Source organism: Sceloporus occidentalis, unplaced genomic scaffold, assembly GCF_023333645.1.
Source record: "Sceloporus occidentalis isolate IW3139 unplaced genomic scaffold, rSceOcc1.0.p SCAF_24, whole genome shotgun sequence".
Lineage (NCBI taxonomy): Eukaryota > Metazoa > Chordata > Lepidosauria > Squamata > Phrynosomatidae > Sceloporus > Sceloporus occidentalis.
Genome location: NW_028317004.1, coordinates 7,026,664 through 7,098,752, shown reverse-complemented (window position 1 = coordinate 7,098,752; position 72,089 = coordinate 7,026,664). Strand labels below are relative to the sequence as shown.

The window sequence follows — 72,089 nt, the reverse complement described above, 5'->3', positions numbered from 1 at the left end:
TTTTGTCTATTTTCACTGCTCAGTGGAATAAACCATTGCATATATACCCTATACTGACTTTGCATGCTGCTGTGCTCCAACACTACACACCTGACAACGGGATACGATATGCGGAAGATTTGTAAGACCATCAGAGGGCAAGGTGGAGTGGGCCTTGGGTGGTTTGTATAGCAGAAGGGAGGAGAAAGGGCGCCATATCCGAAAGCCCAAATTAAAAAAACAGAGTGACTTCACTCCATTCACATCTCTCTGTTCGCATTTCTCCGTTCATGTCTCTCTGTGGTGGCCATCTTGCGTGTGGTGCGGCTGCATGCCAGTTACAGTAGTCGGAGGAGGAATCACTGGACACGGTGGGGCAGAGCCAGGAGGTCTCCCTCATCAGCGCTGCAGAGGAGCTGGCCATATGGAGCCGACCAAAGATCTCTTCTGGCAGAGCAGCAGACAGACAGAGTGTGGCGCCGGCAGGTGGTCTTCCTCAGCAGGTAACAAATATGAAGATTTCCATAATAATCAAAACCCTTTGTGGATTACAGTACAAAATAGCATCAAGATACATTTTCTTTATTATACAATGTTATTTATTATCACGTGGTCTTGTTGATTATGCTGCTCACGCTGCGGAATCTTTTATTTCTCCCCTCCATGCACAGGCTTTATCAACTAAACTACAAGCCCCATATGCTACACAATTCAATGTCTCTTTTTTCTTAGTCACAGGCTATCTGCTAGCTATATGCTGAAAAAACTGTTGTCTACACAGATTCTATTTTATTTAACTCTGTCAGAATCCAAAATTCCAGAGATCAAAATCTTGGATAAGACAGATTTCTAGATTTAAATCAACTCATTAGCACTTCACTGAGGTTTCAGACAGGAACACTAGAAAAACAGCATTTCCTTCCACAATACTGGGAATGAAATAATCTCCTTATCTCTCTCCATAATAACTTGCTCAGTGATACATTTGTTGCCGCTGGCATTCCATGTTTATTTGTTGTTTTGTTTAACACTTCCAACCAGGCAACAGTACATTGAGTTTGCAATTGTTATTTTATTTGTGTTTGTTTGTTTTGTTACTTTTGAGATTTGTTTGTGCTTGTCACAGGTATGCGCTATAAATCCAAATGAGACATTCTAATGATGACTATATTTCTTATCGCTGAGGGTGTAAATTTTTTCTTTATAAAAATATTTTTGTATTATTACTACCGATGTCTGTGCAAAACCTTTTGTCAGTGATTGTTATCTCTACAGACAAAAAGTAGATTTCAGCGCATTAAAAATCTAAAAACGCCTTCACCCATAAATTCTTTCTATTCTTCTGTATAAATGATGATACTTTCCATATGCTGTATGCTTTACCCTCCTGTTGTTTATATAGTATATTTAAAGTAATGCAAAAATCTAATTAAGAGTCCTAGATGCTTCACTTTTAGAATATCTCTGAGGCAATGTAAGTTTTGTGTATAAAATCTTTTAGAACCAAATACATATGAACAAGCTTTCTTCTTCAAAGGATCCAACACCCAAGAATAACCAATTGTCACGTCCTACCCAGGCTGCGGAGCTGCATATCTCGCTCTTGCTTCAGTTTCCTGTTTTGCTTCGATCCATTCCTGGATTTCCTTTTGCTCTGTTCTGATCTTCCATTCCATGCTTCTGCTTCAGCTTTGTATCCTTTATAAGGTGTGCCCCACCTGTGTGTTCTGTTTGTCTCAGTCTGCAGTCTAAGGTATGTCTCAGTGCTATGTGTTTGGTTTACATGTTGGGTTTGTTTCGTACCACTGTCAGCAGGGATTAGCGTTAGGACCCACCGTCATTGGAGTACTTTGGCGTAGTGGTGGGCTAAGCATACTATGGCCATATGATGTGACGGAATCTCCAATTGTTAGTTTCTGTATTCATGTTTGTTTGTCTCTTATGTACCTTTGCCCTTCTTCCTTGTATCATTTGAGGATTCTGGTTCCTCTATCCCCACACAATATATATTCCTGTGCTTCTCCACAGAGATGTTGGAAAGTTGGACAATGTTATTAAAGTCCACAAGGAGACAGTGAGATCAACAACTGTTTTATTTTCATGTCCATTTTTACTTCCATTTACTCTTTATATGTTTATTACCGTTAATCAACCTACGGGAACATCTCTTAGGCTACTATCCATGTATATGTATTTGTAAAGGTTTTGTTATCACAAATATGAGGCATTTCCCTTGAATTAAGTTAGTGGTAATTTTGCCATAGATTTACATACTGTATTTAAATTACACTTTTGGCTAGGAGCATTAGGGTCTATGAGGTGTCTGAGAGCTCAGACCGCCTGCTCTGATCCAGGATATGCAGAGAATAGATTAGATATTTTACTCTCCCAGAACTCCTATGACCAACATACTGCTGTCATGGCTACAAAATCTACTCACAATAGAAGGTCCAGGGTGGGATTGTTCTTTTTTAACTTGACACTCTATCCAGATCAAATGCAGATACTCATTTTGGAAAATTGCTGATACGCTGTGACAGGAGTTCTAATAGTAGCATTTGGATAAAAAGTGTGATTGCTTAACATAGTGATTTTCTTGGATATTGATGATATTGACTGGGAATATGACATTGGACATTAATCAATTAATTTATTTGTAAATGTTTTACTTAGAACACATAAATGGCAACACTCCAAATCTAGGTGGCATACTGAGACTCTACCCAATCCGAATACAAACCAGAATAACAAAGATGTCACTCAGCATTCTTCATCTTTTTCAAACCAGAAAGAAGTGCAAAAAAACAAGTGAAATTTTATGGATAAACATATTTGCACATGTGATGATAGGGGGCAAAATGTAAGATTATATTTAATATTACAAAACTTGAAGTCGTAACCTGATATTCACCAATATAAAAATCAATACATGAAAGATTCATGATTCATTCATAATCAATATATCAGTCTCCTAAATTAAACACATTTTCCCACGTGAATTATCTTTGTCATATAATTCCATGTAAAGCAATATTGTAAATCTCAAGGTGAAATCATGATACTCGCAAATACAATAAAAGATAAATAAAAAAACATAATTAAATACAGAATTTTGTAACAATTAAGTTTCATAAATATCAATGATTAATAAGTAACAACACAGCTACCAAGATAGCAACAGTTCATCATTATATATTAATTTTGATAAGTGTGCATTTACTTCGGTATGATGGGACCTGCATGCAGAAAGCATGAAGGCTATAGTCACTGATTGTAGATGTTCTGTAAGAGAGGAGAGCAGATGGAAAGATATTATCAAAAAATATCCAACCAAATTACATATCAAGACATGGTATACAGATTATATCCCTATTTGTCCTTTCTATTATAGCTACAGATAGGGGATCAAACTAAACTCCCAATTCATTCCTTTGGGTTCCAGACAATCTAGTTAATTGATCCACAAGAGTTCATGCGATTTAGCGATTTCTCCCTTTCTTCACCCCTTAACATCTGTATTGATGATACAGAAACGTAATTGGCTTAATGTATGACCATGTTGAGGAACAGGCACATCAACTTTATTAGTCATATTGTGGAGTCTGCCAGTTGTGTATTTTTATTTATTTTTTCTAATCTATTATGGTATTTGCGACTATCATGATATCACCATGAGATTTACAATTGTGCTTTAAATTGAATTATATTACGTAAAGTTAATTCACGTGGCAAAATGTTTTTACTTTAAGAGACTGATATCTGATCATAATACATATATATACAGGTTTTGTGCTTGATAATGAATGGATAGTGAGTGAACACTTTTAATATCGTGCAAAAGTGCCCAACAAATTGCACTGTTTTTGTACTTTTTTTATGGCTTAAAAAAGATCCCTGTGTAGGTTCGAAACATTGCTACTTAAAAACAACACAAATGCAAAGAGTCACATCTTTATTTTGTTATACAATTTAATATGTGTTTAAAGATTAATTATTATTCATTAATTTGCATCTTTACTTTTTCAAGAAGGGTTTAGGCGAGTGATCAATTGAAGAATCATGTACAGTATAAGACTATTAATGAAGTAATCATGTGTGGAGATAAAATATAATAGATATCTTTGAACATATTTGTTTAATCAGTTACTTACTGTTTTTTCTCCTATCCCAACTAGTTATTTCACACAGGTATATGACCCCTTCTTGAGGACCTGTGGACTAATGCTAACAAAAGAGCAATTGAGTGAGCAATTTATTTAGTGAAACACTGTGGGTATGTTACTGTATGTGTGGCTTTGTTAGTGTGTGTAGGGATATGTTACTGTATGTGTGTGTCTGTGTATCTTCTAGTGTGTGACTGTGTGTTTGGGTATGTGTGTGCTTTTTAGTCTACTGGCTGTGTGTATGTTAACCTGTGTGTGTTGTATGAGTATCTACCTTTTTTTATACCAACTAACACTAGAAGCAGATTTATGTCATATTATTTTTTTACCAATGCAAAACATTTACGTGGTGATGAAGTAATGCATGTCTAGGATGTTCAATAATTCTTAAAAAAAATAAATTATATAGATACCATGGTCAACCTTCCTACAGACTGGCCATCAAAGGGAAATCCTCATGGGATGTGTTTTCACGTATGCTTTTGATACATTGTGTTCTTGTGTAATCCAATTGTGTTTAGTAATTCCAAAAGCACATATTAATGTATTTTATTGATCTGGAATGCTTTCTCTAGAGAATATTGTTTTCAATACCCCCTCCCAAGGACACACTTAGGTGTTGCCTGGAGATATTCTCAGAAATCTGACATTCCCTGTTCCTCTGTTAATCTGTGTTTACTATGTCCTCCTGACTGCTTATGGACCTATATAAGCAGATGTCTTCTATTCCTGTTTAGGTCATTAAAGTAGTGGCACAAAAATGTACTATGTAAGCCCTGCTATCACATTACAACCTTGTTCTTCTACACTCAGTGGCGACTCTAGAAACAATATATAGGGGGGGCACACAAGATACCACAGTCAAACTGGGGGGGCATTAATAATTTCCACCATTAAATCATATCACTGAAAAAACACACATATATATATATATATATATATATATATATATTGCCAAAAGTAATGTGCTATGGAATGATACTTTTGTTATTGGCCAATACAATACTTGTACATTCAACATGGGAAGCCTGAAGCCACAATTTAGTAAGACTAATCCTTGAAATCCTTTAAACAACATAATACCTTAACTTTTGCACTAAATGATTTCAGGGCCTAATATTAGATCCTGCTGCTGATATATATAAATATTAGATCCTGCTGCTGATATATATAAATATTAGATCCTGCTGCTGATATATATATATATTAGCCCCTGCTGCCCATATATATTAATATTAGCCCCAGTTGCCAATATATATATTAATATTAATCCCTGCTGCCGATATATATATAAATATATATATAAATATTAGACCCTGCTGCCGATAGCAGGTATAGATCAACACATTAACACACAAACCCAGCTTTGCATGTATAGATCAATTGAAATTCACTTGTGATCTCAGCACTGAAGGTAAATATCAAATAAACTGAATCAGACATACAAATCCTGTATTTGCAGGTATACAATAATAATATATGAAATTTAGCATTGCAGGTATAGATCAAATAAATACATGGAAACAGCATTGCAGGTATTAATCAACTGAACAAGACATACAAACCCTGTATTTGCAGGTATACATAAATAATGGATGGAAACATAGCATAGCAGATATGGATCTACAGAAGAACACACAAACCCAGCTTTGCAGGTACAGATGAATTGGAATTCACATAAAAACACGGCATTAAAGGTATATTTAAAACCCCTAAATTACAGGGATAGATCACAGGTTGCACACCCCAACCACGCTGCCCACATAGAACCTGGTCAGCACCCAGATAACACACATAAGATTTGCCATCTTTGTCCTATATACACCCTGCCTGTGCCATCTTGGTCCCCAAGGCTCAAACATCCTGCTAGTGCCATCTTTGCCCTTACACAATTATACATCTATGATACACACAAACACATTAACTCATGCTCTCCCTCATTCAGACAACTCATCCACATATTAACTCATGCTCTCCCTCATTCAGACAATTCATCCACATATTAACTCATGTTCTCCCTCATTCAGGCAATTCATCCATTTTAAGAAACTACACCCCTTGGAGCTTCAAATGAGGGGCTACATGTATTTCTAGGACAAAAGTTGAGTGCACAAATAATGATGGAATATGTCGCTTTGGCTAGAAAATGTTTTTTCTAACCATAGCGACATGTTCATTTTTGTCTTGCGCACTCCAGGTTTGTACTAGAAACACATGCAGCCCCTCATTTCATGCGCCAAGGGATGTCGTTTTTGCAAATGTGTACTTTTTGTGCCATAATTTAACTTCCTACATGAGCAGTAATGCCACGTCAAGGCTTTAACCCCAATTTCTGACCATTCACACGCCTTTCATATCTCCATTCAGTCGCAGAAGCACACACCATTCTTTCCCGTTACAATCCCAAAGAAATGATGGTAAAGGGAGGAAAAAAAAATCACTTTTACAGCAAAAATAAGTTTTGCAGTAAAAATGCAAGGCGCTCCAGGGATGAGATGGTTACTCACGTACCGCACGGGCTAAATGGCTGATTTTAATAATATTTGCAGTTCATCAGGATTTCAAAAATTGCCTCCCTCTACCGTTGGCTAAATTTAACCCCATGATCAAAGGCATAATAGGATTTAAAATTAGTATCGGCCATTTTTAAAAAGGGAATGTAACTTTTTATAGCTATATGATCACTGTGGTAACATTGGCTACCACAGTGATCATTTAGCTAGAATACTTAAACTTTTTTTTTTTTTTAAAGTTAAACTACTTTATGTTTAAATAATTTAATTTGGGGGTCTCTAGGCAATTTTGATCTTTTTTTTATCTGCCTTTAGAGACCCCCAAATCCATTTTTTTTACATTTTTATTTTTTTTACTTAATATTTGTTATTCTTTTTTTACAATCTATATACCGTTGGAAAGGTGAGACGATTACCTTTCCAACGGTATATGTTGGGGGTATGTAGCTGCTTAGATGCCTGTATCTCAGGCGCCCATACCTCTTTAACTGACAATTGTCAGTTATTAATAAAGTTGCGCGGTGACGTCATCGCGTCATTGCGCGAGACGGCACTGGGCGGATTGGGTGGCCCCGGTGATGCCCTTCAGTTTGAGGGGCAGATCGCCGGGGTAGGTGGTGATGGAGGTCCACAGACCTCCATCAAGGTAAGGTGCCGTCGTTAGCACCTGACTGGGACTGTCCTGGGTGGTTACAAATTCGGCGGGGGGGCAACAGGGGGGGCAAGGAATAACCTAGGGGGGGCAATTGCCCCCCCTTGCCCCCCTGTAGCGACGCCACTGTCTACACTAGACTCTAAATGTGGACATATACCCCTCATTGGGTGAACACTTACCATTTCTGCATATATTGATTCTCTGCTTGATACCTTGATGGAAATTGTACAAGATATGTAGGTTCCACATTTCCCCTAAATTAATTCTCTCTGCTCTTAAACAGTAATTAATCTCTGGGTCTCGCATTAAATCCAACATATATTGCAAAATTGTCATTTTTTCATCCTATTCACTCCACTGATTGCCCTTATATTTCAGTACTTAATTGTCATGATAGATGGTTCTTATCCACCCCAAATATATCATGAGACTTTACCATTATATATTCTCTCAATTATTGCTCCTTGTCCTTGGATTGTAATTTTGGATAGTCAAAGAGTGCATGTCCTTACATCTTAAAGACCTATCAAAGAGGCCTTTAAGTGGCCCATTTAGACACCCTTATAACCCTTAAACCACTCAGACCATCTTCTGCCACAATTTTCTCCATTCAGTGTTCTTGCCTTTCGTCTCATCAATTTGTTTTCCATTTTCCTTTCATTAACTTATCTAATATGTTCCATCCTGTGCTACAATTGTCAACACAATTGAATGCGGGCATTAGGCTGGATTCAATGCAGGAGATAAATATGTTACAAGTAATTGGAACAAAATTAGGTTGAAAATTCATGAACTGTGATAAAAGGTATTATTATTTATTTTATTTTGTTCCCATTGCAACCTATGGGATGGTTGCTATTCACTGTGATGGATTTAGCTCCAGCAGTAAATCTAGCCCATTGTTTCTTCCAAGTAAGTAGCTGATCTGTATTGTGTATATATCTTCTGCGTTGCGCTAGGCCTAACCCAGTGCAGCGCCACAACTGCCCCCTGTGCTCTGCAGCCCCTAATACTGAGTGTCTTTGAAAGACGTGTGGGACCAGACAGAAGTAAGCTATGGAGGCTGTGCTGTGTTCCCCATAGTGTTAATGGGCTGGTTGGAGAGATCTGTGATATCTGTTTTATTGGATCCGTTGAGCAATGGCATTAGTTGGAGCCTGATTGTTCAGAAGGGTAATTGGCTCCCTGTTATGCAACCGAGAGTCTGCCGCCCTAGGCCTCTGACAGAATACCATATGTAAGCATAGAACCATAGAATCTGATGGCAGATAAGAACTACTTGGCCTATCTAGGCTGGTCCTTTTTTCTGATGTACAGACTCAGATTGCTTGTGGTCTTGTCTTAGACTCATGTCTATTGCATGAATGTTTAAGTTCCCTCACTGCATTAGCCTTATCTCCCACCTTCATTACATTACATCTAAGCTTCTAACCCTCTAGTATTAAAGTATGACCTCTTGAAATCTGTGTTATTTTTGTTATCAAAACACAATATAAAACGCTTCAAATTATAATAAACATCTGTCAGAGCAGCTATAATATAATTTTATTTTTTTTCAGTGTACGTGAGAGTTAAGCGGTTTGTTTTTCAGTAATGATAAAACACCAAAGTATTCTGAGAAGTTAAGTGTAATGAATATTGTACAGTGGTCAATAGGCTAGTGAAACCCCATTCTGGCATGATTACTACATGCTTGTCATATTATCTGTCAAGGAATTTAGTTAGATGTTGTCGGGCTAACAAGACACTGAGGACAATAAGCCACTGATCTGTACTTTTATATTGCTTAATGGTGGAACCTTCATCTAATATTTATGTAGTTCTCTGTACCATTATGCATTGTCAGTCTATTTTCTTTTACCCTGGACACACACTTTGATTGTATACCATGAAATAATAACCAGAAAAAATTTACTCACAGAATACATACCCCCTTTCCAATTTCATTATGTCCCACTCACTGTGGCAATGTTAAAAGGTGTCTTTTTCATTAAACATTGCTGCCCCCTAGTGGTCAAAGTGATGAAATGGAAAATTAAAATTGTCGAAATTGTGTCAAAAGGAGCATAAATTGGTTTTTAAAATGAAAGAAAAAGAAATGAAAAAAATCAGAGGTGACGGGGTCAAAGAGATTATTGAAACTCAATCCTGTTTCATGCAGCTAAAATTTATGTTTGAATCATTTCACTTTTGAAGTGGGGGTCAATATATTCCATTATGACATTAACTCTTATTAACACTAGTTTAAACAAACAAAAAAAAAATATAAAAAATGAACATAGTTAAACTAAAATACCCTGCTTTCTATTAAAAGATTTCCAAGTGCGGTATTTCATGCTCCATATGCAGTTTCTTTCATTAAGCCCTCAAGGTCAGATTTGATTTGCAGCTTGAATGACAATGGCAGGAAATCATTCGGAATTGATCTTGTGTGGCCAAAGGAACACTTGAGGGGTGGTGGGAAGGGAGAAATACTGTTGGGTATGAACAGTTCTCGATTATGCAATAAAAATAACCCTAAATCCAATTAAAACAAAGAGAAAAACTGATTTTAAAATAATGATATGGTGATGCAATTGAAAGGTTAATGTAAAAAAAAAATCTGCAGTAAATAGAGTTACCATTTAAAATGCATAACATTTACAGTTGAATGTCCTTAGCTGCCAGACTGTGTGTTTGATTATTTCAGGTTCTGTTGAGTTATTAATGGCCAAGAATATGCTCATAAATAACAATCGGAGGCCACCTGTGCTATACAGTTCTCATCAGCCACAGTAAATGTGCAAACACAACCTTGTTAAGCTCAGATGGGAAAGTGAGACACTGCACTGAAAGCAAATAGCCCTTAACCGACCATGATAAAGTGATGTTATCAGAGTAGGCAATTTGAAAAGTAACATGAAAAATGAGAGCCAATTCAAACGCGCTTGTTAAAGACTCTGTATTTTTTTTCAGGCAGCCCAAATAAAAACAAAATCATAGGTTAAGGTATTTGAGATGCAACTATACCTATTTGTATACTAACATGATGTAACCAGTTGTTTGAAATAAAATGTACACTAAAAGTGGTTATAAAAATATGTAGAGTAAAAACTGAAAAACAAAAAATGTTTTTTTGAGGGCAATTAAACACAAAAGGGTCAAAGCACATGTGGCACCTTTTAGCCTTGGAGCAAGTAAAGCCAAGTGACCCCTGTCCCCTCCCATGAACATTCACACTCATACTAACATGCACTCAAACATGCATTCACTTGAACACTAAGACACACTCACTATAGCACACACAGTTTCTTTGCCTGCAGCCTGCATTTCTATCCTTCATACTATCATTGTAGGGACATTCAACGCTCTTCCAAGTTGTATCGGCACTATTTAAAGAATTTGGAGCAATCAAGTTATATAAACTGGGTTTAACTGTGTAAGCCAATAGCCACGTGAGAAGCACTATAGAAATATAAGTTACAAGGAAATTATGAACCAGGAAAGACTAAGGGGATCTCAATGTTTATAGCTTGGAGGAGAGGAGAGAGAGATGATGTGATATAAACATTTAAACAACATAAAAAGGATTTAACAAAATACAGGAAGGAAGTTTACTTCAAATGAAGAGAAATGTTCGAACAAAAGGCCATAATCTAAGATTAGAGGACCAAAGGCTGAGAGAGTGGCAGATACGCAGAACTACAGCACAGGTATATGTTAATTCAGTAAGGAAGTTTAAATATGCATGAGATGGGTACACAGCTTCATCAATCTAAGGCGAGACCAAAGACTAATTAAGGTTGGAATCTTTCCAGCAGGAAAAATGGGGTAAAATGACTAGATGGGTAGAATGTGTTTCCATGTAACTATTTGTAGGTGAACATTCCAAATGAAACTTTGTTCCCCAAAATCAAAACGATGCATTTACATCTTACTATACTATGGACATTCAAAAACGGCATACACAAAAGACTTGTCTTGAAGATATGCTGGTACTATGTGATGCACATTTTGCTGCAGGAAGAAAACATTGTATTTCATTTCCTTCTTTTCTTGTCATGTTTTTTTTATCCTTTTTGTCTTTGATATTATATTTTTCTTTGCTGCCTCTATTCACAGTTGTCTCCCACTCTCTGATTTGCCACCAGAATGCCCCCTATTAGGTATCCTCTGGCGCTACAACTTGACAACACTGAGGCTTATCCATTATTTAACTTAAGATATCATACCAAAGCAATTTAAAAAGTAACATAAAAGGGTGTATTCCTTGTTCTATTTTATTTATACCCATGCATATGTTCCAAAAATACTTACATATTTATCACAAGAATATTTTGGAATTCATACAATACTAATTATTCAGTTAGCGTTCTCTTTTAAAGATGAAGTATGGCAAATCTATACTGTGTCATGGTACTTACTTAAATCGACTTCTCTCTACTAATGTTTTTTAAACACATTTAGACCAAAGATCAGTATCAGCTGTTCCTGGTGTTTAACTGTGCTAATGTGATGATTAACTTATAGACTTATAGATCAGCTCTCTAAAGAATACATGATGAGAGTTCTGTTCCTTTAGGACTCCAATATACTAAACAGCAAACATGCCGTTCTTTAAAGACAGAATAATTGACGTGAAAATAATGACACTATTTCTTGCCAATTTCACATTTAAATATATGTGATATCAAAATCCGTTTATTTTGTGGCATTCTTTTTAAAATGTATCTAAGGTGTTTGGAAAGCATCTGGTGTTCTGGCAGCACTGGACTGTTGGTCTTCTACAGCACTGCACTAGGGACATCACTGGATAGAGGTCTTCTAGACCTTCTAGACCGTAAGACTCAAAACAATAGCAAAACCACCTAGCCAGAATCATCAAGAACCACAGGAAAATACAATATGCCTAGAAGGTCAGTGTCTCAAATCCTAAATAAACCTATGTAATGGTGCTTACAGATTAAAATAAGAAATATATGTGTATTGCAAACTCACTGTGTATAGCAGTCATCTTAAAATAACCGCCATGTCAGTCCCTTCCTTCCAAATAAATATATATTTTAGTCCCACTAAAATGTTATCATTGGCGGACTACAACTTTCGAAATCTTGGCTTGCTTCACTGATCCCTGAAAATATACACAACTGCCTTTTTTACTTCCTATCACATGACTTATATGTTTATTCCTTCACTTAAGTTGCCCCTCCCATGGGGTGCACAAGCCACAAGCAGCGACAAAAATGTGAATTTAAGATGGCTGTTGCTGTATTGTATATGCATTTGTATTATAATATACCATTTTTAAGGACAGATTGTTGCTAGGATTAACTATCCCCGTTTTAGCCCCTCATCACTACCAATGCGCCCCAAACAAAGAGGCATATGTCAACTCTCCTATGTGATGAAGCTGACCCAACATTAGTTCAAGAGTGACTCTAAATATGCTAGAACATCAGTGATTAATTATTACTACATGCAGAAAATCAGTGCCTTCACAGATTATTGCTGGATGGGCTCTGAAAAGTGAATTGATCTTTTTGTCCAAAAGATGTACCCTTTGACTGATTTTCACTGTCCACTCTTCACTTACCCAAAGGTGCTTGGGTGGACCTGGTTAACTTAGAGAGAGGGGAAATAGATAGGTCTTTAAAACAAAATTCAAGATTTTTTTTTAAATCATTATACCTCATTATACACAAGAACGTCAAAGAAAATTACAATAGGCCACTTTTATTTTTCATCTTCAGGATGGCAATATACAAAGTAGGAAAATGAACAACACATCAAAGGAGAAGACTATGTATATTATTAATAAATTACATATAAGAGCTTTTGTTGGATTTTGGAAAAAACTATGAACATTCATTTAGTACTTCAGACGCTAAATGATGATATGCCCATTACAAACACGAAGTTAAAAAAACTGACATATATATATATATAAATAATTATTTTAAAAACTAACAAAGCATTGTTAGTTATATGTTCTAACCTTGTTACTTTGAAGTTTATACATTGAAACTGTACATGTTCTGACTCATAAATAACAATATTTGAGTGTCATACTGAATATAACACTCAAAGGAGGGGGCTGTCAGCCACGAAGCCTCAAAAATGGCACAGAATATTTTATATACTTCATCTAAAGTATAACAAATGTGAGTTATCTAAACATTTTAGCAGGAGAGAAAGATAATTTACTACAAGTCTTTAAACATTACAGCAGTTTTTCATTTGTGTTTTCTTGGCAGTTGCTCCTGAAAGATTGGTCACAGATCCCATGTCATCTTCATTGTCACCGCACTTTCTCACCTCACTTGAATAAGGTCAGAGGGAATAAGGAGTTGTTATATTGTGACACAAATTCAAATACCAACAAAAAAGACCATGCATAGATATAGTGCTATGTGCATTAATGTACAATGACATAATGAGCTATGTTTGGTGCGTGAATATTTTTTGTCTGTCTGCCGATTTTATGAAACAAACTGTACTTAGAACAGGACATTTAGTGTTCGAAAGTAGAAATAAGGGACTGTGAACAACACAGTTCACTCTAGTTACTAGAAGAGTAACATTTTTCCATATAAAGCACTAAAAGGTATGTATTGTATTATATGTAAAGAACTAAAAAAGTGTTAACAGATTAACTATGAACAATGAACAAAGCATAATCAAGCATCAAGCATAAATAATTGTTGTTAAATGTGCCCGGGGAGAATTCAATGATCTTTCGAATGTGTGATAAAGTAGATATATAGTAGATGTAATAAATGTTCATGCTTGCATATGGAAAAAGGTTACAAAAGGTTTCTACTCCAAACCCCCTCATTTATATCCTCTACCAAATCCACTAGATATTAACATCTGCATGCAGCTGTATACTCTAAATAAATTACATCTATAACAGTGTTTGTGTTTAGTAAACTATGGCTATAACGTGTAGGCTTTCCAAGATCTTGTAAACATACAGGAACCAATCTTCAACATCAAGGTTGTTGACATGTGAGTTTGACAGATTAAAAAGAAAGTAACAATTCCTTTGGAATTTTGATGTATGTTGATTGTTTCAGGTACAATGGCCTTATACAATATTAGCTGTTAGCAATGGATTGGGTGGGAGGAAGTGGGACAAGTTAGTGCCACCTGGTCTATACAACCCATGGCCTCACTGGATATGTGCAACGGAGCTGGGAACTATTAGGATCTCCCATAGTCCTCCATGGGGCAATTACAGCTGAGGTAATGACATTAACGTTTACCATTAAAAAAGTGATTCTGGTTTTATAATGTATTATCACTATGACAGCTAGTTGTGTTTGGTGATAAGATAACTTTACACTTTTTAAAAAACCCTTTCAAATAACCATTGTATCCTGATGTTCTGCCCACTTAGGACATGCAGGTGCACAAGGAAGCATTTTACGGGCATATGTACCTGCAATGAACTTCGCAGAAAACAAGCTGTGTAGGAATTATTTAATGAATAGTCTAAATTTGTGTATAATAGTAAAGCCAATCCCATGTTATGAATCACTATTGAATAAGGCACATTTGTGTTACGTGTTACAGATTACAGTAAACATGACCTTTGTCCAAGGTAGAGCCCTGCGCTGGACTGCTTTTTTAATCCCGCTCCTGCAATGTGGGTGTTCCGCTCCCGCCCGCCCCCACCACATTTGTGGCCAATCCCGCCTGCTCCCGCCACATTTGTGGCCAATCACGCCCGCCTCCTTACCTGATTTCCCGCGCAGTCCCGCAAGTTGTTCCCTCACAGCGTCTCTTCTCTTGCTCCGCCCAGGAACAAGGCGGAGTCTCAGGAAGTTACGTCACATCTCGTGACTCTGCCTTGTTCCTGGGCGGAGCAAGATAGGAGACACTGTTATGGAGCAGCGAGAAGACAGCCTTGTGGGACTGCGCGGGATTACCGGGACCCGCAGGTACAGTGCCTGACCGCCCGCTCCCGCCCCAGCAAGACCGGCCGCGCCCGTAAGTTTTTTGGCGGGTCCCGCGGGACCCGCCTCCCAATGCAGTCCTCTAGTCCAAGGCACATACCGTGCAAGATGAAGAACAGCTTCTACGATGTTTGATCCCTCCTTGGCACTAGTTTCACAGAATAATGCATTGTATGTCTGTAAGAAGGAGAAGGAATTTAACACAGATGCAACTTTAATAGTGTGTTATTAGCAGAGGTGGTGCTATGATATTAACAGATCAAGCAGCTGCATAGGGCTCCCTTATTTGGCTAAATTGCCCCTTCAGACATTGTGGGAGGTGTGACAAAACATGTTAACAGAACCTACCATGGATAACTTTTCTCCATAACTCGTTGGCACACACTTATGTCCTTGATCTGACATTATTGGTCGAAGGTCAGCTTTGTTTCCTACCATCATGATAGGGATTCTGTCATTGGTTGCATTCTATCAGACAAAATGAAAATACAACTGATTGTTTTGTAGATATCACTTTTACAGTTTAGAAAATATTTTTAATCTGGGAACATGTGGCAAAAGATATCCAAAGGTAAACTGGCACTGGCCTCATATCCCCCCCCACACTACAAAGGCTGGCTCAACCAATTCACATACATTTTTTAGTGTGCAGAACTGTAACATTTAGGATTTGAGAAAAGTGACAGATCTGATTTAAATTTATTTTTGTAAATACCGTATTGGCTCGGATATAGGCCGCACCCGAATATAGGCCGCACCCTAAAAGTTAGGTGCTTTTTTAAAGAAAAAAGTATCTGCCCCCCCGAGATATGCTGCCACTCTGTCCCGAAGATGTACCCCCCTGAGATATGCTGCCACTCTACCCCCCCGATATATGCTGCCACTCTACCCCCCCCCGAGATATGCTGCCACTCTACCCCCCGGAGATATGCTGCCACTCTGTCCCCAAGATGTCCCCCCCCCCACCAGACTTACCAGTGCAGACTTCACGGGGCCTTGCGGGGCCGGCAGGGGACATATTCAACGGAAGTATTCAACTTCCGGTGCCGGCACTTCCGCCGTGGGAAGTACCGGCAAGGAAGATTGTTCGCGCAGACGTTCACCGGCAGCGGCGATGCGAGAATAAATAACCTCCGCTGCCGGCACGTCTGCAAGATGTGCTTTAAAAATCTCCCTTGCCGGGACTCCCCCCGTGGAAAGTGCCGGCAGGGGAGGCTGTCTGAGCGTATCAGAGAGTAGGATACGGGTCCCCTGCACCGCTACGGGGGATCTGTATCCTAACCCCGCTGCCTGCCCGGGCGCCCGGGACTGCATGTCCCGGGCGTCGGGCACTAGACCCCGAATATAGGCCGCACCCCCACTTTAAAGACTTAAAGTGGGGGGAAAAAGTGCGGCCAATACGGGTATTATTTCTTAACCTAGCACCTTAAACTTTATTTTATTATAATGATTGATTATGATTCAAACCTGTGTAATATAACATATACTTTCAATTTACCTTCCTAGGAAAACAACTTTTGAAAACTTTGATATGAGAGATTACTGTAACAGACTGTATTGTTATTGTGTGATGTCCAGTGCAAAAATCTACTCCTACAACTGTTATAGGATATTTACCTCGATCATGTCTATCCACTCCCTCACATTCAGGAAACTTTTCTCACACGTTACGTCATAAAGAAGCAGAACCCCATCTGCTCTTCTAAAATATGATTTGGCAATACTCCTAAATCTGAAACATAATGAAAGTGGTGAGAAAACATTCTCTATGTACATTAACAAGTACTCAATATGAATTATACATAAAAAAACAAGCTTAAAGTAAATTACACTATGCAATTATGTATGATTAGATGGTCAGTGAAACATGGTAGGCATGATTTAAATTTTTTTCAAATCTACACATTTGTCCTTTATTGCCATAGTGCACACCTTTCTTGCCCTGCTGTATCCCAAAGCTGCAGAAGTGTTGGCTCTCCATCCACTACCAGTGTTTTCATTTGGAAATCCACTCCTTTAAAACAAAACAAAATCAATTTTATGTTTTTTCTTCTTTAAAATAATTTCTGTACATATTTATTAATGTTTTACTTTGTACTCTGGTTGCATGAGGTGAGGTCATCACATGATGATTGGTGATCATAGTGATAACATAGTGATAACACTACTACCTATGCAGTCACAGTAGGCTTTAGAGCCCACTGTTTTTATATCAGCATGTGGAACAATATTGAGGTGTGTAGAGGTTAACCATCTACCCCTTCAGCTGGGAGGCTATTCGCTCATTCGCGTATACTTTCCAACATCTAAGCGTCTGACCCTCTCATTTTAAAAAGTATGACCTTTTGTCCCAACATTTTCCTGCTGGTAGTCCAGTTTGCCATTATGAAAATCTGATAGATGGGATGTGAAGTTACTAACAATAGCTGCAATTAAAAAATACAAATATGTTCCTACGCACCACAGGGATTTCCTTTCCTAATTTCAGGTAACAACAAAGCATTTACTACGCAGCCTACATGGAGTTAATATATACAGTATGTCAGGTAGCATTACACAGTGATGTCAAAATATTAAAAATACAAATGTTAAACCTTTTACTATAACTGCTAGCAGTTTACAATTATAAAAATCATTTTCATTAAATATTGCATAAATTCTTTCCTTAACCTTAGAAAGCAAAAACATCTACTGTATTAAAAAAGCCACATCACCAACAAAGGTCAAATGAAAAAAAGATTCATTGATGCAATTGTTCACAGGCATTTTGAATCTAGAATTATATGTATTAACAAATGGTGAAGAGTTATGAGTAGTATGGTCCTGTACTGAGCTTGATTATTTAAATTAATGTATTTATAATACACAATCAACATAAAAACTTGTATGTGCCTTTTTGACAATTATGATATGTAAATATTATTAGTTTTCCATCTACCAAATAGTAGAGGCATATTTGATAGGTTGTAAATTGCAAGGGAGTTTTACTACATTGACCTTTACAGCATGGAAATAAATATTTTTATTTCCAAAATGAGTATTGATGCACAGAAAGAAATCATCACTTTCAATGTGTTAACTCACCAGTTCTATTATTATTGCCTATTATTTAAACTTACCCAAAGTGGCACTTGTGTTCCCTCGAAACTCATTTTTACACAACCTCATGAGAAAACTGGACTTCCCAACAGCGGCATCACCAGCAAGCACTATCTTGAAGGCTTTTTCTGTTCTAGGAAATTTATTGACTTGGTCTGTGTTATCAACCTGAAATGAAGAGACTTGGGTTGTAAACATCAACATTCATTTATTCATTGCGATCAACCATAATGAAAAAGGTACAAAACTGAGGAAAATGTAAAAGATAAGTTGTAGTCAACTACAAGTACGCTGGCAAGTGGGCTGCTCGCTTACCTGAAATTATTACTCTTATTGCAACAAGAGCTCCATTATTTGAACACATCAAGTATGTTGTGGGTCCCCATCCAAGCATTCCTCTGAAACTCAACATGCCTCTAGCACAGTTTCCATATGTTATACCACTATTTTTGCACATTTGTTTCCCAGTAAATATCCACATATGTTAAAACGTGAGTGGGATCTAAATTAAGTGACAGTTGACTATGTACAAGTTGACTAGATGCATCCCTCAAAGAGAAAACGTATACACACAATAGGCTACTACATTTTTTTTTTAGTATTCTGACAGATGACTAATTGTGGTGACCTTGGGACACTTTTCTATATGTGGACCCAAATCTTCTACACCATCACTAAGGTCCTTGGAATCCAGGTGTGATCATGGCTCTACTGCACTTTTTTTTTTAGAAATGAACACACACACAACTAAAAAAAAGAAAGAACACTATGGTAGAGAAAAAATCACATTCAAGATCGGTAACTCCAAATTAGTGAAGAAGATGTATAAGGTATCATTTAGAGAAACACATTTAACCCCTTAAGGACAATGGGCGGTCCCTAAACCCATTGAAAACAATGCATTTTGAGCCTGTACATGTACGGGCTTTGTCATTAAGGGGTTAAATACAGATACACATTAAAAAAAGAGTTTTCTTTTCTCGAACAATAGGTACCAACTCAACCGAGGAAAATAAACCTAAATGTTGAGGAAAAAGATGAGGGAATCTCATGCTTGAGAAGAAGATAAGAAAAGAAGGAAGAAGAAAAAATAAAATATCAACTGCAAGGATTTTCATAAATGTGTTTGTAATGGTACACTAAAAAGATATTATGCTCTGAAACCCCCACCCATGAATAATAATATAAAAACATCAGAAAATGGGAATAAAGCTCATACAGATTTGAAAGAGGAATCTTGTTTCTACGCTACTTCTTACAAATCAGGAGCTTTAGAGATTTTGAGAAATCCAACCTTCAAAGCATGATAGAAACAATTTAACAAACAAAAAACAGGGGGTACTGAGAAGTGTATATCCTTTAAAAATGGAAAACAATCCAAAAAATATATATTTCTGATACGTTTCTCAAGAAATTTGATATACTTGATAGAGTGGCTAACAATATATTAGAAATATCAGAAAGGATATTATACAACATTCATTATGAAAGCATTTTGTAGAGTGCCACTATACAAAGCTAGAAGGAATAAAGTTTTTGTGCAATAGACAAAGTCAAGAAATATGAAGAGAAGGGAATAACAGCAAAAATTTGGAAAAGGGAGATGAAGTGGCTTGGATTCTTTACAACCTAAGGGGCTCAATGGGGAATTTGACCTTTTTAATTTTCTCTAGAATACATTTTTGTAAAGATATCTGTATCTCACATGTATAATGTGCATGATGAACAAAATAGACCAGCGAGACATAATGTGTATGTGTGTATATATATATATATATTTTTATATATATATATTGGATATTTGGATATTTTATGGTTCTTTGTTTTATTGCAAGGATCTTTGTATATTTTGGAATCTGTGCCTGGATTTGTGCTCATGGATGTAGGATGCTGAAAACCATAATGTAAGATATTTTAGACGTAATTAAATTTGTTGAAGAGTATATTTGGTGATTTCTATTCATATCCCTTTGAATGTAAGCCTCGGGGGAAGAATAAGAAAACATATTTATTATGATGAACCTGCTTATCTCTATACACGTGAGTGTATTATTGTACAGAACTATAACTCTGAAATCGTACAGTATTTTGTTATGGATATGTTTCTCTATATATTTTATTTCCATATTAATTGGAATTTTGTAAGCCTGACTGCATCATCAAAATATATTTTTTAAGATTGTAAATTGTCTCAACCATTCTCTGGTGGATTTTGCTGAGCATACAAATCAACAAATGTGTTTCAGCTCTATATGGAGAAAATAGCTTTGAATTAGAAAGGATCCACCCCTCCGCATCTATCTGGGGTGCCAAATATGCCTCACTCCATACACAACATAAAACACATTTTGCAAACATCTCACAGACCTAGGAAAAGATCTGGGCTGCAGGGCCAAGGTCCCAATTTCCCTCATTTACTCATCCACTCCAGCTCTGTGATTTGGAGCAGACATGTGGCCATTCCTGGGCTCCTTGCGGGACGCGGCCAGGACTGCCCAGTGGGAGTTCCCGCCGACGTCAGTGGGAGTTCACGCCGACGTCAGTGGGAGTTCCTGCTGACGTAAGGGGCATTCCCGATGTCATCAGTGGGAGTTCCCGATGACGTCAGGGTGTTCCCTGACGGCAGCGGGAAACACCCCTATTTAAAGGGAAAATGGGCGGGGTGTGACAAGACCCCGCGACCCGGAGGATTCGGGTCTTGTCCCGGAGAACCGGAGAACCAGTGCTTCACCCGGCAATCTCCGGGTGAAACCCAGAGAGTTCCAAGGTATGCATGTGGCCCAAGGCACATGCATCTGAGATCCAGACAATTAGAACTTTTACCCTTATTACAATTAACACCATTACATTTATTTTCATTATTGGTAATAACGGCGACTATTTTTCATTTTGTCAAGCAAATTAGCATGCCCTATTTATATTATTACATTGCATCCATGTCAGTCTGCCAGCACGTATGCGTGTATAAATAAATATCAGATACCTGTGAATTATCGTTACATTACTTGATTGCTGCTTATGTTGGGGAGACATTTATGGGTTTGAAGAAAACTTACAGCTGTTACATGTGCAGGCAGCGCTGAGATACACTTTCTTGAAGATGCCCCTGAGCTGCTTCTGCTGACTGGCCGAGAAGTTTTCCAGTCAAGGATATTTCCATTGCTTTCTGGTGCATACAATTCTTCATCTCTGATTTCAGGAACCTATGGATGGATGACATCTAGTTTAAGGATCACAGAAGTTAAGAAGGGATATGTTATACCTGGAAATTAATTGCCATTAGATACATAATAATAAAAAGTAAGAGCTGCTCACTAAAACCAACTTTGTTGCTTCTTCTGACAGATGGCTAAACCACAAAAAACTAACCAGAAATGCGAGTTCATCAACAACTTGGTTGATTATTGTAAGGCAAATCCAATGTGTAATCACATACAGTAAACACATATTGGGCTAAATTCAATGAGCTGCCTAAACCGTAATTCATGTTAACAGTGGCTGAAAATATAGGGTTTGCAATTCAACTACATGTCTAAAAACAATTATGAAGTCTGTAGTTGGAAAAAGTGATTCAGTGGTGCTCCAGAGTATTAACACAACTTGAATGGTTGAATATTAATTAAAAAAAATGCCAAAAATAACATCCAATTTCAATCTGCGAAATTGAGTCTGTATGCAGGTTTTTCTATCTTAAATGTCATATGGAAGTAGGGGAATGGAATAAATAAGGCTGCTTTTGTTGAGGCAAAATACAATACAGTTCTATCAGGGTAATAAAATCCATTTGAGATCAGCTAGGGTTCAAAAACTATAAACGACTTAGTCCAATTACTACCTATCTATGTTCTTAGAAGCGGCATAAATATTTAAAACATACTAAAGATTTATGTCTGCCATTGTAGACCTCTACTTTACCTTTCTGTCATAACTACAACTACAGGATTTTTAATGGCACCACGTATTCAAAACGATTCTTTAAAAGGCAATTTGGCTTTTCTTTTAAAGCAAGAGACATAATTAAAGACCTTTGTCAGATATATATTTTAATCAAATTGTCTCCTGTCTTCACTGGTAAGTAATTGATAGCATCGAAAGAGGGTTCCTCATCATGTTAATTGATCCTGATGGTGGACCAATCTATCTTGAATCAATGCCACCTCTGTCACTATTATTCATTCAGAATTTCGCACTGCCATTTGTTTTTTTGCAAATCATCTTCACAAGATTGGGGCTGGGGTTATGTGGGGTGAAAGGCTCTCACTAGCAGCTTTCACTAAACAAATTCAGGATAAGAGTGAAATTGATATTCAAAGGCTCCATTCACATCTCTTTGGGTATGTCAAGCAACAGAAAATCTATATAGAAACAGAATGGGATTATTCATTCTGGCTTCCATCCAGAGCCTGGGGCACACTGGGTAATGACATAAATTATTCAAAGTTACAGCAAGAGGCACAAGTATAGAATGTCATAAATATTTATTTTTCCTTGGTGTGTGCATTATAGATCATAAAATTACCATTATCTGTAATAGAAATCTTTCCCAAAAGTATCGGTAGAAGAAGAAAACACTTCTAGGAAACTATATAGTTAGAAAACCTCTGTTTAAATATGGTTGTATTTTGGCTCTTATTGTTGATACAAAAGCAATTCTCTGGTTTTTCTCTATGCTAAATTCATGTGTAACAGATTCATATGTAGAAGTACTTACATCTGTATCAGAGGCATCTCCACCAAAGCTCTCATGCGTAAACCGTGACCTATGAAAGAGTTTGTGTGGTCTGTATTCTACTTCCGAATCATATTCGTTGGAGTCCCTGAGAGTGGATAAGCCACTGTCTATGCAGCTTTCAGGAAGGCTGTCAACCTCACAGTTCATTCTCTGCATTGGATCGCATGCAGCTAGGGTGTCATAGTCCTCATCTAAGTAGGATGATCGAGGAGACCTGACAAATATATATGACAGTATATTGATTACATCCATATTTAATTAATTAAGCTTTTGCATGAAACAAAGCCATAACTTTTTAAAAAAACTTTAGATTTGATATCTCCCTTTGTAACATATGTTTAGTACAGTTTTATAATGTAATTGCCATATTTAACAACACAGTATTTAAATCTTGAAAGCATATCAAATTAAATAACTTATTAACGTGACCTTCTTCTGCTGGAAGAGCTGGGCTGACCCTATATATTGCATAGTTAATTCAGAGAGATTTCACCGACGTCTCCTCATCAATTTAATGCTTTATTATTCAGGCTAATCTCACCACTTAATGCAGAGTGTTGCCCGCCAGTGTTCGCCCTTCTGCTGCTGACTCTCCCTTTAGTGTATGAACCCCATAAAACAATATATAATAATAATTAGTGGTTAGTATATACCTATCGTACGGTGAATTACTTCTGTTCAGTTTGGGACTATTTCTTGATATAGTACCTCCCGGCGAAGTGTTTGCACGCTAAAACAAAATTAATTTGTTAGCAGTACTGGTGTGGACAGCAATTAACATTTTTCATATGTAAACATCATAAAACATCTAATATGCTGTAAACAAGAAATACTTGTAAAAAAAAATTGAAGCTATTAAAGTGACCATTTGTAATATACCCCGTCTAACAAAAATTTCAAAATCTCAAAAAAAAAACAAGTGCACTCATGCATACTCACAAATTCAAACCTGCATACAAGTTTGGGGAATGCAATTAAGTTCATAGCTGAGCTCCATTGGAGGTCCTTTGTGAACTGCTGAGCCAACTGATATCTGAAGGAATCTGCCCAGAGTGAGTCTGCAAGTTCCTACCATGATCGTCTATTGAATCCTCACCATGGAGTCAAGAAGACCAAAAAGGTATAGTAAATCCCACTGCTAAAAGTGAAGGGGTTACCTGACCCAAACTGATCCCACAAGCTGCCAGTGTTCTAAACAGTTGAGACGGACTAACTGCCACTTCAGCTGTTACTATTTAGGTACCTTAACAATATGGACTTTATTACACAAACCTGAGCAAGCTTACAGGTATCATGAAAACCAGAAATGTAACTTCGTCAATCCAACGGTATATCTAATAAGACTCGAACTTATTAATGACTTCTGTTCATACCACTTTTCTAGTAGCTTTACTGGCAGACAGTTGACATCCAAGCCGAGTATAACGTTGTATGACAATCATGACTATGTAAACTCATAATACGGATGACTGCACACAGACATATGCATGAGCTGGTATACAGATGAACTTACCAGGGATCTGTTGTACTTGCTAAAACTGTTCTCCAGTACACTACGAAGACCGTCATTACTGTCATGCAGTTTTCGATTAGCTGTTCTAGTATCAAAAAGGAAATGTGTAACTTATACAACTATGATAACATTATATAAATATATGCAGGGCCAATATAAAGAGCTCTTCAGTGACCTGTTCATTAACAGAAATATACAAAGAACCAGAGGTCACCCTCTGAGACTGGAAGAGATTTCATAGACGACAAAAGAAGGGATTCTTTACAGTAAGGACAATAAAAGTATGGAATTCACTGCCAAGAGAGGTGGTGTTATCCAATACATTAGTTTTAATATAATTTTTAAACAGATACAGTTCATCATTTACTATGTTTTTTATGAAACACTGGTGTCTATCTTGTATGAACGCTAGTGCATTTTACCATGAAAATGAGGAGACTTATAGATTTAGTCCAACTCATGCAAGTTTGTTGCTACTTATGCTACTGTACGCGCGGGCGTTTTAGTGATCAGTTTTAAGGGAGTGTAAGAAAAGATATCTGACCGGAGACAATTTACAGCATTAAATATGTAGAAAATGACTTAACAAAATAATAACCTACTGTAGTATTTCTATTTGCCTTGCCAGGTCGTCTCGTTCATTGGTGTATTCCTTAATTATCTCCATATCTCTGGAAAAATAAGCAATACAATATTGAGTGATAAAAAACTGGGTAAGATATAAGAGTCAAAGACACATTTTAGGGGACTTTGATTGATTTGTTTTAAGGTGCCAGGAAAGGAAAGTTCAAAAATGAGGCACCAGCAGAGAAAATGGCTCTTAATAAACAGTCTTCAGATGTATAAAGAAAAATAAATATAGCTTTGCACAACTTTTCAATCCTACAACAAGCACATTTATTCAAGACTAGAGGTCAGGCCAAAAAAAATGCAGTTTGTGTTGTGTTTTTGCGTGAGAGCACCAAGGCATTTTGATGGGAGTTTAAATACATGAGTATATTAATACTTTTAATAGTATTATTATTGTTATTATTATTATTATTATAAAAAATACCTTTCAGAGCTAAGGCTTTGATCTGCATAATCACTTTTCAAAGCATCCAATTCACTCTGCAGAAAGGAAATACTTGTCTGAGCTTCCAGCAATTCTTTTTTCAGTTTCTGATTCTCCTGCATGAAATCAAGATGAGCATTTAATTAAAAACATTTTCCACTGCTCACAAAACCAGCATGTATGGATCTGACTCTAATTCTGTCCACAAGCACACAAGGAACCCTTAATGATATCATATCTGATACGAAAAAGGAGAATGTAAACAATAATCACTCAAAGAAATAAGCATTCACAGCTGCCAACAGTCCCAGATTTGCCGGGAGGGGCGAATGTCTGAGTCGGGCACTTTGCATGCCTGAAAAGAGGAGGAGACGTGATGTTAAAATGTTACCCATATATTGTCAGTTTAGTTATACTTGACATCATAGGCACACTAAGGTCCAGCATGAGATAATGAAAAGTTTGTGAATGTAAATCATTATTTTTTTGTCATCATCTGCATACATGTTGCTCATACTAGTAGCATTTATGGCACTATTTTACAATGTATGATAAATAGTACTGGAATTAGGTTTCTCTTTTTTAGGACCTAAATATGTTTATGTAGGTGTCTTCACACTGATGATGACCAGTAGTTACAGAGACTACAATAAGTTGTTACAAGGGTGCATATTCTCAAATCACTTTGTACCCTGGGTCACTACTTTGCAGCGTTTATGAATTCACCCTGAAGGTGCTGGCTACCTACGCTTTTGAATATGTAACTTTCACAGGGCAATATACCAGTCCTCAATTGGGACTTACAGAAAGTGATACTGGTGCTGTGTGTCTTAGCACCATAGCAATCAATAGGATTCCAACTCATTACATTGGTTGCTATGGTGATAAGACCACTTTTTTAAACCTTGCACAAAAAAGTAAGTTTTATATATACCCCCAATGTCTTATTTTGGCAGGCATTTTGCATGTTACTGTTTGAGTGCAAGAAGGACCTGCAAACAAAATATTTGTAAAAAGACACCTTTGTTCACCAAATGGGCATAGTTATTTACAGCTCTAAATTAAATCTTACCAGTGTCAATTCGTGCATCTTTGTTCTTAGTGCTGCCACATCTTCCTTTAAATTTATGCTCTTTGATTGTTCTTCAAGCTGTGAAAATCCATGAAAATGTATTAAAATAAATCCTTTATACTTTGTAAAAGTTGGTGAAAACAGGCTTTTTTAGTAAGCCCACGGATACACCAAGCAAATACACCAAGCTAGGCATAGGTAGTATTTTACAAACTGTCTGTGCATATTAACTTTTTTAAGCGTGTGCCTAATTAATTCTGTTTACTATAAATCCAATCTTTTAGTAAAATTCTAGCCAGCTCTGCCATCTATTGCTTCACTCCCTTCCCCATCATTCCAGAAGAGTAGAGTTCCCAAAGAGGAGAGGGACAGCCTTACAGCCAAGTATTATACAACATCCTTTGACAATGGTATTCAGTAAGAAGTGGGGGGTCTGAAGCATCATACGTGATGTCACTCCCAGCAGCACTATATAGCCCCCAAGTTCCCTGCATATGGCGCTCAGTTATTCTGATGCTCGCAGTGTGCTACGTTGTGTCCTTTACTGCAACTCCTCAAGTTGGTTCCAAACACTACATAATACAATATCACTTCTGGGCCACATGCTATTATGAAAAAAATGAACCAACTTGGAATTCAGTTCTGTGGACCTATGTAATAAAACAACACTGAAATGATTTACGGAAAAAGATTTCTAACACTTTCCCATCCTTTTGTCAACTATACCATGACTACATCACCCAAATTGTTCTTTCTCTTTAAACCATTTTTATATTGTTATTAAATGGCATTACTGTATGGTACAAACAAAACATTGACAGTTTTCTAGTTACCCTTTTGAGCTTTTTTATGGCCACCTGAAGTTCAGCAACTTCAGTTTCATGTTGGCGCTTCAGATCACAGAGAGCCTCTTCCGCCTTTCGTTTCTCCTAAAAGAGGAAAACATTGTCTTAATGTCATTGATAAAAAAAAAAAAAGATTCTCAGTTGTCAAAGTATGTTCCAGACACGCTATACACACACACAAGTTTAATCCATAATTAATTCTTTGGTCCATTTTACCAGAGGTTCCGTAATTCAGTTGTCGGCCAGAAGCTGTTTAAGCCCCTGAATGCTGGTAAGCAGTTATCTACACAGAAAGACAAGACAAATCTTTTGCTTAAGCAAAACTTTTTGTAGGCTTTTAACATGCCACAAAATTCCCTCTGACTTGTTGGCCAACAGGAAAAATAAAAAACATGAATTATAGTCAACAGTTACTTGCCAATTCAAACACTCGAAGGAAATACACAGTTGAAGATATAAAGCTGATGCTGACCACCAGAATTGTGAAAACATATTTTCACTATATACTGGGAGATTTTTGTATTTCTTGTCTCACTCTTTCTGTGTATATATTTGTTTTAGGTAGTTTGTATGTTTGATTCTCTCACAGGTTATTTACAAATATTTAAATTTTCCCTTTTCAGGTTTACTTTTTCCTCTTAGATTTGCAGCACTGCCATTAGGTGTGCATTTTAATAATCAGGGCCACTAGGTGGTGCTTACAAACCACAATGACACAATGATTATGATTCCTTGAAGACAACGGGATCCATCCACTCATAGTAATTAAACAGTTAATTTGTGAGACCCAAATGGGTAGTTTGCAGGCACATATAATATAGCATCTATATAATATTATAGCAAGCAACTAGTTTATACATATATATATATATAATATATATATAATATATATAAATATATATAAACAAAATAGCAATAGATTATGCAATAATCAAATATAAATGCAAAATTGCATGTTATAAAATAAAAAAAAAATATGTGATAACTAAGCCCCTGGTACATGGTACACCTGATCATAAGATTAGAAAAACAAATGACAAGATATTTGGTTGTATTTGAAATATACGATACATACAATTTTAGGGAACATTTTCTTTAAAAAAAAAAAAAGTCTTGTATCATGGAACACTGCCACATTAGAATTAACATTGTATATGTAACAAGATTGCATGAAACAATGGTACTATAACCAGCAACACAGAGCAATACCACAAAATATATTCTCTATTAAATCAATTGATCATTTCATAAATGTACGGGGAAGTGCTTACTCAAAGGCATCTAAACCACCTTGTAGTATCTTAACTGTACAATGAGCACCTAATCTTTGTTAATGGTAATTCATCAGCAATAACAACCCATACAATGTTCGCCTATCATTCGGTAATGTTTGTCTTTCTGCATGTAGATAGCAAGGGAAAATTTTCCCATACTACCTACAAATTGTTCTCCAAACAAATATGAATGAAATGAGAAAGCTGCTTTACCGAGATGTAAAAAGTTAAAAAAGCAATGGTGCATAAGAAAAAAAAACTATTTTTTTTTTTTTAGGTGAATAGGCAGATTCACAGCGGTAACCCCTTTATAATGTGTATGATTTTGGTGTACATATGGAGGTAAACTCTCAGATTAAAAATGCATACAGAATCATCTTGATGGCCTCTGAAATGGTCATTTATAGAAAAGACAGAAAGATACACATTGAGACTATGGTTCAAAAATATGTATTTTCAGCCTATGTGCAATTCACTACCATCACTTGAACAACCAAACAAGTACAAAGACTTATTTCTTGCAGGGGATGGGGTAATAGGTTACCTTTCCATTCAATAACAACTTTCCTGCCGTGAATTGTTTCAGAACCAGTACATACAAATGTGTAGCTGCTTCATTTAAGAGTTCTCTGTAACACAATAGACAGGAGCATGAAGTCATAAGAAAAACCTGCTTTAGTCCAGCCCTGTAGAAAATATGACCTGGAACAATCACTAATGAAAAGCTCGAAATGTGAACCTAACAATTTTGAGACGTTTGGGAAATAACAGGGACGAGCAGTCAACTGTCAATCCCATAACCCGAGGCTCATAAGAGAAACATAGACTTTGACGTCAGATAAGCACCATTTGGTCCATTTAGTCTGCCTGTATTTTTCCTTCTTTAAACTCTCAAACCTTAATCAGTCCTAGGTAATCTCCAGACTTGGGTGGGACTCTACAGACATTAACTAGTTAGAACAATGATCTTATAATAACAAAATATGTTCTACTTGTTTGCAATAGTCTAAATTATATATATATATATATATATATATATATATATATATATATATATAATTTAATTTTTTTTATTTTTTTTTTAAATACAGATACACAACTTGCAGGTTACAACCCAAATCTCAGTCCTCCAGTACTATGTCTGTGCTCCATGTAAGCATAGAATATGCTCTTGAAATAGTCCATTGTTCTAGCTGTGCCTAGGGCGGTTGCATTCAAACCTGCTTATGGATCATTCATGGCTATAAGCGCGGCTCTAAATGCTTAATGGATCTCTACAAAACACGCAAAAATATGTAGACACAGAGACCCTAGTGCTATCCTTAGTTATTGCAGCCAGATGGGAATGCTTCTAATAACCGCAGGAAGAATTTTACTAAAACCCTGCAATATACATTTTCTACCATTTTCTGTTTTGATATTTATCCAAGATACCAGATAGAAAACATATAATAATTTTTTTTAATTTCATTTTAACCTTGACCTTCTATTGATACAAATTATTTGGATACACAAACATATAAAGAATTATCTAGCTACATGAACAACAAATGGCGGCAGTCAGTGCACTTTAGACTTGGCATGGTACTTTTCTTTTAATTCTAAATATGGCAAATTAAGAAGAAAGAAGAAAAAGTAGATACTGTTAATGTTAAGATAAGTTTTCAATTTAAGATCGTGTTGGACATTGTTGGACATTAAACATCCCATGGTTTAAGAGTATTCCTTGAGTGCAATGTCCCAATCAATGGATCAATTAAGATGATTTGACCCTTTTTTGTATGGATATCCTTAAGTCCTGGCTTAATAGTTGCCATTGAGGAATGAAATTGCCTCCCACCATTGCAAATTGTTTACTGACAACAACTGCTATCCTGTTCATCAGGTACTGCTGTGAACACTTGCTCATATGAGGGTAAATCTACCAAATGCCAAAAGACTGAAATGGTTTGATTATGACAAAAAGTCCTGTTCTCTTCTACAAACCTTCATATCTAAGCATATCAAGTATCTCTATAGAGCAACACACCCTCACAAAAGTAAAATAGTTTTAAAAAATACCCATTTTGTTTGAACAATTATATTTTTTCCTCCAGATACTGTTTTTGCACATACTTATTCTGGTACAGAATTTTACCTTGTATCATACATTCAAATAAAGTACCAACCTCTAGATAATTATAAAACAGTCACTAAGTTTCAGAATAGTTGACCAGTAGCAACAGGATAATTCTGATACCATCAATATTAAGTTTAGCACATACTATAAAGATACTCCAAGGAAGGCACATAGTCAGGCTCTTACTCAGCTTAAATGGGTATACATAACTGGGCTGTATGGGTTGATATTAATCACTTTATTGTGTCTACTTACATTCAGAACAATGTCTGAAACCAAAGAAATTTCCAATCTGAGGAAGGGCACTTAAAACATGTATAGCTATTTTTTAAGAACAGAAGTCCCCATTTCTCAGTGAATTTTAATAACCTTGGCAATACAACCAATACAGTAGTGTTGATATATGCTCCCTACATAACAGAAAACTCAACACCCCAATGTCGTAACTGTGCTTCTTTCTAGTAGTGCTAGAATAGGCACATACATGGAGTGTGTCCGTAGCTTAAGAGCTACTCGGCGTTAGCTACATAACTACTAAAAGCTCATGAACTACCCTCTGGAGACGGGACACCTGCTCAAGGGTGTAACCTCCCACACATTAGTTTTGCTGCAAAACACTTGAGCAAGGCTTCTATTGCACTGTAAACCCACACACTCATAGTAGTATTAACACGATACAGGCCCACAAAGTAAATAAAATGAAGGCATGCTGCATTTGTATTGTAGGTGTACCTGTTTGCTTTAAGCAAAATACGTGAAACACCCTGTATGGAAAACCAACCCGGGGTTCAATTCAAATGTTACAGATAGCACAATGTCATAATGGACTATGGCTATGGAAACACTTGACCTATACACTTAGGTTTAAATGCTATATATCAAAATGTCCCCTATTATATCAGGATTCCTTCTCCACATTGTGTAATAAGCATGAATACAAAAATATTCGTTTACAAAGAAAGTTTAGGTGATAAAGTAAGTACTTCCATAACCACACCTCTTTCTGATGCTTGGTTATGCCAAATGCTATTTAACTCTACATGAGGCTGAAACTATCCTAAAATGGTTTTAATGATTTTTAAGAAGTTGTAATAATTGTAACTGTCTTGGTTAAATCTGTAACTTGGCTAAAGCAGCTATTGGCTTCTAAAGTACAGTTTCACCTAGACATGTTCTGACAATATTAAATTCTGATTTTCCATGTTATCCTTCCTTCTAGATGTTTAAATATGCAGAAAACAACTTAAAAAATTCAAAAAAGAAAGCCTTTTTTCACCAAGGCAACAAACCATTTTAATATATGCATCCATGGTCTCTTTTTATACTACATTGCTACAGGCTACAATTTTGAGAAAATATTATTAAATGGGACAATATTACAGATAGTTAAAGAACGAATTAATTAAGGATGTATTGAAAAGTAAGCAAGATGATATGCTAATACCATGATGAGTTATACAAGTTTGTAGAAAAGCATCTTTGTAAGCATTTCTCAGAAGGTAAATATATTTTATTTAATATATTACATATTTTTTGTTGCCATGTGAGTAGGCATTTTGTCTTTTAATCACTTCTCTGTCTTACAATTATATTAAACCATAAATCACACACGAAGACTTACAGCATATTGTATTTGCCTTATTAGCTACAATCCATCAGCTTGGAATCTGTATCAGGATTTTCAGAACACTTACCGTACATCTTCTATACTTTATGCATGAGATGAAATGCCTAAATACTGCACTTTTATTTCAGATTTATCGTTATTTATAATTTTTTGACCAGTAAGTAGACTATTTTTGCTATTTTGTAGAAGGACTGCTCCTTCTGCAAGCCACATTTCTCTTAAACTTGAAACCAAAAAACTATAATTGATATTTTAGTTAAACAATTTTTAGAAAATAAAATGAATGTTAAAATAAGTTTTAAAACATAGAGATGTGTAAATCAATGTAAAGGACAATCAAACTAAAAGTGAAAGGCTGTTTATAACCTAGCAATAAACAGAAAAGGTACCTTAGGAAAAGGCATTGATAAAGGTGATAATGAAGTCTTTTCTCCTGTTTTCAGAGGAACTCAAATGTGGAATACAATACTACAATCATCCACGGCATAAATAGGCCACATTTTTCCCAGTCAGTAAAAACCCACCTCTTTCTTTATTCTGATTTCTGCAGCTTGAATACGCTGATCCATCTCCTCTTCTAACTCACTCAGTTGCATGGCTGCTTTATCCTGAGCTCTGTAAACAAAAAAAGAAGATTTCACAAGCTGCTCTGTTATGAGTTCTGTGATATAAACATAAAACCCATGTCACTTATTTATTCCAAAACTTACAGGGCAGATCAGGGATGAAGCCCACAGGGGCCAGAATGGACTAGAGTGGGCCCTGACAGAGCGCTGAGCAGGGCTAGGCTAAGGCAGGAATTGTGGATTTTAGGGGAGGAGTTCTTGGTAGGAGGATATTTAAGTTTGGTGATCACAGGGGAACGGATCCATTTTGTTTAACCTTACCTGGTGTTGTTTGTCCCACCCTCCCTCCTGTTGTGTGGTTGAGTTTGTGGAGTGGTGTTGCTGCATTAGTCACAGTCGTGGGCGGCAGCAAATAGAGGTGACAATTCTTATTTTTCATTGATGATCAAAATGCCCATATCCCCAATACCCATACCCAATGACAAGCCCCATGATACATAAAGTGTTAAAGAAGATCTAAATTGAGATAGTATAAAAAAAAAGATGATAACTCCTCTACCTTTTCACAGCTATAGCCAAGTTTTCCATTTCAGTGCTCTGAAGTCGGATTTCGCGGACAAAGCTTCTGATAACGTGCTCATATTGCTGAATTAAAAGTGGTTCCACTATGTGGATGTTCTGGTAAAGGACACTGGCTTGTTCACGTCTGAAAACAAAGTCAAAATATGTAAATAGTCAAACAATAATGTGCAGTTAACCTCACAACCAGAAGTGCATTTAAAATATATTGATGGTTGGCCTATAACATTTATGAGTATACTAGTAACAACTTAAATTTGTTGAATTAAAGCACATTGCTTTAATTCAGATGACATTAGCTAAAACATGCAAACTAGTCTGTGAAATTAGGTAACTAGAATGTTAACATAAATATTTACAGGTTTGATATTCTGCACAAAACAACCTAAAACACAATAATGTGAGTCATGTAGTAATGATATTACAGATGGCAGTCAGATCTCTCCTTGGATCAAGAAGCTATTTGTTTTCCCGGGCCTCCATGTTGATGTACAGCCAGCCAATGAGACCACCATACTGTGAAGTTATAAAATTACTGGCACCAAAAGATCATAGCAGAGGGTAGTTTCTACCAGGTGTTTTTTTTATGGGGGCAGAAAAAGAATGCATAGTTAAGTACTTTCAAAATACTGTAATCTAATCTTCCTCATAGGTGGGTGGGTTGTATGGGACGTTATACTATCCTTTGAAAGGTTTACCTCCAGGAACCCAGCGTGTGTGGCACAACAGCCAGTGACAAAGTGTACTGAAAAGCTGTAAAGTGCTCAGAAAAAGTATTTGCCTTCCCAATTTTTTCTACTTTTGCTTATTTGCCACATTTAAATGTTTCCAATCATCCTACTAATTGTAATATACGACAAAGACAGTGTGAGTAAACACAAAATGCTGCTTTTAAATGATCATTAAATTATCATTTTCATTTATTGGTTTAGAGTAATCACCCCATAACCTAATAATTGGTGGTGGCAAAACCTGCAAACAAACCTTTGCAATAACTAGAAATGAGTCTTTTACATCTTTGTGGAGGAATTTTGGTGCACCCTTTTTGGCAGAATTCAGCCACATTTGAGGGTTTTCAAGCATGAACTGCCTTTTTAATCAATCGGATTTAACTCATGACTTTGACTAGGCTACTCCAAAACCTTTGTTTAATTTCTTTTGTGCCATTCAGAGGTGGACTTTTTGTGCTTTAGGTAACTACCCTGCTGCATAACTCAACTGCGCTTATGCTTTAGATAAGGAAATTTTTTCTCTTCCAGGATTTTCTGGTAGTGAGCAGATTTTGTGGTTCTATGAATTGTGGCAAGTCGCCCAGGTTCTGATGTAGCAAAGAAGCCCCAGACCATAAAACTACCAGACCTGTGTTTGACTGTTGGCATGGTGTTCTTATTGTGGAATGCCTTCCACCAGATGTAACATGACCCATGTCCTCTAAAAAGGTCCTCTCTTGACTCATCAGTCCACAGAATAATACCCAAAAGTCTTGGGAGTGATCAAGTTGTGTTTTCAGCAAATGTAAGACAAGCCTTTGTGTTCTCTTTGGAAAGTAGTGGCTTACACCTTGTAAATGAAGTCTGCATGTTAGTCTGGGTTTTTCCAGGATGAGTCGTTAATGCTCTCTTGGAAGAAATGTGGTAGGCTGGCAACTCCTGGGAACTCCACTCCATTTGCAGAAAAATGGCTCTCACCGAGGTTTGCTGGATTTCCAGAGCCTCGGAATAGGCTTAGTAACCCTTTCCAGACTGATAGATGTCAATTACTTTGTTTTTCCTCCGTTCTTGAATTTCTTAAGATCACGGCAAGGTTCAAGACCTTTTAACCTACTTCACATTTGGATAATTGGTTGACTTAGTAACTAAGGGGCAATTACTTTTTCACATAGGGCCAGGTAGGGTTGGATAGCTTTTTTCCTCCTATAGATAAAGCCATTTAAAAGCTGCATTTTATGTTTATCTTTCTCTAATATTAAAATTATATTGAGGACCTGAAACATTTATGTGTGACAAATATGCAAAAACAGAGGAGATCGCGAAGCCACTGTAAAGGGCAGTTTTTTTTTGTAATATTGAGCCTTTGCAGTTTCTACTTTTCACTTGTCCCAAACTAGCTCAGTTTAAATACTAGACTTTTGCATTCGTATTCGGAGGAACATGAAAACAAGCAAGTATTTTGCTTTTTCGTTGTTCAAACCGAATAAGGAACAAACGAATATGGCGGCGGAAAAACAAACACGAAGACACACAGCACAAACAATCTTCTTTTATAATCGGGGTTTAGCGCAGGGATGCACCGGGCGGGTGTTCTTTTTCTTTTTCATTCAGCAGGGTTAGGATCCTACTCTCTGGCAGCTGGTGGACGTCTGCAAGATGCGTGTAGACAATCTATGCTGCTGGCACTTCCGCCGGGGCTTCTATGGTGGAGCACTGGCGTGACATAACCTTCCGGTGCTCCACCATAGAAGCCCCAGCGGAAGTGCCGGCAGTGGAGGCTGTCTGCGAGCATCGCTGCAGCTGGTGACATGGCGGCCCCGCTAGATACCAGGGAGTCTGGGGGTGTATTGGTATGTCTGGGGGGGGGTGGCATATCTAGGGAGCAGAGTGGCATATCAGGGGGGCAGAGTGGCATTTCTAGGGGGCATAAAGCATATCTGGGGGGCAGATTGGCATTTCTAGGGGGCATAAAGCAAATCTGGGAGGGCAAAGTGGCATATCTGGGGGCAGAGTGGCATATCAGGGGAGCATAGGGGAATATCTGTAAATAAGGTGCATTATGAATTAAGGGGGACCTTAAAATGGCTATTGGTTTTCTGTTTATATATCACATATGCTGACTAACTGCGTAATAGATACCACAAATGTTAAAATACATGTATTCCTGTTTATTAGTTAAAATACTGTTTTACCATTCCACTAATGTGTATTTTTTTCTTTAAAAATAAAATTTTCTTTAAAATATCACCAAATTTTTGGTGTGCGGCCTATAATCGGGTGCGGCCTATATTCGAGCCAATACGGTACTATTTTTGGCACATAGGGCATAACTTTCCATTGTGTATTTGCTAAAGTTCATAGGTAATAGAAAACAAGCAATATAGTGATTTCTATAAAAGGGCAACTTTCCAATTATAGTGGAATTGTAGCAGTCAATTATAAGGTTACGTTACAGACTGCTATCATATTACTTTACATGAGGTAACATATTGTGTGGTATAATTTGGTTGTGTGTTCTTAAGGGTTTGTTATTTATTTTATTTTGTGCTGCTCAGGCTGCTTAGGGCTTACCACAGTGTCCTTCCTCGCTTTTTATAGAGTGTATCATGGGGGCGTCACATGCCTCCAAATATGCTAGTAGGTCAATTAGACAGTTTTGAAGATAACAAAGAAAAAATACAATAAGATAAGAAACAGGGTGAAATGAAGTAGAGAATGATAGCTGATCAATCTAAAGGTAAATTACTTTGATTGTGTCAATGCAGCCATGCTATTTTGGTCCTCCTATTTTTGTAGCAATAAACAGGACAACTGATTTTATAAATACAAATCATAATGTTAGCTATAAATGAACATATTTTATCTATTCAGTTCCACCTTTGGAATCCCGTTGTATATATTATTTGACCGTTGATATTGGCAACTGGAACACTCTGCTGTTGATCACGTTTGGCTTTACATCGGCTATGACTTTAAAATCACACCTCACTCAAGCAATGTTATCAGATACTGCATTACTTTGTGCATCATCGGGTTACCATAATGCTTTTGTTATAGAGCTAATTAGGGTTATGGCTGAAATATAAGCACATTATTCAGCGCATTATGTAAGATTAAAGGACAATCCTTTTCTGTAAAGATAATCTCAACTCTCATTCATCGTTAATGCAAGGAATTCTTGGAGGAATAATATAATTAGTCATGTATCTAGAACGTCATTGTAGAGGTCCGTCTTTAGTTGGGTATCTGTATAACTAATAGTGGGTTACTGTGATTTATCACCAGGATGCTACTCATGTCTGATATGAACCCATCAATTTATCGATACCGTTTTGTAGATCTAGAAATCCAGGGTTTAATGCTCTTACCTCCATCTATTCAAACCACAAGAAGGTAGGGTTGGCTTATCAGATATGATCAGAGTTTGCCTTCTAAAATAACCACACGATAAAAACGTATTCATAGCAAACAACATGCCTAACTCGTTCCATTTGACCTTGGCTGATAGACCACAGAACACTTATCGAATATATCCTTTTGAACAAGATCCCTAAGGTTAATGCATTAAGTTAATAGTGAAGAGTGCGTTTTCGTGTTCTTTCTGAAGACACGCCGAAGAGAAGACAGCGGCGGTAAAACATAGGCGAAGACGAAGACACACACCACGAAGATCTTCGTGATCGTCTTCGTCTTCGTCTTCGTCTACCACTCTCCCCCCCTTCTAACTTACCTTGGCATCGCGGCAGTTCACGGAAGTGGAAATCCACAGGTTCGCCGTCACGGGTTACAGGGCAGTGCGAATTATCCTATTGGTCGCCTACAGGGACCTCCTCTGGCATCAACCAATTGGTTGATGCCAGAGGAAGACCCTGCAGGTGACCAATAGGCTCACTCGCACGGCCTTTGTAACCCGTGACGGCGAACCTGTGGATTTCCACTTCCGTGAACTGCCGCGATGCCAAGGTAAAAAATATAGTTTAAGAAAATGAAAAAAACTATTTTGTTTTTCTGTTATTCTGATGTATACACTGATTGAAATAAGACTTTGTTGGCTAATTTACTTATACATTTTAGTAAATTACACTTAATTGAAAAATAGTAGGAAACCATGATTGCTTTATTGTGTAGGGAATGCATAATCAATGTTGGAATATATTTGAGAAGCACCTAAAAGGCTTGCTTTTATGAGACAGAGGAAGACAATAGGTTGCCATAGAAACAATATGGATTCATATGTACAGCCTCCAGAAAAGAAGCTTTGAAATAGACCTTGCTTTTAAATTGTCTAGAGCCCCTAAAATTAAGTGCACTGCCATGACAAAATATCAACAAGTAACAGTTTTATAAAGCGCAAAATCGCCCCTCTTAGTTCATTAGGATATGCCTGTTGTTTATTTAAGGTCTGAGTTGCCCCAAGGTGTTATCATTTTCAGTTAAAATTAGGTAATTAGCAAGCTGGGTAACACATTACAAAAAATCAGGACTAGCTGCGACCAACTGGAGTCAGATTCCTGGACCAGTTGTCCATCACCTCTGATGTTGCTGAGGACTTTTTTGACAGTTAATTCAGAACCAAGTGGGAAGTGAGTGCATCAAAGCCCTAAGCTGGCTCTAATAATTGAAATGTTAAGTAGTGTTAGTGGTACTCATGGTAACTTTGCCTTGTCATTATTTAAAGATACACTCCAGTCACTTACATTCAAGTAGGGATGTCAAGTTGTCAACCATGACATACTGCCCCTTCACTCTGAGACTCGTGATCAAAGCCTGCGAGTTCCCATGTTTGCTGACTACTCTGAATTTTTTGGAATTCAGTTTGATATTGGGATTCCCTAATTTGATGAGGTTTGATGAATAAACTCCCAAAATAAAAGCCTGATTCAGACCTTTGTTTCATAATTTCTGGGAAATTTTACATCCTCAATATTAATAAAAATTTAATTGAGACGGGAAACAACGTTTCAAACCTGAAAAAGACCTCATTGTGAGGTAGAAACGTTGTTTCTTGTCTCAATAAATCTGCCTGACGTTGGAACTCTTGAGTTCCTGGAGCCTTTATTTATCTATTGGATTTACTGGGGAACTGGCCCTTCCTGACACAATTAAGCACCTGGGTTCTCTTGGAGTGTGCAGATTCCTCATGGTTATTGATAAAAATTCTATTAACATTTACTATTTAATAAAACATTGGCACAAGATAAACCAAGGGGTTCAGGAGAGAAACCTCTACTTATTGACACATCAAGGCAAACACTGAAATATCCGAACTGGTATTTACAGTGTTCCAGAACAAAAAATATTTTAAAATATTGTATCAGTCATCCTTCTGCAGTGCCTTTTCTGAAAGGTTAGAATAGAGCACTAGCAGGTAAGGGGGAAAAACATATCAGAATGGCCCTAAAACCCTTGAGTAAGTACAAGACAAAAAAATGATATTTAACTTTTACTTTACAACAATCTCATCTGAGATAAATATTTTACTCCGTCTCTGAAAAAACACATTAGGCGTCTATATTCAACATTAAACGTGTTCAGGAAAAATGCACTTCAATCTAAGTAAATAGATGCAACAAACCCCCAGGTGCCAATATCTACTTGTATAACAATTGTTGCTTACGATGATGAGCTTATGATTCACAAAAGATTGTTGAAAAATGGTGTTCCTCTGAGAATACAGGTGAAAAAAAAGTTTCTAGTTCAGGAAATGTAGTTCATAGGAATCTGTCAATGAGGTTGTGTTACATTCATCTTACTATTTTGTGTTAAGCAATAAGCATAATACAAGCATATCTCTACATATATAGACCTACTGTGTTTTATTTCTTTTCATCCCACCAGTAGCTCAATGAGGTGGTGGGGAAACACTGTTTACTCATTTTAGAAGGATTGGTAATGAAAGGGAATTTGAGAGGGAAGTCCCCAACTGCCTTTATAGGTCACATCAAGAAACCTGTGCCACCAAGTCTACTCTTGCAGACCCAGAGAGCTCCTAGACGTGACCCCCACCAAGTGGAATAAACATTATTAGATTTGGACCTTGGTTTCCCCACACAAAGGGTGGATCAACACCTTTAAAGTCTTCCTGTGTGGACTATTGCAACTCCCTACTAACTGGTCTCCACCATTCCTACCTTTCACCGCTCCAATCCATCCTCAACTCTGCAGCTAGGTCAATCTTTCTCTGTCACTGTTCCTCGTCTGCTGCTTCACTATGCTTATGCTCCATTTGCTCCCCATGCCCTCCAGTATTAATTTCAAACTTCTGACCCTGATTTACAAAGCCCTAAACAACTCTGCATCCCCTGTATCTCTACCCTCTTATCCAAATACACACCTAACCGCTCTCTTCATTTCTTTTATGACCTGCCTCTCTATTCTAGTGTCACTACCTCTTCTTGCTCCCGTATAAAGGATTTCACCTGTGCTATACCCTTTCTGTGGAATTCCCTTCCCAGTTCCATCAGACTTTCTCACTCCTACGCAACTTTGAGAAGCGTACATTACAACCTTTATTCCTAACACTCTTTGCCATCATCCTAATAAAGCCATCTGAACGACCAATGACCTCTCGAGATCATCCGGACCCTATCAACTCATACTCATACAAGCAGTCCATAAATTATCCATGCTAAAAGCTTTCCCTCTAAGACTGCATTCCTGTAAAGCTCTGGGGGTGTCATTTTCCCATAACTGCAAACTGCAAGTGTTGCTGATCAACATACCTAGGAACTCTCAGGGTTATGTGTGCCAATTTCTGAGCGAAGGGGCAGATTCTCAGAATCACACAGTCTGGAACTAACTCCTTCCCATTCTACCTGTTGTGATCATATATAAGACTCCCAGTTGATGCTTTGACTACTAATATGTTATGGTTGATATTGTTGCTTGATGCACGTTAGGTGTATCTTTACATAATGACAAGTTCTGGTTTTCATGCGGGTGGTATGTCTTCTTTCTTTGTCTACTTCTAGGTGAACCAGGTCTCCCGGAGCACTTCCACAAATGGGCGGAGTCTCTGGGCAGACCCTATACCGGATTGGTGTTTAGGATTTCCCCCAGGTGCCAAATACTCTAGGTGTGCCCCTGTCAGACCTATTAATATTTCAGGTTGTTATGTGCTATTGTGGGAGATGGGAATGCTTGTATTTACAGCCCATAATTCAGCACTACCATCTGGTGCAAACCCTTCAGAACCTTAACATAATGATGAAATATTGTGTTAATAAAGTTTAGGAATTTTTGATTTTAAAAAAGTTTTTTGGATATTTTGCTAGTGTCATTTCTTATGAATTGTTACTTTGCTGATTTGTTGCAGTACTGCCAAGGTGATTGTATCTGCCTGAAACACATGGTAGATAGCCTTTATTATTTATTCTATTCATCAAGCCTTCCTAAATTGAGGGAGATGATAGTACCACATTTGATAAATGTATTTATGTTTCTAAATCTACCAGATGATGTAGATGGGCAGAAGATAATTTGGAATAGCATATGTGGACGAATCAGTAGAGCTATCTCATTGGTTGTTATGGTTATTGCATTACTTTTCTCTTTTGAACCTCAAATGCTTGTTATTTGTTATCCATGACTGAGAGCGTCCAGCTAATATATTTTCTGTAATATTAGATGTATCCTTAGTATTGATACATTTATGAAAGTAAATATTTTTAAGATAGATTCCCATTCTTTTAACACTCTGGTTTTGAGTGTAGTAAATATGTGAATATTTTGACCATAAAGGACTACTATTTACTGTAACCCCTCTCATTGAAAGTAACCTTAACCCTCTGTCCAATCATGGAGAGTTCATGGCCTTAAACCATGTCAACTTCATGGTTAATAGAAATAATGTTTATTCAATATCAATGTATAATAGATTTTGGTAAATTTTTGGTAAAGTTTGCAAGGCTACAGTATTGCTTTATTTTCACCTATTATAGTATGTTATTAATCTGCCTGTGATTTAATAATCCTAAAATGGATGATGTAACTATAATAAATGATCAGGAAAAAACAGAGTATGCTCTTCACCACTGAAGACACCTAATAGAATTGTTTCCCAACTCTAACCATGATTCCCATAGACAGAAAACAGCTGAAGCCTCTGGGTGCCTGGCAGCTGTTCATAAACTAGAGATGGGTTAAACTTTTTGTAGTTGATTATTCTCTTAAATCGGAATAGACAATTATTATTCAAAAGACACTTGTTGCAATTTCACATATTAAAGAAACAGATTACATATGTAACGTTTTTCCAGGTAAATCTTTTGCTTGTGAACGAGATTACCGTCAACAAACACAAGTTGATAAACATAATAGTTGGGATTCAGACGTTTAAGAAAGGAGATTGAGGTGTGACTGACCTTGGGATATAGTTGGCATCTTCTCCCAGTCTCAGCTGGAAATCATCCCAAACTGGGTTGAAGGTCTCTTCTTCATGAAGCTCTTCATTCTGTGAGATAATCGGACTCCTCTGTGACTCTCCTGTACTAGAGTTCAAAGAGCCTTCTGACATCTGGAGTCCTCTAGCTCCACGAAATCCCATAACAAAGTCTTCAAAGGTGATAGACCCGTCCCTGTCAGTATCCAGACGTCTGAAGATGGTTTCTGCCTGGGACGGACTCACCCTGAGCTCTGTACACAGAGAAGAGAAGTCCTCTCTTTCCAGACGCCCAGAACGGTTGGCATCAACAGCACGAAAGAGGGCGCGGAGCCTGGACACTTCGTCCTTCTCTTCCATCCAGAGCAGATCGCCCTCTAGAAAGCAAGGTACAGGGAAAGCAGGGCTACAGGGAGACTGCGGTCCTAATGGTGCCCAATACACAGAATCACAAGAGTAAAGAGAAGTAATAGAACACGAAGAAGCAGCTGCAGATCAGAACCAAAATGTCTTGGAAGAGACAGCAGGTGGGTTCTTCTATGGAGACCAGACGTACACGAAGTGACTAATCCGACCCCAGAGCACAAACAGAGAGTTCTGCAGACGTGGCCGGCTGAGTTCGACAATTCCCAGAAACTCGACTCAACACAATAAACGGGGAAGTCCTTCTCTGCGACCCAGATGGCGTGTACAGGTGTGCGCACACGGGGCTGGTTCTCCTCCCTGTGCCTGGCTAGCTGCCCTGCTGCCACCCTCCTCCTCCGGAGGGTCAGGTGGAAAGAACAGGGAGTGGGCTCTGTGTCTGTGGGTCCCTCTCCCAATTCTCACACCTGAGGCGTCCCATAGTGCAGGACCCTTGTTCAAAATGATGCAATTATGGGGGAGCCGGCGAACAGCACTGCTGTGCCCCAGCAACGCCGGGAAGCCTGCAGGCAAGGTCGTGAAGGGCTTCCAGGCTCAACAGCCAGCCCCGCCTCTCTATTTCTCTGGAAGAAGTAAGGGAAAGGGATCTGACAGCTCAGTATTACAGCTCACTAATCTCAGGTCAGGTCGGAGGAGAAGAAACTGGTTAAACAGCTTCTTAGACTGAGTGTGACATTGCTCTACTCAGCTCATCAAGGTCCTCACTGATGGCCTCTCAAACATCTCCTTATCACTCAACACAGATTTAGTGCAGCCTAAATGTAGCCTACATTACAAACCTCTTATTTTCACAGGAATGCATATTAAGCTACTACTGATAATAAAGCCATGAGTGAAAAAGAATAATTGTGAATAAACGCCATATGGATGCATGTTATGGATCCAAGCTAGTTGATCATGATCCTAGCTCTTAATTGCTTTTATACTGGTAATCATTGTATTTTTTTTTTCAGACAGTAAATTTGTTGGCAGTTGACAATCCATTTTTTTTAATTCAGAACATATAACCTTGAAAAAGTGGCACACAAATAGTTAAATAGTACCATATTAGGTCAAGTACCTTGTTTGTGGAATGGTGCAAATACTCCCAGCTATGCCCAACAGGTATGCAAGTAACAAAATATGGAAAAGCAAGTTGCACTCAATAAGAACAAAATGTTTTTTCTTCCCCTTGAATATTGCATTAATTCAGATACACAGAACTAAAACTTTCATTTGTGCAAAATTAATGAAGTAATTACATCATATCTATTTGTGATGCCACTGAAATATGAAATGCGACATGCGAGATAACATTTGAATTGAAATCAGCAAACTATACTCTCAATAAATATTAGGTAGCCTAAATCTTAGAAGTTTTAGCTCTGACAATATAAAACACAATAGTCACAAAAGCTTATTACTGATGGAGAAATTCAGCTCACGCACTGTTTCTCTTTGCAGAACAAAGATTTTCTGATGTCTTCTAAAGTGGAGGTTTAAGGAGACTTCAATGGAGACAGTTGAGGAGCTGAAATTAAAGGAACTGAGGTTCTTGGTTTTTAAGGAGGCTTGGAAAATGTTTAAACACATTGAACCCTTTGCTGTATCAGGGTGAACGCTGTGAAAGGTGGATTCTGTAGTACTAAGTTATTGCATAAAAAAGAAAAAAGTAATAATAAACATGGTATATACTTGGTTTCTAAAATTATCTTAAAGGTGCAGTCATGCCTATTCTATTTAGCATTTATCAGTCATTTGGTAACTGAATTGGGAAAGGGATAGTAGAATCCACCTTTCACAAAATGCACCTTTCTAAAAGCAGGTTTTAGGACCAATGGAATCCAAAGGTGCATAGCCATCAATCAGCTTTTATTTTAGTTATCCATTTTTGATGCTTTGTTTTAGGATATATCATCCTTGTAAGCATTAGCAACCCTTTACATATGAATTTCCTAGCAACATATGCCTTTAAAACATAGAAATTTCATATTTAATGGCAGATAAGAATCATTTGGCCCACCAACTCTGCCCATTTTTCTTTCCGATGCAGAAAGATGTCTAATGCATCTAAATGGAAGGAGTGAAGAGGACTTTAGTTGGACTTCAGTACATGCAGGACCTCTACAATCTTTTTTTGTTGTGTGCTATCCCGTATCAAGTATTTCTGCTAGATATCCATAAGCAGTGCCGCCAATATGTTCATTCCCCAAAGTCCTCCTTCTATCATACGTTTTCCAGAACACACCCAGTTTTTTTTTTCTTTTTGCTATTTTTTTTATACTAAAAGTAAAATAAAAATTAATAGATTGAGATACAAGCTTTTCATTTTTCTGTTGAAATATATATATATAAAATACCAGTAGACTTAAGTAAACATATACAGTATGTAATTACAGTTCAGAAACTGCCAATACAATTATACTTTACTCATTTACTGTTTTGAATACCTTTATTAAGAAAATAATATTGCATTACTAAACATGCATGAGTTTATTTAGCACAAAGACTGTCCTAAGTAAAATCCTTTATTTCCCTAAAATATTTTTATTTGGAATAGACAGATCGTGAAATATCTTGAATTTTTCACTGAATTTCTTGATGATGGCAAGGTCTGAAGATACTCGGCAGCCATAAAGATGGAGGACTTTTAAACTGAAACAAAAAACAGTAAACAGGATGATAGGGTTAAAATGAGAGAAGTATAATCAAAGTGATAGAACCTTACCCTGATAGATGATGTTTGCTGCCTTAAGAATGGTGATGTACTGCCAATTATGTTTGTTTTGTACCAACAGTGGCAGTATCTCCTGGCAGGTTGGTGGTATAATGCATACTTGTGGGATCGTCCTAAGTTTTAAAAAAATTATTTCCATCCCAGGTTACTTCTCATGGACACCACTTCATTAGGACACCAGGGAAAACAGCAACAAAAAATACCCAGGAACATTTATTTCACAATGAGCTCATAACTTGTCTAACTTTTAGAATAGAAGGTGTTTGGGTCATTCTAGTGTTTGAACAATGAGAGTATGTTGATAAGTACAAATAAACACGCAGTGCCAGACCTATCATGTAGGTGACATTTACAGCCTAGGGTGCTGAGCTAGTAGAGAAGGTCCTGCCAGGTTCTTGCCAATATTAGCAAGCAAGTATATAGTGTATTAGAAACCATAGACTAAGGAGTTAGAAACCATAGGGTGCCCTGTACACATGAACTAAAACAGGCCGTATGAATAAAAGAAGATGGAAAAGAAATTCTCTTACCACTACCAGTGATAATACGACATTAAAGTGAATAAGAGAGAGGTTTCCAGTCTGAACAACAATCATGTGAAAGCAAAAGTAGCAACAGAATGGGCTATAGTGGGCGCTGAAAGGAGTGCAGAGCAGGGCTATGTTTTTTGGTGAGAATTAGGAGGAGGAGTTTGGTGAGAAGTTGTTTAAGGTTATGGGGTTTGGTGAGAGGTTATTTAATGTTAGGGGGTTGCTGGCGTTTTTGTTTTTTGCTGTATTTGGCACAGTTCGGGGGTTTTACAGTAGGGTTAATGTGGTGGTATGATCATCGGAAGGTTGGTGTGGTGCTTGGAACCTCAGGTGTGGATGGGGCATCGGGGTATGGTACCTACTATGGTAATTGGTGTGGCATGGTACCTGGATAACTTGGCAAGCTTGTTAACACACCTATGTTTACTATTTCAATTACTTTAATAAATACAATGGCAGTGGCCTTTTCAATCCCAAGAAGTCTGGTGGTTGTGTTTTATTATTTGGTTAACTGGGGGGGGGGGGAGCCTAGACCGGAAGTCAAGGCTACATCTGTCAAAGCACTTTAACCAATATAGTATAGTTCAGGCTACCAAAGTATCAATATACCAGAAAAAAAATGTAAGTTGCTGGGGATGACAAGACTCTGGATCCAAATTGAGAACATTCCAGAGGAATACCTTTTAAGAAGATCTTACCTTTTACAGTTTTTGCACAGCTTTTCAATAGCATCAGCTGTAACGTCCTTACAGAAACTCAGCTTCAAACATTCTAGGCTGTTATAGCAGTAGCTTGCTAGCAAGCACACCCTGCAACAGGGAGACATGACTTTAATTTTAAAAAAGATACTCATTTGCCAACCCGATAAGTCTTTATATTTCTGTTTAATATACATTTTATTATGTCTATACGTAATTATTACATGGAATTACGCCAGTTGCCCCTACAAAAACAGAACCCAGGCTGAGCCCGAGGCAGTTGCTGCTTAAGCCCCAAGTTAAAGAAACAAGTGGTCATAGGGGTCGCCCCCTGTAGTTACGCCATTGGCAGTTGGCATTGCAGATGATAGTTATTATAATATTTTTCTTAGATTTAAAGTGTGACAAGAATTGGCTGCCAGAACATCTATTCTGTTCACGAGGGCTTTTCTTTATCCTATTAGGAGGTTTCTCTTTCACTAATGTAAGGGTTAGCGGGACAGTTGCAGTTTCATCCTACAGGCGTCTCTTTACTTTTTTTTTAAGGGCCAACTCCAATGTGCAGGGACAGACTGGCGATGACATGTAAATCACCATGTTGATTTAACATGTAAACAAGATGGGATGTATGGTCAATGATGTTACCATGACAGCTCTTCTAACACACTCTAGAATCTTAATATAGTGGAATTGATGAATGCAAATTGAAAATGTTCCGAAAAGCTCTTAGGTTGGGTATCTAATGACTGTTTGTTTTAATTAGTGGGCTCTTCGAATCTGAAATTATAGAGCAACCACAAAACGAGAGCTTCCTCATTAAACCTGCTAGCAACTACTCTGTTATCCCAGAATCCTCTGACGTACATGTCCTCCTTGTCTGGAGACATTTGCTTGTTTTCCAAGCTGTAATCCATTAATAAGAAACAAAACATATTCTGTCATAAACATTAAAACACCACAACTGAAGCATCAGAAAAAGGCAAGATAATATCTTGCCATGTTTTATCTTAAAACAGTATTCTGTTTCATGTAAATGCTTTATCTTCGATCAAAATTACAAATTACAATCACAGTTGTACATTCATGTTATCAATCAAGCATCTAAGATGGAACTATACACATAAAATAAGATGAAATAGTTTAAATACATAACATTTCTATCTTCTACTACTTTGTACATAGCATTACGAATATAGCTAATTGACGTGCCGGAGAGTTCCACCTACATCCAGCTTTCAATCTTGTTATATCTCATTAGTGCAGGATAGGAACATCCATTAAGAGATTTACTGTCTTTGAATTGGAGGACATGCAATCTTCTGACAGAGTTGTGGGGTGAAGATTTAACCTCATACCTAACCATAGAAAGTTTTGTATCTGGCCTTTCATCAATTGACTTAATTCTGTAACAAAATAGAACATTCTGTCTTGGCACATTTTGATAACACTGTTAGATGATTGTAGATATATACCGTATTTTTCGCTCCATAAGACGCAGTTTTTTTCCTCCCAAAGTAGGATGAAAAATCAGCCGCGTCTTATGGAGCGAAGATGCAGGCAGGGAGGGGGGGGGGGCAACGATATACCGTATTGGCTCGAATATAGGCCGCACTTTTTCCCCCCACTTTAAGACTTTAAAGTGGGGGTGCGGCCTATATTCGGGGTCTAGCGCCCGACGCCCGGGACATGCAGTCCCGGGCGCCGGGCAGGCAGCGGGGTTAGGATACAGATCCCCCGCAGCGGTGCAGGGGACCTGCATCCTACTCCCCGATACGCTCAGACAGCCTCCCCTGCCAGCACTTCCCACGGGGGGGGGTGCCAGCACGGGAGGTTGTCTAAGCGCATCGTGCGGATGCGTTTTACCTCTGCACCCCCCGCGGACTTACCGGAGCAGACTCCCGGGTGTCTTGCGGGGTCGGCGGGGGACGTCTACGCAATACAACTTCCGGTGCCAGATGTGCCGCACCGGAAGTTGTATTGCGTAGATGTCCCCCGCCGGCCCCGCAAGACACCCGGGAGTCTGCTCCGGTAAGTTGGGGAGGGGGGGGCAGAGGGGGACAGTGGCAGCGTATCTCGGGGAGGGAGGACAGTGGTAGCATATCTCGGGGAGGGAGGACAGTGGCAGCGTATCTCGGGGAGGGAGGACAGTGGCAGCGTATCTCGGGGAGGGAGGACAGTGGTAGCATATCTCGGGGGGCGGGGGGGGCAGAGTGGCAGTATGTTTTTTGGTGCTTTTTTAAAGAAAAAAACTTTTTCTTTAAAAAAGCACCAAACTTTTAGGGTGCGGCCTATATACGGGGGCGGCCTATATCCGAGCCAATACGGTACTCACCAAAAGTGTCCCGGACAGTCTCTGTCTCGCTTCGCCGTCCAGGGGAGGTCTTCATCTGGAGACCGCCGCCTCTGTCGCCGCCTCTCCTCTTCTCTGGTCCGTTGCGACGGCTAAGGGCGGACTGGATGGAGAGGACGGGGGGATTTGACGCAAGCGCCGTGTCACGTATGGCGCCGGCGCATGCGCAGTACGGCGCTTGTAGTCCAACTACACTTCCCATCATGTCTGACCAGCTTTTTTCTGTGCAGGCATGACGGGAGGATGATGTCCTTTTTTTATAGCCCATTTTTTAGCTCAAAATATTTTTTCCTTTTTTTTCTCCTCTAAAATCTAGGTGCGTCTTATCAGCAGGTGCGTCTTATAGAGCGAAAAATACGGTATATCTATCTATATATATAGATATCTATATATATATATTGGCAAGTTAAGTGGCGTAACTACAGGGGTCACAACGACCGGGCCCGTGGTTCTGGGGGGTCCGGGGAGACCTATGCAACCACTTATTCCTGTCACCTCGTACCGGTTCAAAATAGTTTAAAAAGAGCCCTTACGACCTGAACCACTGCAGGAGGGAGAGGGTATATATGTTGGTTTTTGGTTTGTATGTATGTGAACATTAATGTCTAAGTGTGTGAGCATGGATGTGTAATTTTGAATGTGAGCATGGATGTGTAATTGTGTGTGTGAGCATGAATACAGGTCGGAAGTGCCCTTTCTAAATTATTTTGAACTGGCACGGGGAGACAGGAACGTATCAGGGTCACATGACCCTGTGGTGAAACAGAGGCTGCCCGCACAATGTGCGCAAGCAGCCAGGGGGAAAGCTGCAGGAGCAGTGAGAGGTAAGCAGGGGCGAGAGGTGGATATATGTATATGTGTGTGCACTTGTGTGTGTGATCATGTATGTGTACTCGTGTGTGTGAGCATGGATGTGTAATTGTGTGTATATGAGCATGGATGTGTAAATGTGTAAGTGGGGTGAGATGGAGTATGTGTTAGTGAGTATGAGTAAGTGTGTGTAATTTGTGTAAGTGTGTTTACATATGTTGTATGTTGGAAGGGAGCAAGGGGCAAAGAAGGCACAGACAAGTTGTGAGGGGGCAATGATGGCACAGACCAGCTGTTGAAGTTGGGAGGATCTGGGCAATTTTTCACACCAGGGCCCGGTGGTTTCTAGTTACGCCCCTGGATAAGACCCTGCAGGGATATTATGGTTCACAATTATGATTATGTTATTATTATTATATTATTAATAAATGATGTGGCCTAAGATACACAGTCTCAGATTTTAGTTAGTTGCAAAGCAAATTGGCAGAGAATAGGATAGGTATCTGCTGCCATGCCTGGTAGAGAGCAGGACATTCCCTTAAAGATGTGTCAATTTTGAGGTTTAAATGTATAGTCACCTATGGAAAAAAACACAGCTTAGATGTCTGAAAATAAATAAACTAAATACAATCTGGATTAGGAAAAGAATACTAACCCTCTTTTCCCTGTCCGTGTTGAACTGAGATCCAAGTAGCAAATCTGACGACAACTTCTTGCCAGTGCTTGGACTCCTATATCTGTCACCTTTTTACAGCCACTTACATCAAGATATCTATAGGGTAAAAATTTAGACGAAAATAAGTTGTGAACTGTAGCTTACAAACGGAATTTAATTAATGCTGCTGAGAAGAATAATTTGAAATTGGTTAATATGGACAGATATGTGCTCCAATTATTCCAGCATATCATCATAAACTTGAAGCTTTCAAAGATTCACAGCCTCTGCAAGTGAAAATAAGCATGCACAAACTTGATATAAAACAAATATCTATAAATCCACTCTAAACCAATAGTATATTTGGGTTTTAATGGAGTAGGACTCCTACCTTGCTAGGTTCTGCATTCCGTGTTATTGCAATTATCTTGCATAGAAATGACCTGCCATCTAATATCCCTGAAAACCATTAATTAAATAAATGTAAAAAAAAAACAGGGTGTGTGGTGGGGTACAGTGAAATTAGACAACCCTCTGGAAAGTATTGATTCCACCTATTCCCCCCCGCCACTTACCTCCAATCACATGCTCAGTAGAATGGCGAGTTAAAACATATTAAATACATTTCTGGGAGGCACACAGTCCATCCTGTACCCCATCAAGCCCCATCCCATGCAATGGGATGTGTAGGTTACCATAAAATAAAACATTCTCGTGGGCATACAGCACACATATACCCATCGGGATGAGTGGTTACAGTAAAAAGAACTCTTTGGTGAGGCACCAAGCCCATCTGTCCCTCTTCTTTTCCCTTTACCTCCTGCCCAATGGGGTAGAGGGGGTTAACAGTATACAAGAAATGCTAAGGACTTGCATATATGCAGAATATTAGTGAATATACGAGTTAGTTACCCTGCAGCATCATGTGAAATGACTGATCACTGTACTTTTTAGTCAAGAGACCCAGCTACCATACCTTACATTATATTTTACAGTATTTATGGACCACCATCAGATTCTGTAGCTCTACTACAATAGGGGGAGAACATTCGATTAAGTGAGAGGGGGACAAGTGACAGAGGGGATGTTAAAGTTACAGTCAGTGGGGCAGGATTTGGAGCCATCTCATGGTGGAAGAGAGGTCCAACAGTATAGGTTAGGAGAAGCAACCTGTTGTTTTGGGAGTGAGGAGAAGTAATTATGGTGTCTCTCCATCCCACTAATGTCCCTTCATGTGTCATCATATACAGGTGACGTTCTTCACATTGTAGTGGGTAATATTATTATGGAATGGTTTGATAATGATATGAAAGGGACAAAATTAGCACTTTTTTATCTGTTAAAATACTGATGTTTATATTATCTACAATGTTTAAATGTCATGTGCTCTTTAAACATTGGTCTTATTACAAACACTTACTTGATTGTTTGTAGGTAAGTACTAATTTCCACCAAGCTTACATCTGTTACTTGACAACATGAGCTCAGCGTCAGGTTCTCAAGCTTTGGACATTGTTTTACAATATAGTGCACTGGGCGATCTCTTACCTACAAAAAAAGTATATGTTAGTACTTTATAGAGCTACAAATATTGCACATATATCTACAAACTAACTAATTTAAAGAAATAAACTTGAGGAATGAAAAGACATGTAATGAACTGTATTGCACTGTTTCAAACACATCAAATAGTAAAAACCCGTCGCTAGCTATTTTCTTCCTCTGTAATACTATTTCAACTTTAGATACTGAAGGAGGCATTTATCAGCTTGAATCAGTTTTATTAATCTTGCTCTCAAAGTGGGCAAATACCAACTTTAAGTGCTGGCTGCATATCATTGATGTATAATTTTCCACCCTAGATAAGCAAGAGTGTGCAAAGTGTGCAAGTGTATATTGATAGATATAATTATTAAGTCTCATGGCTGTAACGGTGAAACACCTACCACATTTAGACCGGTCACATTAAGTGTTGTCAGTTTGTGAAGGTTGGACGCTATCTTTGCCAGACATGCATCGGTGATTTTTGGTACCCTACCAATGTTCAGGTTCTCCAGAAATGTGCATTCAGTAGCCACAGCACATATGCACCTTGCACTGAGAGCATGGCATCCAAACACTTCTAATTTAACGAGGCTGCAAAGGAAAAGAAGTATCTTAAGTCATGAAAAAGAAATGTTCTAGTGAAGAACGCAAGATATTTTGTATTGTATTTTGTCAATATTTGCAATATTTCAGATAACTGGCTTATAAAAAACATCTGGGTTCTGTTTGCAGAAAGAATGTCCTTTTAATTTCAGAAAATACTGTGCTTGTTGGCATTTGTTTGTGTTCATAGCATTCCCCTTTATTTTCATTCTATAAATGCACTCATATCAGAACTGGCAGCTAGTGTTTTCCCAGTTTATATTGAGCAAATAATTAATTAGAGTGAACTGTGTTTTTTTTAATGACTGAGGCAGTAAGATCTGTGTCCATTTATGGAGACCGTGACTTAAAAAGACAAATAATTTAGAGAGAATTTAAAGAAGATCCACTTAAATGGTAAGTGATTTTATTAACAAAATATGCAAGGAAAGACTTGGAAACCTTAATATATATACCTTAAAAATAAGGGAGTGGGGGACTTGATAAGTCAAGTCTAAGTTAAGAGCATTTTTAAGAACTAGAACTAGGGAGCAAGATTGACAGAGGGTGGGAAACTGAAGGATAATGTGAGAAAATTCCATTGTACTTATAGAATTTGAGTCACTGATCTCCCCAACCAGCCCCGTGCTTTATTGTATCGTAGCCTGGGCATTCGCCTCAAAATGTCTCTGCAATACACCCCATCTCTATATATACTTCCATGTAAACCCTTTACTACTGTTTAATTATATATCCTTCCTAAGCAGTGACATATTCTGTCAGCAGATCTAGGGCTCCCTGGGCTGCTTATTTAGTGGCTCTATTGGGTGATGTGCCTCATTAGTGTGCCACAGCTCTCAGTAGGCAGTTGAGCTCATGTCCCTTAAAACCATTCCCATTGTCTTTATATCTCCCTAATGGAATTTGGTATACACATTGCTATTACTATTATTATTATTATTATTATTATTATTATTATGGAGTTGGTTACATAAAATTAAAAGGAGTCAACGCCATTGTCTCCTAGTGTCAATATGGCATGGTAACCAACATTGGGTTTCTCCATCACACTCTAATTAATCTACGAACCCAAACATCTGAAAGGTAAATCAAACAGCCTTGATATACGCTATATGATCAAAAGTATGTGAACACCTGACCATCACACCTATATGAGGTTGTTGTATTCCCCATTCCACAACCATGGACATTAATATGCAGTTGGCTCTCATTTGCTGCTTTAACTGTCTCTATTGTTCTGGGAAGGCTTTACACATGATTTTGGAGTGTATATGTGCCAAAAGAACATTTTCCAGGCACTCATGTTGGAAGAGAAGGTATGACTCACAATCAGTGTTCCATTTTATCCCAAAGGTTTTCCATGGGATCAAGGCCAGGGTTCTGTGCAGGTCACTTAAGTTCCTTCACACCAAACTTGTCAAACCAAGTCTTTATGGACTTTGCTTTGTGCACAGAGGCACAGTCATGCTGGAACAGGAAAGGACCTTCCCCAAACTGGTGCCACAGAGTTGGAAGCATACAGTTGTCTTGAATACTGTTCTATTAACATTACTCTTCAATGGAACTAGGAGGCCTAGTATAAACCCTGAAAAAACACCCCCAGATCATTTCTCTCCTCTACCAAACTTTACAGTTTTCAGCTCTGTATTTTTACGTGCTACGTGCTTTAGCACACAGCGACCCCACTCTGTGAGCATGCATGGTCTATGGCTTCGAGGCTGAGCTGTTGTTACTCCTGGATGCTTCCACCTCACAATAATAGCACAATGAACTGGGGCAGATCTGGAAGAGCAGACATTTAATGAACTGACTTGTGGAAAAGGTATCATCCTAAGACCTTTTAAAGACAAGTTTAAGGGGTGTCCACATACTTTTGGTCATATGGTGTAGATCTGTTGACCTTAATGTTTGGAGTGCCGGAGTGCCCCAAAGTATTTGGCACTTGAAATGTTAAAGTACTTTCTGAATTATTCTGACAATGTTATGCTCTGATGATTTGACCTAAAATAGTAAATTAAATTATTATGGTACCTTTTTACAAATAATATTGTGAATTCGTAAACCTTCCTATATCTTTTAATATTTGTCAATATGAAATGTCTAGTATAATTGTGTGTTTTTCTAAGTCAGACCTATTATGCTCAGGAGAGAAATAGCTTTAAACAAAGAGCAATGAGTCAGACATACTTCTTATCAAAGTATGAAGTATGGGATGAATACTGATGTTACGGCCAAATACATCAAACAAAAAAAGCAATCAATGCATCCATTAGTTGAAGAAGTAAACAGAAAATAATGGGTAAAATGGTAGAGTTTATATTTTTACAATATTAGTGAATTATATTGTTAGTAGACAAATAAGAACACTCCACTTTCTAGTACTCTTATTACTCTTAAATGGGCATTCTTAAAAAACGTTTTCCATTACATGAAACCTGTAATTTAAAGTGAAATGGAATCCTTTCTGTCATATTCAAAGGAGAATAAGGAGTGGAAAATGTTGACTTTTTACATGAATGAATTCATGTTGGCATTGGAAAGGCCCAAGGACCAACTAGCAAGTAGAAGTCTAATGGCTTGAGAAACGGTTATATACCGTATGTGCTGAAACTATGGTCTTCCTGGACAAGAGATTAGCTAAATAAACTTTAAACCACCCTACATCCATAGTGGCCACACAGGGATGGTAGAATAAAGAGGTGTCCCTCTTATTTGTTATTTCTAGTGCCTACTCAAAATTCTTCCTTTGCTACTCACTGTGCAGCATTACAAGGTACAGTGCCTTCCACAAATATTGGCACCCAATACACAACAAATTTGCTCTCATGGAAATCACCAAAAAATAGTTACCTATCCCAAATCCCTATGCTTATTTAGACAAATGGAGGTTTTTAGTTCCACTCCAATGGCCATTTTAAGTGTGCCTGCAACGTCACAAGCCCACGGTTAAATATGATGGTGGCTCTTCAATGTTTTGAGGCTGTTTTTCTGCCAGAGGATGTGGACATTTTGTTAGGAATGAAATATGAATATGAAATGAACACCTGACTGTCTGAAAGCTTAAAATGGGCTATGGTTGGATCATCTAAAACATACATCAATACATGGGAGGAATTGCAAAAAGTGAAGTGATGTTATTAATGTGAATTCACGTTATGTGAATGAATACATTTTCAGTCAAATAATTTTATATATACTGTACAAACTAATCCACAAATATTTACTACAGTATACTCACATATCACTATTCATTTTATCGGTGTGTTACACTATGACACACTCATTCAGATATTAGTAGGATTGAGCAGGACTGGACTGGCGATGACAGGGCGGCCCTTGCACTTTTAAGGCCAGCGGCCGCCAGAAAGCATTAATACGGCTCCCGGCTGGGTATCTATTGTGTTGTTATGCACGCGTAGCATGTGTCCAGGCATATCCAGCAAGTAGCCTCACAGTACAGCACCCGATCTGCCAATCTGCATTGCCAGTTGGTTCTTGTCAAAAAGTAAAACGCAAAGAGTATAAAGGATAATGTTATCCTTTTAGATAATACCTACCTTTTTGCATGTTTTTTCACTAATGAAGTAATTGCACAGTCAGTGATTTTACAGCCATTCACAGACAGAGATTTTAAGCTGCAACAAAGAAAAAAAAGACCATTTACTAAAGCTGTATGTGCCATGGAGTTTTAAATGACAAAATTGCATTAAAGCTAAGTAGAATACTACTTATTAATTATATGTAATTTGGCAAGAAATATTACGATCAGATAAAGATTATTCTAGCTGGTGGTATCTTCACTTTTTCGAAGAAAAGCAAGACATTTGCCTCGGTGGTTTGCTCAGGGTTGCCTTTAGTGGAATATGGATAGAGATCCCTTCAAGATCTTATGTATATATGTACCAGTGACATCATTGCGCTCAAGATATTGTTTATTTATTTTTTGTTTTTTATTGATACTTTATAAAAAAATAACACTTTTTTCCATTCATGGGAAGAGGGAGAAACAATGTTTTTCACTCTCTTGCCTCTGAACCCCCCTGCACTAATCACACTGTGATTAGCAAGCAAGGCTCCACAGCCAGCAGGGGGAGCAATCAGACATCCCAGCAGGCTCTAGACCAGGGGCGTCCAACATGCGGCCCGCGGGCCAAATGCGGCCCGCCAGACCTCGAGGCGCTGAGATCAGCAGCCAGGGCAACCGGGATCACAAGAGCCCTGCTGCTTACTCGTGGGAGGGTCTTTTGTACTGCACAGAGGAAGCGGAACCCAGCAGAGTCACGTGAATTACTTGACATTACATGACTCTGCTCCAGTCCTGCTTCCTCTGTGAGTACAAGAGAACGCAGAGTGAGGCCGCGCCCCCTGCTGAAGTTTGTGAGCGGCATCGAGAGAGCTGCAGTGCAGGTAAGGGGGTGGGGGAGGTTGTTTGAATGAGTATGCACAATTGAGGGAATTAATCTCTGAATGAATGAGTATATGAATGAATGAATGAATGAGTGTGTGTGTAATAGCATGGATGTGTAAGTGCTGGAACCTAGGCATGATGGATGGGACTGTGATTGCTGTTAGCAATCACACTCCTATCATGCTAAGTCAGCCAGTACATGCTGAAACCTGGCTAGCTGCCCCCCTTGTGTATTAATGCTGCCAGTAGTATGGGGTCTGCACATCACTTACAGCCACCCTGTACCAGCATGTACTGGCTGACTTGGCATGATAGGCGTGTGATTGCTAACAGCAATCACAGTCCCATCATGCCTAGGTTCCAGCATTTACTGGTTGTTGCTGTTAGCAATCACACTTCTATCATGCCAAGTCATTTTGTTGAATTTTTTGTCCAATTGTGGTGTGTTACTTACTTTTATTAAAAGTGTGGGGTTTTTTTTATTATTTTTAAAGGTGGGGGGTCATTTTCGGTTTCGGCTAAGTGAACCCAGAATTTTCATTTTGGTGCATCCCTAGAATAAATAGAACTATTTCATTTTTAATTATCCTGAATCCTGAATTTGTAGTCACAAAACTTTCTAGGCCCAGAAATCAGTGAGAGGAAAAGTAAAGGTTTTGTGTCATTTATTTTATTTTAATCTGCATATTTTATTAAAGGCCATATTTTCTCACAGTGAAAAATTTGTGTGGCCCGCGCACGTATACAATTCTGATGAAGTGGCCCACTGCAGAAAAAACTTGGACACCCCTGCTCTAGACAGACCCTGCTGAGTTCCTCCAGTTCACCAGTGACCCTCTTGTGGGTGTCATCAATGATGCTTACCGGAAGGGAATGCCTGATCGTGCGATCGGGCATCCCTTATGTAACAATGTTACATACAATTGGGCAGCAGGAAGCTAGCAATGCCAATAGATAACCAGTCCCTGCCTCTGTGAAAAATGCATGACATCTATAGTGTAATGAAGGGGTTAGTGGCTGACTCCTGGGTGTCTGTATGATTAGAGGCAGAGATGCAGGAAAGGTGAGCTAAAACTTAAAATAGAATCTGCCCCCATTTTCAAGTGGTTTGTTCCATGGGCACATCTTGTCTGGAATGTGAGCAGGTATTGTACCAGGGTGTGTATTTCAGACTCACAGGAGACACTACACACTTTGTGGGATGCCCTTTCTGTGTGTTCAAACTAAATATACTAAAAACACCATGTATGATTAGAAAAGGGCCTTTGGTATATATAGACACACAAAAACACATAGATATACTGCATATACATATTACATTCAGAGCCGGCCTTAAGTGTTCTGGCGCCCTGTGCGGACTACTCCTCTGGCGCCCCCCCGATCCCCCAAAAAAGAAAGGAAAAAAATCTCCCCACTGCCCCTTCTCACTGCCTCCCCTCTGCCCCTTATCACTGCCTCCCCCCCCTGCCCCTTATCACTGCATCCCCCCCTGCCCCTTATCACTGCCCCCCCTGCCCCTTATCACTGCCCCCCCCTGCCCCTTATCACTATCTCCCCCCCTGCCCCTTATCACTATATCTACACCCCATGCCCCTTATCACTATATCTACCCCCTATCCTTACTTACCTTGTTGCCGGAGTCCTGCGGTGGGAGCGGGAGGCATCCGCACTTCATAGCTGAGCGCCAGAATAATTCCGGCGCTCAGCACGAAACGCCGGCACCGCGACAGAGTCACCGAGAGTGAGGGGCGCCGAGCGGTTGCTGAAAACTTCACGAACGATCGCTCGGCGCCCCTGCCCGGGACTTAAATGAAAACAATGGGTTTTTTTGTTTAACTTTATTTAACATCCTCCATGTTAAATAAAGTTAAACAAAAACTTTATTTAACATGGAGGATGTTAAATAAAGTTACAAAAAAACAAACAATGTTATAATTTAAGTCCCGGACGCACAGGTCGCACACCCCTAAGGCCGGCCCTGCATACATTCATGTAAGACCACCATCATTTACTGAAATGTGGTCATAGTGCTTAGAGCACAGAGTGAGTTGCTCTCATGGTTTTATGTGATCACATGGGCATGTATTGCTTGTTCAAATACATAAAATACATGTGTCACGCTGCCAGGTCCAGAGACCAGCGGGCAGGTTGCTGCCAGCCAGCAGGACTCCCGAGCAGAGCTGTCCTATTCCTCTTCTGCCACTCCTGTGATGGGCAGCAGAAGGTGTGTCTGTCTCACGTGGCTGGAGACACCCCTCTGATATACTGTTAGAGGTGCCCCTGCGACACGCTGGTAGGAGCGTGGCTTACCTTGAAGCCGGGTTTTAATACCCGGAGCTGCATCCTTCTGGTACCCTGGTGTGCTCTTCTTGGACTGTTGCTGTATTGCCTTTGTTTCTTTGGATTTTGACCATTGCCTGTATTTGACTATTAATTTTGCTACTGTTGCCATTCCGTGTACCAGAACCTGGCTTATCTGACTGCCCACTACGTGTACCAGCCCCCTGGCCTATCTTACTACCTACTTTGTGTACCAGACCTCTGGCTATCATATAGACTTTGCCTTCAGACTCGATAACCGTACTTACCTGTCCATACCTGATGCTCCTGGTTCCCTTTCTAGAGTTCTGGGCGGAATAACTTCTACAGTGAGTGCTAATTTAAATTTAAAGATGGTCCTAAGTTTGCTGTTTTGTTCAGAGGGGAATTTTGATTGGAGTCAGTATCCTTTTATTTATGGATCAGGGTAGCTAAAAGGTACTGTAGCTCTTCTGTAGTTGAATACAGCAAGTGCTATTTTTTAGGCTGTGTTGGCTGGCATTGATTCACAGGGAATCTGGTTCTCAAAAACCATTTGGGACTTATACTGGGATCATATCCCATAAAACACGTTGCAGTATTTAGCAGTTTAGTTATATGGATGCTACTTACTTAGCAGATGAGTCAACTAGAGCAATCACACCTTTGTCACTGGCTGAAGTCCAGCTAATGTCCACTGCAGTTAGCTTGTTGCAGTATTTACTAGAATTAAACAATAATCTATCACCTTCAAAGCTTGGGCCACTGCAGTTTGTTATCTTTAGCTCCTGGGAAAATAAAACACATATGTAAACACATGAGCCATCAGTTCGGTTGAAGGACCCATCTTAAAACAAGACACTAAACTCATACAAACTAGTAAAATATTCAACGTAATCACAGCCCAAAATCCATTGAGTACACATCAAAACAAACATGTGTCTGGTCAGATTAAAGCACCTCCAATAAGATAAAACAAAAAATCTCAGTGACTTCAATAATGTATTATTTAGCCATAAATGTGTAGATAATGTTGTTATTATTATTCTTAGTCTTATATTATGATTATATTATTAGTCTAATAATGATTGAGAATTGAGGTAGTTTAATGTGTAGTTGTAGGTACAGCAGTACCTGCAGTAGATGCTGTGTGCGAGCAATGTAAAGGCAGCTTTACGGGAAATCTGCAGTTCAGGTAAGGGCGTGGGGGAGTTTGTATGAACAAGTATGCGTGATTGAGGAAATGAATGAGCATCTGTGAATGAGGGAATGAATGAGTATATCAATAAGTGAATGAATGTTTGCGGGATCGGGCGGGATTGGACAAATATGTTGTGGGAGCAGGTAGGATTGGACACATATAGTGGGGGAGCAGGTGGTAATGGTCAGAAATTCAGCGGGAACAAGCAGGAGCTTTTTTTCTACTTTTCATATATAATTTTTTCTATTTTTCTACATTTTGATATTCTTCTACTATTTTGAGTTGATTTTATGGGATTATGGATCAGACAATATATATATATATATATATATATATATATATATATATGAAACCTGGGTTCCTGAGTGCCGACTATCTATCTCTTGTTTCTGTGCACTGCTAATTGTTATTCGGAGTAACCCATTATATGTTGAGCACCACTTGGACCTTATTTATATTTCCTAAGGACTGAGCTCGCCCATTTCTAGACTAGTATTTGCTATTGTTGTAACACAGTAATTATGGTTGAAAAAGACACAAGTCAATCGTGTTCAATCTTGCTGGTGATCCAGAAATACGCATACAAATCCACATTGAAGCAATTTCCAATTGTGCCTGAAAAAGGAAAAACATCCGTTCTCGACTCCAAAATGGCAATTATGTTCTCGCTGGATAAATAAGCTTAAACTAATAGCCAATTATAATATAGCCAATTATATCCCTCTATATACTTGATTTAAAAAAAAATCACATAGCCAAGCAGTGAGTTCTACATCTTACTCTAATAAACCAATTTTGCTGCTTTATTCAAGTCCAAATGGATGACCTTTTTTTTGCTTCCACATTACTATTAATGAAAAGGGTCATCAGAAAGTCGTATAATATTTTGAATTACTTCCTTGCTTCTCCTTGATTCCTTATGTAAATGCTATTAAAGTCCTGCGCATGCATTGACATCTTTTCCTACATAGACTTTCATTAGTGAGAGCGTCCGATGGGGCAATTCTATTGTTTACCGCAGGCAATATAATAAGAAGTCATGGCATTTGTCTAGTAGATTAGGCCACAGCTAGAAATGACTAATATTCAGCTGCCTGAAAATATATTTTATATAAAGAAAGAAAATAGAACAATACCTTTGAAAATTCATTTTTATTTCAATACTAGTCATAAATGATAGGCCTATTAACCAAATAATGGGAAGTCAATAAGAAAGGGTGTTCTGGCATGTAATTAAACTCAAGTAATTCTTTAGTTCAATTATTTCTTATCATTATAATATGAATAGCCACATTCATTAGATAGTATAAGGTAATCGTATTTAAATCAAAAGATCAGTAGCAGACAAAGAGCGTACACAATGAACTCACTGGCTTGATGAACAGTTATATAAAGTTTAGATCTACTTTCAAACTACCTGCATTGTGACATCTTTTGCTTCTCAGTAATAACCTGCATAATCTCACACTCTGCCAGGTATGGTTCCAGGATGTGGTTTTCTTTTGTAAACAAACACGTGAAAGCTCTTCAAACTTCAGTGGATATGTCATGGGCGAGGCTATAATTACTGTGCTTAGTCTAAGACATTCTCTTATAGTCTAGTTTTACACTGTGATGACGTCTGTTCTGTGCTTAGCCAAATAAACGTATGTACGACAAGGAGTAATGCTCCATATAGAGTTTGCAAAATTTCAATTTCTAATTCATTATGAAATATTTTAAAGCTGTATTCAGTACTGCTCTTACTTTAAGGTACTTTAAGAACTTGAGTATTCTGTTGAAGGTTAACGCGACTGACCACACTCAGTTGAGGTGACATGTCCTTATATGCTAACACTTGAAAAAAGTTGTTTGCAAGTGCCTGTGAGTGCTTGTGGCTTTCAAGTTTGCCAATTTTGGGCAAAGACATATTAACTAGATGAAAACTCTTTTGCCCTCACTTGAAACTCACAAAATATTCGCTAACTACATTACATTTTGTAATGTAGATAATTAGGTTAAAATATATATATATATATATATATATGATTTTTTTTTTAAATTGATAACTGCATTCAAATCTTTTGATCCCCAGCACATATATTAACCATCCTTTGCAGGCTGGGAGATGGGTGAGCACTTGAATGGGGCCCATTGACTTGAATGCATTTTAACACTATAATCAGTTTACCATTTTTTTAAAAACAAATTTGCGGCAGCCAGCTTTTTATCATTTTAATTTATGGGTGTTCCTTTTCCAGGGGCCAAAGATGAGAATTCAAGGGGGGTGCGGATCATCACAGAATGGGCCCTCAATGGTAGGGTGTCTTTTTCTCCGAAACACGTTTTACACTAGGGTAGACAGTGAGTTTCAATTTAACCAACTTACCTGCACTTGCAGCTTAATAAATAATTCCCATTAAGATTCAGAGGAGTTGCTACACCCCTTCACTATATACTGAGGCAGAAATTGACAGTGGTACAGCATAACACCTATCACTATATACTGAGGCAGACATTGACGGTTGTACAGCATAACACTTACCACTATATACTGAGGCAGACAATGACGGTGGTACAGCATAACACCTATCACTATATACTGAGGCACACATTGACGGTGGTACAGCGTAATCCCTATCACTATACATTGAGCCATACATTGACAATAGTGCAGCATAACCCCAATCACTATATACTAAGCCAAACATTGATGTGGTGTAGGCCTACCACTTCATTAGTAGTAGGGATGCACCAAAACGAATTCTGGACTGAAACCGAAAATGCAGCATTTACCTGGCCGAAACCGAATATGACCCCCCACACCATAAAAAAAAAACACTTTTATTTAAAGTAAGTAACACACCAAAATAGGACAAAACAATTAAATAAGAATATTTTATATATATATATATATATGATTGATAACAGCAATCACATTCCTATCATGCCCAGGCATACCCAGATTTCAGGATGTACTCGCAGACTTGGTGTCAGGACTCGGGTGATCAGGTCAGGTAGGAGCCCATGCGCAGGGTATACTTGGGGTTCAGTATGTAACCCACGGTGCATGATTATGCAAACAAAGACACCACAAACAGAAATCCAGGTAATGCAGTGTATTTCATGTATATAACAGGACCAGCAAATAAGGGAAGGGCACGACCTTGAACCGGCTTAAAATCATTCAAGGGAGCCGGAGGTCTGCTAAAGACCTCCGATACCGCTCCCTTGCGAGCCTGCTCCTCCAGTGGCAGACATTACTGTCCGTCTCTGGAGGGGTGCCGGCAATTTGGCACCCCCTGATGAGCGGCACCCGGTGCAGACCGTCCCCCGCCCCCCCCGCTAGGTACACTACTGCTTATGGGTAATCAGATCAGCAGAGAAACCCAGGGAATCAATGGTAGGTTTGAGATCAAAGCTGATCTTTTTTCAGGCACGGGTGTATTGCACTGACCAGAAAATTCATAGACCGGGAGAAACTAATGGCAGCCACCTGTCGGCTATAAAAGGAAACCAATGATAATATTTACATGCCTTCATGTCAACTTCTCTACAGGTATGCACGGGCAGCAGTGTCCGTTACAAGGCTTGTAGAAGTCATTGCTGCTTATGGGGCATTACATAGATGCAAAACTTAATCATCACTTGCCTCTTAGATACACAAAAACTAAACAAAGCAATACCGGTTTATGTAGAGTCCTATGCAACTGATTACATGGTAGTAACACCTTTATGCATCTAATAAAGTAAGATCAAGTAAAGGCAGTGCCCATCACTGGCATGAAACAATTCAACAACATGTTTGATCAGCCTAAAAAAAGGAGTATTCAATCCCTGGCACAAATAAGCTGATGCTCCAGTTTTATAACATAAATGGCAACTAAAGGTAACTTGTTTGGTGGTACGCTTCAGGAGTTTCAAGAACAGCCCGGAGGGAAAGAATTGGACGGAGGGGCCCCATGAATGTAGTGCGGACGAGGTACCCATGGTCAAGCCTGGCTAAGGGGTTAAGGGATGACTAGGCAAAATTTTGGCACTGACAGTGTTAAACTGGACGCTACTACATTCATGCGACACCTTTAGAATTGGCCTGTAACAAATGCATTTTATAAACTAGGGAAGAGAGAGTCATGAGTAGCAGAAGCCCATCGTACAGTCAGACCTAGGAGCAATGAGCAGGACATGAAGATAAAATTTATTTTATCCCCCAAGAACTGCATGTAGTGCTCACTGTTGCAGCGTCTGACTCAGCAACAGTCTTGACATAATCACTGTAGAACAGCGCAGAGATACATAGCTATTCATATTACTCCTTTTACATAGAAGCTTTGCTTATTGATGGTCGCAAGTATGTCACTACTCTTAATACACTTTTTCTGTAACAGGATTCATATATATTGAAAGTTCTATAACTAGATCAAGGGTTTAGTGGTATTTGTTTATTTTCTTCTCAGGGGTCAGTAAAGTTAACAGTGTTAACTTTCTTTGTCTTTCAATGTCACATCTGCTACTTGCCTCCTGACAGGTAGAACTGCTAGGTTTGTGCGCTGAACGCTGTTTGCCACTGTCTGGGTCAGAGGCATGCTAACAAGTGAACTTGCCGTCAGCCTGAAAATATTTGTACTAAGAGGTCAATTATAAAAAAAATCACATGGTTGTTTTTTTAACAAGAAGAAGAACAAGTGTAAAACTATATTTAGTCTTTAGTCAAAGATGATAACTTTTATTGGGCTAATACAGAAAAAGTAGTTTTCTACTTCAGAATCCCCTGAATATATTTTTTCTATTTTTGTCCCAATAAAATACATTACCATTGACTAACAATTCCATCTTCTCTTTACTCATTTTACTTATTAATTGTATATTTAAAAAATATATATTTTTCTAACTATTGCATACACTAAATATCTTTGTTGCTAGAAACATGTTTTACATAAACAAAATAGTAAAAGCAATGTGTGTTGACTTTACCGTGAGAGAGTCCTTGCAGTTCTGAAACAGCTTTTCAAAACCACCTTCCGTAATCTTCTGGGCATCATCATGGCAGCGGTACAGTGTCAAGGACTCTGGTTGATGGAGGCCTATATTCGCCAAGCAGTCATTATTCAAAGAATGGCAATTTGTAATTTTGATAAGCTTCCCTAAAATAAAAAGATTTCACATAAAACTTAATTTTTTTTACAACCAAGCCTAGCTTATGTACTCAATTGGCCATATCTATTAATGGCAGCTGCAACAATGAATCAACGCCACAATGCTGAGTTATATAGAGAGCTCTTTATTTAGGTGTTTTCCATACAATGTTTCTCTTCCTCTAGTTTTACTCTTACAATCACGTTCTGCATATTTGTACAAGGATGACTTTTTTCTGTTCTGTTGTACATGTCTACCTCTGTACAGTATACAATACATTTTGCACTGAAGGGGACTCATTAATTAATAAATGAATCAGTATTCTGGACAGGATATTTAACCTTCATAAAAATGGTCCACTGTTGAAAATGTCTAGGAGTCAGGGGACAGGTGGTAACATTAAGCCAAAAGGGCAGGTTCAGCTAGGTGGCCCAGTAGAAAAAATATTTCATAACACATTTGGCTTACTACATGCAAAAATGTACGCTATCCAGTTCTGTCCTAAAAACATTTATATAAGAGAGAATGCATTGAAAACACTCCAATGAGACTATATTGAAATGAAAGTAAAACATATATAAAGGCTTTAGGTAGTAGGAGCAGTTGTTGTGGTTCAACTCACTTGCTCTCATCCGCAAACTGCTAAATTTAAGGTCACATGTACTCACATGTACTCGTAAACAACAAATTGTTAGCATGCACGGGAATGCAACTTCAGTCAAGCCAACAGTTAACTCAACTGTTTCCTTGACTTCTTATTGAATAGACCAAATTGATTCACTTACACTACCCACAGTGAGTAAAAGTACATGTATATAAAAGGTGTGGGCCAGGTTGTAAGAAATCCATGTTTTCTTTGTTCAATATATATGTCCACATTAGGCATACGTGAAACATTACTGCACAGAACATGTGTTTTAATCATACATACATCTATCCATGTAGAGATTGTAGAGATTGCCATATAAGGTTATAAATTCACCCTAAATTATATTGTTGGTAAGTCACCTCGATGCTCTGCCCTACCTATCCTGTTTAAGATTTTTCCTCCAATCAAGGGCCTATAACATCCAAGTTCCATCATCCAGTTACTATGATCTGTCATTGATTGGTACCGCATATATGCATGTTTTGTATTAGAAATAAATCCATCTGAACATAGAACCTGTGATTTTGTCTCATCCTTGGTCACTGAGCAATTTAGATATTCTGACAAAACAAACATCTACACAGGTTTACTTGATGACTGTGCTGATATACATTTTTTCTTCATGGGAATCTTGCCAGACACTTGAACGAGTTAACCCCTTAAGGACCAGGCTGTGTTTTACCTTTTGTACCATTGGGACCGAGGCTGTTTTAACACTTTTGCGGTGTTCCGTGTTTAGATGTAATTTTCTCCTCACTCATTAAGTGAACCCACACAAATTACCGTATTTGCTCGATTATAAGACGAGGTTTTTTTCAGAGCAAATGCTCTGAAAAATACCCCTCGTCTTCTAATCGGGGTCGTCTTCTAATCAGACCTCAAATAGAGGTCTGATTATGAGACTAAGATCCAGATCCCCCGCACCGCTGCAGGGGACCTGGATCCTCCTGTCTCCCCCCCCCACACTTACTTACCGGTGCTTCCTGCTGTATTGCCGGGGCAGCGGGTTGACGTCTACGCGATCCGCGTAGACAACGTCCGCTGCAGCCGGAAGGAGGTGTGGCTAGCAGCGGGGGTTGTCTGCGTCCGTCGCGGATACCTTCCCCGACTGTCAGAAATCAGAGTTCCCCGCACAGGTGCCGGAACTCTGATCTCTGACAGCCGGGAAAGGTATCCGCGACGGACGCAGACAACCCCCCGCTGCCAACTCCACCTCCTTCCGGCTGCAGCGGAAGGAGACGTCAACCCGCTGCCCCGGCAATACAGCAGGAATTTGGAAGCACCGGTAAGTGTGTGTGCGTGTGTGTGTTAAATGGGGGACATAGGGCATTTCTGGAATGCCTTATACCCCTATATGCCACTCTGGCACTTAGGGGGTTAAAAGGCATATTATGGGGCAGAGTGGCATATAGGGAGTTATAAGGCATTTCAGGAAGCAGAGTGGCGTTAAGGGGGCATTTAATAGAGCACTCTGCCTCCTGAAATGCCTTATAGAGTGCTCTATACAATGCCTTTTAACTCCCTTAATGCCACTGCCTCCTGGAATGCCTTATACCTCCCTATATGCCACTCTGCCCCATAATATGCATTTTAACCCCCTAAATGCCAGAATGGGATATAGGGGTATAAGGCATTTCTGGAGGCAGAGTGGCACATAGGGGGTCAAAAGGCATACCATGGGGCACAGTGGCATATAGAGGGTTAAAAGGCATATCATGGGCCACAGTGCCATATTGGTGTGGCAAGCCTGGGGGCAGATGTGCGTAACTGGGGGACAGGTTGGAAAATACAAGGAAATAAAAACAAAAAAAATATTTTTCTCAATCATAGCTTTTATTTAAAAAAATAGTTTACATGAATTAACATTTACTGGTAAAACTTTTTTCCTTTAGGGTCGTCTTATATTCAGGCTTTTTCTTTTTTTCCTAAGTTAATATTCAGATTTTGGGGGGTCGTCTTATAATCAGGGTCGTCTTATAATCGAGCAAATACGGTATATGTTGTTTTTTTCAGGACAAGAAGGGCTTTAAGTAGCATTAAGTACAAGTAGCGTTTTGCTATTTCAAAACCATTTTTTCCAAATCTGGTAATTCTTCCCCCCATGTGCCATTTCGGGTATCTTTGAAGCCGGCCAATGCAATTCACCCCATCAAGTCATATATTTTTGAAAACTAGACACCCCAGGGTATTTCAGATGCTAGTATTTTAACTCTTTCCATGCACCATATCTACCACCATTTTTTGTCAAACTTTGTGGTAGTAATTTATTTTGTGTTTTTTATCGCTAAAATTGCTCTTCAGGTATGGATTTACAGCTCCTGGTATACATCACTTACAAACAACACCCCAATATGTGTTCAGCAACATCTCCCGAGTACAGTCATACCCCCCATGCATGGGTTTGTCGGGTTGTTTGGGAGGTAAAACGCCACATTTAGGAAGTGCACATTTTTTAACTTGGAACTTTTACATCTGGTCATTCTGCCCCATGTCCTAATAGGACCATCTTTGAAGCCGGCTAATTCAATTTACCCCATCATACCATATATTTTTGAAAACTAGACACCCCAAGGTATTTCAAATGCTAGTATTTTAACCCTTTCCATGCATGAGATTCTACCACCAGCCTTTGCCACACTTTGTGGTAGTATTTTTTTGGTATTTTTTTTACACAAATTGTACTTTGGGTATAAATGTATAGCTCCAGGTATACGTCACTATCAAACAACACCCTAATATGTGTTCAACAACATCTCTCGAGTACAGTGATACCACCCATGCATGGGTTTGTCTGGTGTTTGGGGTTAAAATGCCACATTTTGGAAGTGCGCTTTTTTTCCCCCATTTTGGTCAGTCTGTGCCTATGCCCTATCTTTGAGCCCGGCCACTCCAATTTACTCCATCAAACCATTAATTTTTTTAAATTAGACACTCCTTGGGCAATTGAAATGCTTTAATTAAAATTTTTCCATATCAGGATTTTTGGGAAGATACAGCGCTAATTTTAGCACTTGCACATAATAATAAACTTTATTTTTTATTTTATTTATTTTATTCTTTTTGGACTTTTTTTTTTACATTTTGCTGGAACTGGATAGTTCCTCTGATGCATAATAATTTTTAAATGTTACCATGTATTTTTAAGCTTTTTCTTTTTTTCCTTTTTTTTTTTATTTTTTTTTTATTTTTTTTAATATTTTACTAATCACATATTGATTAGAAAGCTGGGCTCCATTGACTTGTATGGTTGAATGCAGTACCTGTATTCAACCTGCAAGTGGAGCCAGAGTTCTCTAGAGGGTCTGGAGACCATCTAGCGAACTTTTTCAACTTTATTTTTTTTTTCCCGGGCCGCCGCCATCTTGCGGATGGTGAAGACTGCGTGCAGCTGCGGCTGTGACCGCTCTCCGGAGCGGTCACAGCCCGCCCTGGGGTAAGTATTTGGTGTCGCTGGATGCCTCCTGATCGAGGCATTCCAGCGACACCATTTAAGTTTAGGAGGTGATCGTTGATCGCCTCCTAAACGCTTTTTACAATGTATGGCGGATGTTGATGCCCCGGGAAGGGGCCAGACATGGCCCATGATGCCGATCTCGGTGTTGCCAAATGCCTCGAGGCATTACAGCAACACCGTTTAAGCTTAGAAAGTGATAGTTGATCACTTTCTAAGCTTGTTTAAGTCTCATGACATGTCAGGCACGTCATAGGTCGTTAAGTGACTGTTTTGCATGACGTGCCTGACCCGACAATGGACGTTAAGGGGTTAATGAGTTAACAAACAACAATACTATACATACTCTTCATGAATGCTCTTGATTAACAGGATGTCATGTACCTTTCACTGCCAAAATGTTCCTTAATATGCATGATGATATACTTTAAGTAGACAATGGTTTTAACAGAGACTACGCATTCCTACTAAGGGAATGTTAACATGTGTCATGAAACACATTGGGGAACTTCCAGTACAGGCTCATTGAGTTTAGAATGTAATATGTTAGACTTCTTTTTCATTGTTTGCCTTTCAATCCACCCAAAGGACATTATGTGTTTGCTGCTGACAGGCTGCTCGGTCACCATGCAACCCTTATAAACATTATGAATTTATCAAGCCTGACCTAGACGCGCTATTCACCACAGGATAGCAGTATTACTTTTACAAGAGACAAACACTTTGTGCAAAGAACAGCCAATCTGCAATACTGACGCAGGCCTTTGATTCTTCTGATTACCTGACTTGTTTGTTCAAGGTGTTAATGTTTGTTCTGGAATTTGCCATTCGAGGAACACCATGCTAACAGAACTAACTTGAGCCCATGCCAGCTTCCCAGAGGCCCGGTCACACACGACTTTGTGAGCTATTTTACTATAAAACAAGGAAGAATTCCTGTTTCTATCATTTGAATATAGGTCATATTAAAATTACTTGAGTCTGATGATTTGAATACTTTGCGTAAGTACATTTTATAATTACCCTATCAGGGTATTACTATTAAATGTTCCCGTAAAATAAATATTTAGTGGAAATATTCTTGGGAAAAATTAGAAATGTAAAGTTGGAATTTTAAATCCAGATTTGTAAAATCCTTTTTCAGGTAGCAATACACTACAGACAAATTTGAACTGGTAAAATGGGTTCATTCTCCTGTGTGAAATATTTGAGCAACATTTTTTTGTTACGGTCTGCTCAGTAATTGTCTGATTTCAACAGTCTGATTTTGCAATGACATGTGATGCAATCAACCATTCTTCTAAGAATTATTCACAAATACCTTGTGATCAACTCCATTAACTTGAAAAGTGTCATACATCATGACATACATATCATATCAAGTGACATATAAGCGCAGTGTCACATATGACATAACTGGCCTTTGGACGCTCTGGGCAGAAACACAAGTTCTTCTTAAATAGTTTCAGTGAGGTAGAAGAAGGCATTTTCCACCACGTTTAGGATAACTGTATTCTAATATACCATGTTATGCTTATGCCTTTATTATTTCATTTCATGTCAGCTACTTTTTCAAAAACCCCTTCGAGTCTTCAAGTTGCTCTGAAGGTTTATTTGACAATATGCTTGGGATGTCTAAGCATCTCCATCTAATCCAGTATTCATATATAATTAAGAATGTTATAATTATGTTTTATATATATATATTGACGTTGTATTGTGCCACTATAAGAAGCAATCTGCAGTAATTGCTGTGCTGTACTCACAGATGTCAGTGTTTATCCGTTTTCCTCATTTGTTTTAATGATGGAATCTCCAAC

At 38.4% G+C, this 72,089-nt stretch overlaps 1 protein-coding gene across 1 annotated transcript; it reads right to left on the bottom strand.

Moving 5' to 3' along the window:
* Nucleotides 1–13,502: 13,502 nt before the first annotated feature.
* LOC149300571 (ras and EF-hand domain-containing protein-like) lies at nt 13,503–43,177 on the bottom strand. The gene is made up of 17 exons (XM_089485192.1): nt 42,801–43,177; nt 33,708–33,854; nt 33,107–33,197; nt 27,551–27,646; nt 26,718–26,795; nt 25,646–25,761; nt 25,194–25,262; nt 24,592–24,676; nt 23,732–23,808; nt 23,058–23,292; nt 21,403–21,549; nt 18,367–18,514; nt 17,180–17,261; nt 16,865–16,979; nt 15,596–15,715; nt 15,348–15,424; nt 13,503–13,608 (listed from the first exon to the last, which is right to left on the bottom strand). The coding sequence occupies exons 1-17, from the start codon at nt 43,175–43,177 to the stop codon at nt 13,503–13,505; spliced, it is 2,166 nt and encodes a 721-aa protein (XP_089341318.1).
* Between the last annotated feature and the right edge of the window lie 28,912 nt (nt 43,178–72,089).

Bases quoted from the DNA above. Each gene is read 5' to 3' on its own strand.
- LOC149300571 (XM_089485192.1), bottom strand. From the start codon at position 43,177: ATGGAAGAGAAGGACGAAGTGTCCAGGCTCCGCGCCCTCTTTCGTGCT. The intron at 33,198-33,707 runs GTAGAGGAGTTA...TTTTGTTTACAG, and splicing joins TTGGCTATAGCTGTGAAAAG to AGCTCAGGATAAAGCAGCCA. The intron at 13,609-15,347 runs GTATGTGCCTTG...ACCTTATTCAAG, and splicing joins GCTGTTCTTCATCTTGCACG to TGAGGTGAGAAAGTGCGGTG.